The 72,089-nt window shown below is 37.6% G+C and overlaps 3 protein-coding genes across 12 annotated transcripts; 1 reads left to right on the top strand and 2 right to left on the bottom strand.

Annotated features, from left to right (window-relative positions):
• Positions 1-15,608: 15,608 nt before the first annotated feature.
• On the bottom strand, positions 15,609-18,020 carry LOC148789446 (uncharacterized). Its single transcript, XM_088883080.1, has 4 exons — positions 17,649-18,020; positions 17,102-17,431; positions 16,683-16,957; positions 15,609-16,266 (listed from the first exon to the last, which is right to left on the bottom strand). The coding sequence occupies exons 1-4, from the start codon at positions 18,018-18,020 to the stop codon at positions 15,609-15,611; spliced, it is 1,635 nt and encodes a 544-aa protein (XP_088739206.1).
• Positions 18,021-33,816: 15,796 nt separating this feature from the next.
• LOC105157305 (cyclic nucleotide-gated ion channel 18) lies at positions 33,817-42,570 on the top strand. 5 transcript variants are annotated; one of them, XR_016064805.1, is made up of 8 exons: positions 33,817-34,411; positions 35,265-35,474; positions 35,620-35,915; positions 36,638-36,749; positions 37,236-37,472; positions 40,955-41,754; positions 41,881-41,934; positions 42,101-42,570. XR_016064805.1 is itself a non-coding variant. In XM_088878939.1 (6 exons), the coding sequence occupies exons 1-6, from the start codon at positions 33,977-33,979 to the stop codon at positions 41,681-41,683; spliced, it is 2,019 nt and encodes a 672-aa protein (XP_088735065.1). In that variant the 5' UTR covers positions 33,817-33,976; the 3' UTR covers positions 41,684-42,070. The 5 variants fall into 5 exon arrangements, 1 of the variants encoding a protein (XP_088735065.1); XR_016064804.1 differs by having other exon boundaries at positions 41,829-41,934; XR_016064801.1 differs by lacking the exon at positions 41,881-41,934.
• A 321-nt stretch (positions 42,571-42,891) lies between these two features.
• LOC105157299 (uncharacterized) lies at positions 42,892-52,817 on the bottom strand. Of its 6 annotated transcripts, XM_088878925.1 has the most exons (13): positions 52,781-52,817; positions 52,438-52,675; positions 51,485-51,603; positions 51,200-51,306; positions 50,867-50,954; positions 47,534-48,626; positions 47,336-47,390; positions 47,170-47,251; positions 46,404-46,484; positions 45,239-45,337; positions 45,113-45,162; positions 43,849-44,032; positions 42,892-43,123 (listed from the first exon to the last, which is right to left on the bottom strand). In XM_088878925.1, exons 2-13 carry the CDS (start codon positions 52,616-52,618, stop codon positions 43,040-43,042), a joined length of 2,223 nt encoding a protein of 740 aa, XP_088735051.1. In that variant the 5' UTR covers positions 52,619-52,675; positions 52,781-52,817; the 3' UTR covers positions 42,892-43,039. The 6 variants fall into 6 exon arrangements, 3 of the variants coding, with proteins under 3 accessions (XP_088735051.1, XP_088735052.1, XP_088735058.1); XR_016064797.1 differs by having other exon boundaries at positions 43,849-43,958; positions 52,438-52,793; XR_016064798.1 differs by lacking the exon at positions 42,892-43,123 and having other exon boundaries at positions 43,867-43,958; positions 46,396-46,484; positions 52,438-52,793.
• Between the last annotated feature and the right edge of the window lie 19,272 nt (positions 52,818-72,089).

Genomic DNA, 72,089 nt, shown 5'->3' with positions numbered 1-72,089 from the left:
CCCAGCTCCATTAATACGAGACTAGTTCCCGGACTTGAGGAACCAGGGTATCCCATGCACATGACTGTTGTAGCTTGGATCTGGCGAGCAATGACTGTGTCATAAGGTACGGTCGTTATAATTTTGTCTAGCGCAGCCAGAATGTTTAGTGAGGACAGTGAGTTCCAAGAGAGAATCGGTCTCTATCAGTATTGTGAAGCAATATCTCCTATACATTTTGAGACCCGTTTGAACCCTTAGAATCTGTGGCCATAGTGACTAAATAAGTGGGATAAGTTTCCCTATGACAATTCAATAAACGAAAGGTCTAGAGTTATTAAGTATAAATGCCTAGTCCAAAAGTAAACCGATGCCCAACTTTATGCCCTAGATTAAGGCCAGGAGACGATTGATGGAATGACCTTACTCATATTAATTTGGGAGCCTAATGTTCACATAATTACTCATCTAGTCTCTAGTGTCATGATTGTTCCTAAATGACCACCCATAGAACGGGTTATTTTTGGTTATATAATTATAAAAAATAATTAATTTAATTAATTGTGTTAGGAACATGCCTAAGTCTAGCATAGAGTGAACCTGAAGAGTGTGATGGAATTAATTTGAAATTAATTCCAAAGGAACCGAATTAACTTAATTGTCTTAAATGAATTCATAGAGAGCATAAATGAAAAGTTCATTTATGTAGACCAATCCATTGGATGGATGACATAAAATTTAGTTAGTTTGATTAATTGAATTTTAAGTTAGTTTCTTTAAATTAATTAAGATTAATTTAGTTTGGCTTGATCCAACGAAAGTTCGAGTTACTTTAAAAACAGGAAATATTTTCTGATTCTGAAAATACAAAAAAGAGAATTTCTCATGGAAATTCTTGACAAGTGTTACAACGGTCCCAAGAGGATTTATCCAAGACTTCTCACGCCAGAAGAAGAACAAGAATGGCTGACAAATTTTGAAGTTCGACAAGTACTATCTTGAAATGCAGTGAGGCGTCTACACTCCACTGAAGTCCATGGTAGAATCCCAACTAGGAGAAGCAGAACAGGTAAATTCCTACATAATTTCAGTTCTAAAAATTATGATTAAAGGAAGTGACTGGAAAGAACTCGAGCCGGATACACCGAACATCTCCCAAGATCTGAGGGAGCAAAAGACAGTTCAAGACTATGGACATAGGTTAATTCACATACCTATGAAAATAGAATCTTTGAACTAGAAGGTAGACGAGGTTCTTAAGATCCTTCTCGATCTACACAAGGACCTTACAAATCTAAAGGCAGAAATTGCACATCTGAAGAGAAACCAAAGGGAGAACCTTGAGACATCAAAATCCAGACAAGAGCAGATCAGGGACGCCCTTGAAACAATACCTCTTCTATACCAGAAGGGGAAGGCCACGGAGATTCCATAGCCAAAGTCCAGAGAAGATCTGGTTATCGTATCTATCAGATCTATAAAATAATGAAAGTAATAAGAGCGGATCTATCAAATCTACAAGAATTGGCTGAATCCTTTTTCCAACTCGGGATTGTGGATTTAGTCAATATCCAAACAAATGAAATCACTCCACCACTACCACCACCAGAGGGAAGTACCTGTTCTAATGATCCTCCACAGGATCAGTCGATGAGAGAAAATGCGGATTTCCACACTAATGCCACTCCAACATTTGTGGGAACCAGACTAAAGGAGAATTCAGGGATAAATCCAAAGAGAGTACCTGAAAATACACCTTAGGCAAGGACTATTCTCCAGCCCTTACATCCATACGGTGCTATACTCAACTTGGATATTATCAATTTTTGAAATACCGAGAAGTTGATAGATGAATAGGTTGCAGCCATCAAGATCGCGCCAATCACCATAGAGCTCGACAATGAAAACTTCATAAAGCTTGTGGAGTTGAGCTTGGAGGGATCTGTGAAGATCGGATGAGATAATACCCCAGAAGATACCAAAGCCAACATCTTTGCCGGATATTCGAAAGGCGCGATAGCAAATCGGCTAGGAAGGCTTATCAAGATACACTTCATCGGAGATGGATACTTCAAAACAAGTACAGCATAAAAGGCTAGAGAATATGCACAAGCACTCTTCAGCTTTGAACTAAGAAGTATTTGCGCAATAGATGAATATATCTATTGGTTTCACAAATATTTCTTCCAGGGTGGAGTAGCAACAAAAGTAGCAGCTCCAATGTTCATTGCAAAAATATGCAGTCCGTGGGAAATGTTGATTCAGTTATACAAAGTACCTGAAGGACAGCTAGATTCAGTTGCAAGGAGAATGTTTTTCCTCAAAGACAAGTGAAGGATTGGTGTTATCAAGCATCCATCCAAAAAAACATGAAAAGACTGAGAGGTAAAGTTAATGAACTCCTTTTTGTTGTGAAAACAATGATTTTCTGACTATTATAGGAGAATCAAGCGAGCCAAGGAAAAAGAGGAAGCAAAATAGTGACTCCTACCCCACGAGATCCAAAAGAACCTTTTCTCGGAAGAGATCATGGTGGTCCAAATCCAAAGCCAGAACATACAAATCTGGACAGAGAACAGGACCAACAAGGGCTTCATCCCAAGGATCTAGGCGAACTGAGGCAAGATCTACTGGAAGAACCCCGACAAAAAGAACTTTCAAATGAGCCCATACCCGAGCCAATGAAAGTTTCAAAGACTGCAATTGTTGGACCTGTGGAGCAAGAGGACATATATCTCCTGACTGCCCATAGAAACGTGGTGAATTACAAAAATTTGAAGCCACGGATGACATCTTGGATGCAGTCTACTATGGCGATTTAGTATCCATCTACCAATTTGAAGACCTTCTGTCAAACGAAAGCGTCTATGATGAGGAAATAGAGACTGATTTGGATGGATCTTTAACCGAGTCAGAATAATTACAACGAGGGAGATAGGCTTCAAACTTTCGAGAGCCTATCAGGATTCTTTTTCAGAATAACAGTGTCAAACAAAATCATGGAAAGATTCATGCGACACGATTCCAACCTCAGCCCATACGATGGATTTAGGATTGGAGGAATTGGGAAGGTCCTAAACCAGATAGGATTGAACCAAAGGAAGCATCACATAATCTACAAAGTAAGTTCAGGTGAGTTTGCTATACCCATAGAACTTACTGTAATGTGATGGAAATGCAATTAATTCCTAAAGAAGAAATTCTTGAAAAATTAAGTAAGCTTAGAGAAGAAGTAGTTGTTACTAGCAAATGGATCCACACAGGAACTATTGAAGTAGTAATAAAAGCAATTTTTAAAGAAGGAATTGATTCAGTAATACATTTACCTATAATGGATAGAAGAATCAATAAGCTGAGAGACGGTTGTCTTGGAACAATGATAGGTAATTTGTATGCAGGAAAACTAATGTTTGACATTCATCCCATGATTGCATACAACCTAGCAGACCAAGATTTTAATAGAGTGTTAACCTTTCATCAAGATTTCAAAAGAAATGATCTAATGAAAGAAGGTAATAGACCATATTCTATAACTTATAAAATAGCTGATTCCCTTTCCAATACACATTATTCAGATTTGTTTCTTAGGAAAGAGTATACTGAAATTTCTAGAATTTTTAAGAAATTTGCCAAGGTAATGATACTAGATCCTATTAAGATACCTAGAATAGGTGGTGTCGATATTGTTATAAAAGATCATCTAGTTTTGGATAGAACACTTAGCTTTAGAATTGAGATCAGTAGTAGGATGTCTTTTTCAGAAGATAGGATTACAGGCCACAAAGGAAAGGAGAAAGAGTTATTAAAAGTTTCAACTCCTCAAGAGATTAGATAACATAAAAATTAGATGCCCTAAAGGATGGAAGGAAATACAAGTAATATTTGACATCACCAAGAAAGAAATTTTTTTTCCTTGTGATGACTTATATCATTTGCAGCAACCTGTGGTTCGGAAATATGAAGGCATGTTAGAAATAGCAGGCCATGAAATTATAGTTGCAGGTGTTACAGTACGAGAAAATGGGTGTATGACTTTGGGGTTAAGTTTCCTCGAAAAACATAAACCATGGGGAAGGAAAGATCGGAATGGAATTCAGTCTTGAGGGTGTTATCATAAAGATTGAATGACAAGTCCCTTTTCTATATACATATCGGTTGGTATGTTGTATGATCAATATAAGACAAAATATTTTGCAGCTTATATTGATTCAGGATCAGGAATTTACACGACAAAACCTAGAGTTTTCCCTAAAGAAGCAAGGGAAACCTTACCTTTTATTACAGGAAGGGATTCTTCACAAAAAATCCTAATACTCAATAAGGGAATACGAGAAGTCAAGATCATGATCGGAGGAGCATTGGGATCGCCCTAGTTTAGGGTAAAAATACCTCCTATTTACTTTCATGATACAGGTGCCGATATCTTGTTAGGCAACAATTTCATTCAAACATTTGCAAGATATATACAAGATAAGCAAGAAATCTGTTAATCTTTACTACTAATTGTGGTAGTGAGATGGTGAAGAGAAAACGCATTTAATAGGATAATGCCAATAAATTTTTGCAGCAAACGTGCTGATTTTGATGCCAGATTAACTCATCCAAAAATGCAAGATAAGAGAAAATTTGGTAAGGTCCTTTTGTCTTTCAGGCAACAGGAACTCATGGACAGTGATAGCTTCTATAAGGAATCCGAGGAGGAAATTATGAACTTTAAAGAAGCACTACTGGAAATGAAATCGCTAGATATTAGCGAGGAAAGCAGGCTTTCTCTTGAGAATGTCAAGAGGCTCATCCAGAGGAACTTTAGTGAAAACCCTCTGGCATGGTGGGATAGGAACAAGATTGAACCTACTCTGAAGGTCAAGGAAGAGTGCAAGTACGAGTACGTTCGATACAAACCTATCAAGATGAATATGGAAGACAAGAAAGATATGCAGATGATTATCAAAGAGCATATCAGTCTTGGACTCATCTAGCCTAGGATCTCTACCTACAGCAGCCCTGAATTTCTAGTAAGAAACCATGGTGAGATTAAAAGAGGTAAACCCAGGTTGGTAATTACCTATCAAGATATAAACAAAATATTAGAATTTTATGGTTACTGCATTCCTAGTAGAGAACACTTAATTGATTGCATTAAAGGAGCAAAAGTGTTTTTTGAATTTGATTGTAAATCTGGATTTTATCAGATTAAGATGGAGAATGAATCAAAAAAATTTACTGCATTCTCCACACCACAAGGACAATATATCTGGAATGTGCTTCCAATGAGTTTAGCTAATGCACCCCAGATATTCCAAAGAAAGATGGATAATCTTTTTATAGATTATTTTGAATTCATGTTGGTCTATATTGACAACATATTGATTGCATCTAAAAAATGAAAGAACATATCAAACATTTTAAATATTTTCTGATGCATGCCATACAGAAGGTTTAGTAGTTTTTCAGAAGAAAGCTACTATTGCTGTAAATAAAATCAAATTTCGAGGAATTCTTATTGACGAGACAAGGATTGAGTTACAGGACCATATTGTGGAGAAAATCCATAATTTTGCAGACGGACTCAAGGACAAGAAGCATTTGCAGAGCTTCTTGGGAGTTGTTAATTTTGCAGGTATCTTTATTAAGGATCTTGCAAGATACAGGAAGGATTTCCGCCCACTTTTGAAAGAAATAGAAAGTTCAAATTGGATATTCCACACAAAAAGGATTCGTGAGCTGAAATAGGTTTGCAGTAACCTGCCAAAGCTTGCTATACCACAAGACGGTAATGAATTGGTAGCCTACACAAACGCCAATGACTACATATGAGCAACAGTGCTCATGAAGAAGACAACTACAAGGGAAGAGCCTTGTATATACACAGGAGGGTTGTTCTCAGAATAACAAGCTAAAGTTTGGCATATTAACGACAATGAATTCTTTGCAGTCTGGAAGGCTTTTAAGAAATGGCCTTTATTTTTACTTACTAATGAATTTATTTTAAAAGTTGATAATACTAATGTCAAGGCTTTCTCGAAAAATAAATTAAAACTGAAAATAGAGAAAGCTCGTATTATCATATGACAACCTAAACGCCAACATTATTGTTATAATTTTGTCGTTATAAAATCTCATGAAAATATTCTTGCAGATTTCCTGACGAGAGATGGAGGCATCTGAAGCATACTCCATCATGCTGAGACTCAGGCACCTCCAGGAAAATCTCGAGGAGCTTGACAGGAAGTTCGGACAGCTAGCAGTGAATGTCCAAGTTGCTGGGCAAGTTCAAAGAGCTGATCTAGACACTGTCCAGGTCCCAATAAGAAGTACCTTATTAGCATCCACCTCGTTGTGGAACGACTTACGAGAACCAATTCGGAAGGCATCACCTTCAGGGATGACTCACGAGTTGAGGGAGCATGTCCCAAAACGTGGCTTTAGAGTACAGGGCTCTAGACTTGTAGCGTCGGATTCGAGTACCGATTGCACAAGGCCATCACAAAACTTTGATGAAACGGCAACAATTGAATCATAGGAAGTGTAAACTCCTATAGATTCAAGTCAATCCAGCACCTCTAGGGTTAAAGAGGGAGAGATTAGCCTTAGGCCAATGACAGGCACTTCTAAGATTAATACTAACGAATTGATATCTTCTTCTACTTGACAGGAACACCAGCGGATGTGGGAAAAATTAATTTCTCGCAAGGAGTAAACCCAGGCAAGACCATTATCGAAACATCCAAAAAATATAACAAGGTCTAGATGTTAGAAGGGTCCAAACCAGAAGATGTCCGAGAATGGTATGATTTTGGAGCTTTTGCTTCAGCTCATACTATGTCCCCGAGTTTCCAAAAATCTCAAAACTTTCGGAATGGATTAGTGGGCCGGTCTTTGATTCATGGCAAAATAACCCCCACCTAAAAAGAGGCGATGTTCTGGAGATAAAATTCGTATCAGTTGCTCCAAAAACGGCAAGAAAGGGGCCTCATCCAGCATTTCATTTCATGAAATTCTAGAGGCCAGATATGGTTGCTTATAACAAAATGAAAACTGCCTCAGGAGAAGCTTCCCTTGTATCGGCCATTATTGAAGACAGTATCTCTACCAGAAGAGCTCAGGGATTATGGGTCTGTCTCACGGAGATGGACAAAGTCAAGTATCCGTTCATGATTTACTCAAACAAAATGAATGGATCGTTCCTGTTAAGTTCCATGACAATAAAAAGCACTGAGTTCACAGAAAGCTTATTTGAAAAGAAGAGGATGTTAATCTGGAAAAATAAGTTGCCGACGACTGAAGCAACAAGGATGAAGACGTGCAATATGTTGCATGTTGGCAATGGCATAACCATTTATACCCTTGCTGTGAAAAACAAGAAAAGCCCCTGTTCGGGACAAAAATTCAGGTCACACAAAATAAACCCAAACCAGACCCTGGAAAAAGAAAAATATTTATAAAAAAAAAGTAAAAATTAAAAAATATAAAAAAGTAAGGATAAGACTGTCAGCAGAAAACGACAAAGGTCAACAGTCAGCAAAGCAAGAAAGCAGCTGGAAATCATATGACCGACAAGCCATTAGGACCAACAGTTGAAAGGACGAGACAATGACGAACGCATTGACGTCATTCGAAAGAGAAGATGATGACGAATGCAATGACGTCATCAAAAAACAAGTTTGGAGTCTGATTTTGATGTCCGCGGACGCCTATAATAAAGTGGCAATGAAGCAGAAAGGTATGATCAGAAAACTTCTCCTACTCTTCAAAGCATTAGAATTTTGAGTCTTTTCAATCTTTTGTAGGGTTTAATCTTTCAGTTTATGGGATTTTTCCCAACGAGTCAAATCCTCTATAATATGAGAGACTAAGTAGTTATCTCCTCCAATGGAGGAATAATATCAATGTAATATTCTCTATATTTCTTCAATAAAAATTAGGCTTTTGTTCAACCTGTTTGTCCAAAATTCTATTAAGTTCCTGTATTGGAGTCCTTTTTACACCCTAAGGTAGGAAACGAAATAGGGTTGTGCTGTTTTGTTACTGAATGAGCCAAGTCCCAGCGAACCATCTGCTGCGGTAGTGTGGTTGGAGGAAGTCTATAAAATCGAGAACTTGAAAAATTCGAAAACAGAGCAGTCAAAGCAAGGTACAAATTTATGGGGTCTTAATTTATTTCGAAAGCATGTTAGGCCATTTTTAGAGCATTAAAATGAACTATTTGACTTTATACGAACGAAGGGAAAAATAGTCATAAAATTGGCTGAAGGACCAAAATTAAGCAAAATGAAAAGATACCGGACTAAAACTAATATTAACAAAGTTAAAAGATCAAAACGATTTTGGACATAAATAGAGGACTATTCGAATTTTTTCCCCTCCCCAAAAACGTAAACCCCCTTATATTTTTCTGTTTGACTTCAAACACCAAGGAAGAAGAACAAGATGCTGCAGCAGGAGTGGAAACAAGGTCGTTTGGGAGAGAAGATCTTGCGGCCTCACGAAATACTCGAATGCCGAACACCAGATTTCGGTATGTGAAGACTGTAATTAATTTGTTATGTGAAGTTGAGTATTTGACTGAAAAAAAAAGGAGTATGCTTTGGTTTTTCATATATTTGACTTATTTTTGTAGAGTTGTTGTATTTGAGAGATATTGCTTTCATTTTTTCGTTTTCTTTTTGTAGTTGACTGAAGCATGTATAATTTTTTTAACTCGTGTATTCTTACAGTTTTATGGTCCCTTACGCCTTTTTGTAGTTGACTAAACATGGATATGCTTTATCGTAAGTGTTTCTGTATTTTAGGTTTTTTTCTTTGTACTTTATTTGTGGTCCCTTATGGCTTTCTGCATTGCCTTTGTTACTGTTGGTAATATTTCTTTTTTTCTAAAAAAAAAAATAATAATATAGGAAAAGACACAAGCCTTTGGACTTTTAAATTTCATCATGGGGATAATTTAAATGATCAACCTACAGTAGTGTATGATGTCTATTTATATTGTGTTGATCTGTCAACACTTTCAATAAAGGTGTTGGATAAATTCTCTGCACAAATAGGGTATTCTGAGAATGTAAAATACTACAGAATTGATGCTTTACATAAATTCAGAGAGATAATATTTGAAACTGAACTATGCCAGTTAGTAGATGGTCAGGGGCCTGAAATTTATCTGTATTTAGATGCTGAAAAAGTCTCTATACAGCATGATGACACAGAGAACATGATAGATGGGGGAGATGAGACGATTGTGATAACCAATGAGGAAGATGGGACAGAAAGTGAGTTATTTGATGGGACTAATTATGAAATTTCATCTGAGAGAGAGAAGTATGATACATTGGGGAGTAGTGATGGATTTGATATTGGTAAGGAATCGGATGATGGTGTTAGGAATAGGAGTTGTTCTATCTTCAATCCCAGTGATAAGTTTGCACCTGATTTTGTGATGGGGATGATATTTAGTAATAAGGAGTTTAAAGAAGTTGTATAGTCTCATGCAATCAAGACGTGCAGGAATTTGAAAATTGCTAAAAATGACAATAGAAGGGTATATGCTAGATGTTCAGATGAAACTTGTGAATGGCATATTAATGCACTGAAAGTAAAAAATGAAGCTGCATTTCAGATCAAATCATATAACCCTAATCACACATGTGGGAGAAGTTTTTATGTTAAGAATGTTAAACAGGATGGCTTTCTAAGAAGTATGAAGAGGCTTTTAGGTCTGATCCTAAAAGAGGCATAAAAGGCTTTAGAAATGATGTATTAAGGATATAAAGTGCAATGTGTCCAAGTACCAAGCTTACAGAACTAAGGGAAAAGCGCTAAAATCAATTGAAGGTAATTCTGATGAGCAATACTCCAAGTTATGGGATTATGCTAGTGCTTTTAAGAAGAAAAAATCCATGAAGAACTGTCATTCTGAATTTGAGTGATGATGTTGATGCAGTTGGGAGCATAAGAATTTAAAGGTTTTATGTCTGTTTTAAAGCACTAAAACAGGGTTTTTTGGCTGGGTGTCGACCGATAATTGGTGTTGACGGATGCCATCTAAAAGAGTCCACATAAGGGGGTTCCACTGTGTGCAGTTTCAATAGATCCTAATAATGCATTGTTTCCAATTGCATATGCAGTAGTAACTAGTGTGGAAGTGGTTCTTGATGCTTTTGAAAAAAGACCTTATGATAGAGAGGAATGATGTTTTATTCCCAGTTGCTGACAACAGATTTTGTATCAGACACCTACATGGGAATATGAAATCAGCTAGTTTCAAAGGTTTAGCATTTAAAAGAGGGTTATGGAATGCAGCTAGAGCAACAACTATTTCAGAGTTTGATGTGTGTATGAAAGAAAATGGGATGTTGGACTCCTTATACCTAGAATGGGTGCAAGATAAACCTGCTTCACAGTGGACTAGATCACATTTTAATACATGGTCTAAATGTGATATCTTGCTCAATAATGTATGTGAGTCTTTCAACAACACCATTCTAGAGAGAAGCCTATACTAACCATGTTGGAGTGGATTAGAGAGTTTCTCATGACAAGGCTGCAACAAAACAAGGTGAAGAAAAATGGACAGGAAAAAAGTTGAGCCCTGAAATACAGAAAATCCTTGAATAAAACATGGGGAAGATGGGGGATTGTATACCAATCAAGTCAACTAATTGGGCATATGAGATATCTTGCTATGATGGGAGTTATATTCTGTTGATTTGAGGGCACACACCTGCTCTTGTAGAAGATGGCAACTAAGTGGGATTCCTTGTAAACTTGGCATCATTGCAATCTATTGTCACCGGTTGAACCCTGAAGATTTTGTTCATGATTGCTATACTGTTGAGATATACAGAAAAGTGTATCAGCCTGCAATTCTGCCAATGGATGGGCCTAGTTTATGGGAAAAAAAACTGACATCCCTCCTATTCCACCAAACTTTGGAAGGAAAAAAGGAACACCCGCTTGAGCAAGAAGACTTGAGCCACATGAACAAGCGAAGGAGTAGGAAAGAGAGGAGCTGGTAACAGTGAAATAAAAATGAAATGGCAAACATGGAAGGTTAAATGCAAGTTTTGTGGGGAGTAGGTCACAACAAGAAGGGATGCACATGGAGGAAATTTGCTGAGGCTTTCCTGCTGAAGATGTACCTTAACCAGTCCATTTTGTTGAAGATGTGCCTCAACCAATCCCTGTGCCTGAAGATATCCAAGTTGCTGCAGGTGTTGCTGAAGATTTTCCATCAGCAACATAGGAGGCATCACAAGATGCATCCCAGAAGTTAACTGTAAGCTCATAACTTGTGCACTTAATTGATACTTTATTGACCACTTGTTATACTTTTGCAGGCAAGGAAAAGAACAAGGTCAGGGATGCCCCACCTTGTTCCTGTTACCAATGCAATTAAGAAGGCATGTTCTATTTTATTATTTACAAATATTAATAGTTGGAATTCAACAACAACTAAATTATATTTATTTTTCTGCATGTAGTGGATATGACTAGTAGTGGGCCTTCAAACTTTGGAGTGAACAGGCCGAAAACAGTAAGAAAAGAAAAATTACATTTACTTAGTCATTCTTATTGTTTTCATTTCAGCAACAATTAACTTGTATTTTTTTTTCTGCAGGTACTGGATATGAGCACCAGTGGGCCTTCAAACTTTGGAGGGAACAGGCCAAAAACAATAAAAAAAATTACATTTACTTAGCTCATTCTTACTATTTTCATTTCAATTTACTTTTGTATTAATTAGCATTTGTTGAAGCGGGTAAATAATCCATCTGATCTTGATCGAAATCAGCGACCTTCCACAGCAACCTCGAGTTTAGCCACGTATTCTATCAAGACAGTGTTGGATCCTGAGGATAAAAAAGCACGTGAGGCTCGTCGGGTTCGTCCCCGACTTCGACCCTCCAACACTCAAGTTAGAAGAGTTGAATCGAATGAAAAATGTGCGAACAAATCTAAGTAGGTTGAAGATAACTAAATACCAATTACCTCAAATGACTGTGCACTGAAGTATTTATAGGGCCAGGTGGTTACTGTTGTTTGGGCCACATGTCCTCATCTGAGAAGCAGACGTCCTCGACCGAACGGTCCTCAAATTTCGGGGTCTTCTTTCTCTTGATGGGTCCGGGTTTCAATCTACATGACCCGTCTCATAAATGCGCGGATCCTGAGTTCTAAAAAGACAAAAATACCTTTCATTAAGGGTATTTTTGGCACTTCACTTGTAAAATTGGGGTTTCCCCCATCATTACTCCCCCACTTCTCTAAAGTGTAATTTATTACTATTTGGAGAAGCCGAACAGTCGCGTCCGTTGATCCTCTACAACACGTCAATGTCACTGCCACGTGTCTTCATCCAATCCCTTAATTCTGGGCGCGTTTTCCCATGGGTGGCTCCTATATATAGGCCTGCAATTCAAACATTAGCACTTGCTCGCCTTACCAGGATTCGATCTTGCCCTCCAGCAGCTCGAGCTCGCCCTATCCTCTCTAGGTACGATGTATTCCGCCAGTTTTAGCTCTAATTCTAGTTCTAGTTCTGGTTCTGGGTCCTCTACGACCTCTCCTAGGTCCGACCAGATTCCTCTACCTGTTGCTTCTAGTAGCCCCCCCAAGACTAAGAAATCCTCAAAATCTAAGCGTCCCGTAGGTGCCGATGCCGATCCCACTACCCTTGAGAAATTTCAGGATAGGATGAAAGGGAAGCTTTGGGCTGCTATAGTTAGTGTGGTAAAGCTCCCAATACATAAAATTAAAGAATGCTACTTCATTCCTCACGATTATGAGGTTAGGATTCCTAGATCTTTTGATCACATGCACTAACCACCCCCTGGTTTCTGTGCGTTTTCTCTTCAATATTTTGATGCTGGTTTGAGGTTTTCTCTAGCTACTCCAGCCGCAACCATACTTAGTTGACTGCGACTTTGCCCTATGCAATTGTCCCCCAACTCCATTAGCCACATCATTCTTTTTATTATAATAATGAAGGTTTTTCGTCTGGAACCCTGTTTTGACAATTTTTTGTCGCTATACTCCTTTACTACTTCCAAAAGATCGGGCAAAAGGGGTTTTTTCTACCCAACCACTAAGAAAGACTATAGGTTCCTTGATACTTTAAAATCCAATGTAGGACCTTGGCGAAAGAAATTCATATTTGTGCGACCTCCCTCTGGTCACGCATGGCCCTTCCGTTGTGAATGGAGTAAGCATAAGCCCTTGCCTAAGACAGGTGGAGGGGGGCTGGAAGGTGATCAGATAAACAGCCTTACAGCCTATCGGTATTATCCGAAAAGACTTGTGGTTAAAGAGGTTTTCTGGCTCGCTCGTCTTTCCCCAGCACCCCTCCACGTCGAACGTTCCCTAGGTAACCCTCTTGCTCTTAGCGTTCATCCTTTACTTCAACTTGTGTGGAACCTCGCTAAATCTATTTATTTTTTGCAGATCAAGTAGTGATGAATTCGAGGATCGCCCTTCAGCTTCGCGCTTTGCAGAATAATACAGGATCAAACTTGGTCGCCCCTGCTGCTGATTCCTCCGCGATCCCTTCTCCTGTTCGCGACCCTGAGCCCATAGCTCCCATTCAGGTAGACAGCGATGACACCACTCCAGTTGACGATGATGTCGCACAAGGTTCTCCAGCTCGCGATGTTCCTGCCAAAGATGATCATGGGTCTGGAAAGATGATCATGGGTCTGAAAAGCACAAGAAGCATAAGAGTGATAAGGGCGACCACAAGCATAACGAACAAAAGCATAACAGCGATAGTGGAGGGTCGAAGTCTTCCAAGTCCCACTAAATCCAGCAAGAGCGACAAGTCTCGATCCTAGAGCCGGATGGCTAAAGAGGCTGCCGAGGACCAAAAGGCTAAGGAGGCCGCTGATAGCGCAGAAGAGCGATTGAACTTCCAAATGCTTCATGAATTGACTTCTTAGTGGAAGGAGGCTCGCAAGGAGCTCAGAAGCGATCACCACAAAGTTGCAGAATTGCGCGGGGAACGTTTCGTGCCAAATCGGGATATATCTGCGAACAACACAGTATGGTATGGGGAACCCGAGCAACATTCCTGGGAATTGTATCGCAACATCTTCTTCCCCGCGATCAGGCATCTCTTTTTGTGACTCCGCATACTAGCTTGGAAGAACACGCGGCCCACTCTATGATGCAGGTAAACAATTTTTAATGACCTTCTGATCGTAACTTCCATGTTAACAATCTGTTGTGATCTTTGCAGGTGATATCCCTTACCCACAGTTTGTCCTTGAAATGCACTGGTTATCGAAGAAACCATATGATTGCAGAAAAGAAACTCAAGGACCTCAAAAGGCAGTTCACGGATAAGGAAGATCGAGAGAAAGGCCTGATTGCCGAGGTGCAAAAGTTGAAGAATCAGCTTTCAGAGTTCGCCGTTGAGGCTGCCAAAGCCAAAGAGGATGCATTTGCTGAAGCTAGGAGTGAAGGGTTTTCGGCTGGTCGCACTGAAGGTCTTAAGGAGGGTTACGAGGCTGGCTATCTCAAAGGTGTTGAAGAGGGACGTGCTGGGCGCATCACTATGGAGGAGCACCAAGATTTACTTTCTGTCTCACGCTTACAAACTGCTCGTGATTTTTCTAAATCCCCAGCCTTCCAAGTTGTTGTGAGATCAAGGCCGCGAACTTCTTCAACTATGGCTTCAATACGTGCAAGGCCCAGCTTAACACCCTAGGTAGCTTCGCGGAAAACTTCGACCAACAATGATTGGATCCCTCGTTGGATGGTACATTTCAACCATATTCTGACGAGCCTGCCCCCTCCGAGCAAGGGGACGAATTCTTCGAGCTGATGAGGTCGAGACTCTGAAGTAAGAGCAAACTCTCTATTTTTGCGAAGTTTTTGTCAGGCTTAGGCGATATCTAACAATACAACCATTTTGTCTTCTCGAATTAAACTCATTTTGTCTTTTTGAACTTGTTTTGTCTTTTCAAACTGAGTGAGGCTTATGTATTCTTTTCGCCCATGTGACAATAGATCAACTCACTTTTTGATTCACAATTTCTCACTAATCGATTGAAGTGATACATCTTTTTCGACCGCATGAGATAGTGGATCTTTTTCAGAGTGCGTGAAATAACGCTTCTTTTTCAGATCGCATGAGGTAGTGCCTCTTTTTCAGAGTTTGTGAAATAATGCATCTTTTTCAGAGTTTGTGAAATAATGCATCTTTTTCAGATCGCATGTGATAATACCTCTTTTTCAGAGTGTGTAAAATAATGCATCTTTTTCAGATCAATTACAAAAAATTGCCTTTTCAGGCTCCAAGAAATTTTTGTTAGATCGTGTGAGATCTTTTTCAGATCAATTACAAAAAAAATGGCCTTTTGAGGCTCCAACAAATATTCGTTAGATCACATGAGATCTTTTTTAGATCAATTACAAAAAATGACCTTTTTTAGGCACCAAGAAATATTCGTTAGATCGCATGAGATCTTTTTTAGATTAATTACAGAAATGGCCTTTTTCAGGCTCCAAGAAATCTTCGTTAGATCGCATGAGATTTTTTTCAGATCAATTACAAAAAATGGCCTTTTTTAGGATCCAAAAACGGTGGCCTTTTTCAGGCTCCTGCAGGCTCTTCCTCCGTAGCGATCAGTCCGAACTTAGCCGTACAATCTTTTCAGATTTCGCATGTTCCACGCACGAGGCAGGTAGCGTCCTCGAAGATCTTGTAATTTATATGTACCTTCTTTTCTTATTTCCACGACCATATATGGTACCCCCCAAGCAGGGTCTAACTTGCCAACATGACGAGATACTTTCAACTTTTTTAGTACAAGGTCCCCTACCTGCAACGATTTGGGCCTAACTCGCCGGTTATAGCCCTTCATCATCATCCCTTTGTGATGCAAGATTCGGGCGTACATAACATCCCTCTTCTCTTCGATCGTGATAAGATCGAAACCTCTTTCCTCTGCGTTGGTCATTAGGTCATAGGCCATCACCCGCTGAGATTCTTCTCCTATCTCTACAGGAATAGTAACTTCAGTACCGTAAACAAGGCAAAAGGGTGTCTCACCTATTACCCTCCATAGAGTCCTACGATATGCCCACAGAACGCCTTGCAACTCCTCGACCCAAGATCCCTTAGACCCTAACCTGGTTTTTAAATGTTGCAAAATGGTGCGGTTTGTGACCTCTGTTTGCCTGTTCGCTTGTTGGTTCACGACTGTTGTAAAGCGTTGCTGTATTTTTAGCTCTTTGCACCACTCCACTATCCCTTTTCCTTGAAATTGAGTTCCATTATCTAAAATCAGCACCCTGAGAATACCGAACCGACAGATGATGTTCTTCCAAATGAAGATGATCACCTCTTTTTCAGAGATTTTTGCGACCGCTTCCGCTTCGAGTCATTTTGGAAAGTATTCAACCGCTACAATCAAGAATTTGTTCTGTTCTTGGGTTGGGGGAAAAGGTCCTACTATATCGATTCTCCATTGATCAAACGAATACGCTATCTTGACTGGTTCCATCGTTGTCGCAAGCCGATGGATTAAAGATGCTAAACTTTGGCAGCTTTCACATTTTTCCACGTACTTTTTGGCATCACTCACTATGGTGGGCCAAAAGTACCTTTGTCTGATTATTTTATGAGCCAGCATGCGCCAGAGTGGTTTCCACAACAACCCTCATGAATTTCTCTCATTACATTCTTAGCTTCCTCATCACCTAAATACTTCAGAAGTGGTCCATCTATCGTTCTCTTGTACAACTGACCAGATATCAATGTAAAACGTGCAGCTTTGAACTTTAACCTTTTAGCCTCTGGCAATGACCAATCCTTCAAATACTCTACAATTTCATCTTTCCATAAGTGTTCCTCTTCCACCATCTGGACATCCAATCCTTCTATGATCGCGGCCTTTTCTCTCACCATCACAGTGACCATCCTATCCTTTATTCCTGACATCATGGCTCCAAACATGGATAAGGCATCAGCTCTATCATTCTCCTATCGTGGGATTTGTTGGACGACACATTTATCCAACATGCCCACAAGCTCTTTCACTTTCTTCTAGTAAAGTACCATGGTCTTCTCTCTCGTCTCATATGTTCTGTCAATCTGCACTGTGACTAATTGTGAGTCTGTGTATACCTCAAGGTTTCTTGCCCCTGCCTCGTATGCCAGCTCCAGACCCAATATCATCACTTCATACTCAGCTTTATTGTTCGTGGCCGAGAAAGACAACTTTGCAGCGACCTCGATCTCCACACTCTTGGGTCCTTGTATTAATATACCTGCCCCTCCGTTGTTCGCATTGGAGAAGCCATCTACATGCAGCATCCACTTCTCGACCTCAGGAAGGGGCTCTTCGGCGAGTTTGACCACGAAGTCCGCCAATATCTGACCCTTTTCTGTTGTTCTCGTTTGAAACACAATATCGTATTCGTCTAGCTCCACAACCCATTTAATTTCTTCCAGATGCTTCAGGTCGCGACATTATGTGCGTCAACGGATGATTAGTCAATACTATTATCTTACGAGATTGGAAATATGGTCTCAGTTTTCTCGCGGTTACGACTAGAGTCAAAGCCAGTTTTTTAACTTCCACGTATCTCTTTTCCGCCCCTTGCAGCATCTTACTAACATAGTATACTCGGTTTTGGACACCTTCACATTCACGCACTAGCACCGAACTTACCACATTCTCAGATACAGCCAAGTATAAATATAAATCTTCATTTCTCCTCGGGTTCGCCAAATACGTTTTCAAATTTTGAAGGGCTTCTTCACATTCATCATTCCATTCAAAATCTTTTGCTTTTCTCAATATCTTAAAAAATGGTAAATTACGATCTGCTGAATGCAAAATAAAGTGATTAAGTGAAGCGAGCTTACCCATTAGTTTCTCCGCCACCTTGATCGTTTTGGGTGACTTCAATTTCATAATGGCCTCTATCTTCTCTGGTTTCGCTTCAATTCCTCGCTCGCTCACCATGTAACCCAGAAATTTTCTGCCACCCACTCCAAAGTTGCATTTGACGGGGTTCAACTTCATCCTGTACATCCTCATTATGTTGAAAGTTTGCTTCAAATATTCCAGATGGCTCTCAGATTTGTCTCTTGATCAGCATATAGTCAATATAGACCTCCATGATTCCACCGATCTTCTCTTTGAACATTCTATTGACCAGCCTTTGGTATATGGCACCTGCATTCTTTAAGCCAAAAGGCATCACATTATAGCAATAAATTCCATCGTTAGTTATGAAGGAAGTCTGATGATACCCCTGGTACGCGTCCATCATCGAGAATAGCTCAAAACAGGCCGTGGAATCAACTAGGACGTCGACCCTAGGTAGCAGGTATGGGTCCTTTGGCCACGCCTTGTTCAAATCAGTAAAATTTGTGCACATACACCATTTTTCTGATGATTTGGAAACCACCACTACGTTAAATAACCATTCTGGGTATTGCATCGCTGACGTAGCCCGCCCTCAAAAGCTTATCAACTTCTTCTTTGATAACCTTGTTCTTCTCTGTTCCAAAAGTTCTCTTCTTCTGCTAAATCGGTCGCGCAGTTCGATCCACGTTTAATCTATGCACTATCATTTTCGGATTTATCCCCTTGAAGTCTGATGGACTCCATGCGAACATGTCAGCATTTTATTTCAAGAACTTAACCATCATCATTTCCAGCTGCTCGCCCAAGTGTGCCCCTATCCTAGTTGTTTTGTTGACCTCACCTGCCACGAGCTCTACTACTTTATGTTCCTCGCTAGGTTTTAGACGCTCGGACTTTTCCTCCTGGTCGCATTCTTCCTCAATGTTTTGCCTTTTTCATTCGAACCCTTTCATTTCAATGACAAGTTATAGCATCTCCTGGCCTCCTTTCGATCACAAGTAACCTCGCCCACTCCATTCTTCGTAGAGAACTTCATCTTCAAGTGGTAAGTGGACACGATCGCCTAAAATAAGTTTAGGCCCGGCCGTCCCAAAATAATATTGTAAGTAAAAGGCGTGTCAACCACCAAGAATTGTACCATCATCGTCTTTCTTTTATGCTCAGTTCCTATGGAGACAGGTAGCTCTATTGTACCGCTAGATGTTACCTCGCTTCCACCAAAGCCCACTAAAGGTATTCTGACCGGATCCAACTTCACACCATCTAGCCCCATTTTTCTTAGTACATCCTTAAAAATAATGTCTGCAGAATTCCCATTATCCACCAACACCTTATGTACCGTGAAGTTGGCTATATCCATTTTTATCACCATGGGGTCGTTATGCGACCCACTCTCTGTCTCTCGATCCTGCTTTCCAAAAATGATTTCTTCCTCCTGATCTATACTTATTATGAACTCACTTCCTCTGCCTGCTCGATCCTCGCGTTCATACCGCTTTCTTGCACACTTTGAATCTCCTCCAATTGGTCCCCCAACAATGGTGTGAATTATTCCCTTTACTAGGGCATTCACCCTATCTTCCACTTTCTCTTCTCTTCCACGGCTCACAAATTTTTCCCTACTCCGTGATCGACTCCTTGCTTCATTTCCATCTTTCTTCCGCTCATCCAATATTCTATTTTAGAAATACCCCTGCCTTACTAACCTTTCAATTTCGTCTTTAAGTTGGAAGCAATCTTCAGTGTTGTGCCCCCTTTTCCTGTGAAATTTGCAATACTTGTTAGAAAATTTTTTGGACGGAGTATACCTGGTGTGTTGGGGCCACTTGAGCACATCGGACTTCTCCACCATCATCAAAGCTTTCATCCGGGTCATCGCCAAAGGCGTGTAGTTGTGGTACCTAGGTCGATATGAGTTCTCCCTTCCCTTCTAACCTCGACTGCTTGCTACCCCCTCCTTTCTCGAAGTTGCAATTACAATCGCGCCTCTTGCTACGCCGTCCTTCATAGCATTGGGCCATTGCCATCAACTGTTCCACATCCGTGGGAGGATCACGAGCCAATGCTGATGCCAGCAATCCCTTTTTTAGACCATGGATCAAGATGCTCACCATCATGTCGATCCTTAGATCTTGCAATTCTAAAGTCTCGTTATTAAACCTTCCCATGAAGTTTTTTAACGACTCATCCTTCCGCTGCCTGATTGTAAATAAATATATCGCTGATCGCTTATGTTTCCCTTTATTGGCAAAATGGAACTTAAACTTTTGCAACAGTTGCTCGTAAGTCTCAATGCTCCCGCATGGTAGATTTGTAAACCAGTCCTGGGCCTTACCCGTTAAGGTCGTGACAAATAGCTAAGCCATGATTGATCCAAGCTCGAACGCTGAAACATGTTCTTGAGGATCTTTCATTCCATCATATTTAAGCAAATCCGGCATTCTGAAGCTTGGATCCACTACTTGTTTCAGTATCCTATTATCGTAAGGTGAGTTCCTGTTATGTGGTACCAATTCACCTCTTTTCTTCAGCTCATCAATTTGTTTAGCTAGTAGCTCGATCTGTCTTCCGACACTATCCACTTTGGCCTTAGAAATGGCCGACTCCCTTTTCTTCGCTCCTCCTCTACTACTAGATCCCACTTCCGAGGACGCTGGTTCGCGACCTCTCATGCGCTCTCTTGCACTTGCTTTCTCCGACGTTTTCTCCATCTCTTTGTCTTTAAACAGCTGTCTCCTTGCAGTTTCTTTCCCCTGAGGCATTGCTGCTCTCCTCTCGTAAGCCATAATAGCATTCCTACCAGCTTCTTCTATCATTGTCTGCAGTTCTTCTCTAGTTAGTTGCAAGGTTGGTTCTCCTTGCCTCGGCGTGTCTTCGATACTGTAGACATTCCCTCTCGACGTTCCTTCCATTCTCAAAGTACGATCCTCAGTTTTGGCGCCAAATGATTTTGATCGAAATCACCGACCTTCCACAACAACCTCGTGTTCAGCCACGTATTCTATCAAGACACTATTGGATCTTGAGGATAAGAAAGCACGTGAGGTTCATCGGGTTCGTCCCCGACTTCGACCCTCCGACGCTCAAGTTAGAAGAGTTGAATAGAATGGAAAATGTACGATCAAAACTAAGTAGGTCGAAGATAACTAAATACCAATTACCTCAAATGATTGTACGCTGAAGTATTTATAAGGCCCAGGTGGTCACTGTTGTTTGGACCCCATGTCCTCATCTGAGAAGCTGACATCCTCGATCGGACGGTCCTCAAATTTTGGAGTCTTCTTTCTCTTGATGGGTCCGAGTTTAGGTCTATCCAACCCATCTCTCAAATGTGCGGATCCTGAGTTCTAAAAAGATGGAAATACCCTTCATTAAGGGTATTTTTGGCACTTCACTTGTAAAATTGGGGTTTCCCCCATCACCACCAAACCCTACATTCATTCCTCCAAGACATAAAGGTGCAGCTGCCCGTACGGGCCCCTCATCCCATGGTCTTTCAATCACGTGAGATTACAAAGTCCACCCTAACGCTCACTGAAGGCCCTTCCTTCCCAATCATCATCCAAGGGGGCAAAAAGTTTGTGACATTGTCAAATTTAGAGATTGCACTATTTACAAAATGCTTCAGAAAAGGCTTCAAAAGATATGTCTGAAGGAAAAAGAAAGGATTGAACTGTCTTGAGATAGTTGCATTTTTTTGTCAAGAGTCACTTGTTAAACATGTCATGAGGTGACTGTAACTTTTGTTTCAACTTAAATCTCCCTTTAGATGGAAGTGCTTATTAACGGTTGTTTACTTTTGGATGTACAATGCTACATTTATTGTAAAATGGTACATATAGTGCCATAGAAGGTGCATGTTTTAGTTGAATATGTGACTTTTAATTAAATGTTGTGGTCATTTTTTAACAGGATGGTTTGCATCTTTTTTATTTCCAAGTTTTTAACAGGTTGTGCATTTTTTAACATATTGTGGGCATTGCTTTTCAAAAGTTTTAATAGGTTGTGCATTTTTTGTTTTCAATTTTTTAACAGGTTGTGGTGCATTTTTTTTATTTCCATATTTTTTAGCAGGTTGTGCATTTTTTACTTCCACATTGTTCATCAACAGATTTTAAGAAATTAACATAAGAAAATAACAGTTCATCAACAAAATAACTAGAACTCTGATATAACAATTTTTCCACCAAAAACCTGTTTATGCAGTCACCAAACCTTGAGAACCGGTCAAACTAACGTCTGTTTGGTACTTCCATTAGAATTTTAATGGTGGGACTAGTTTTGCAAAAAAAAAGTTAAAATAAGGGACTAGTTTTGGCTATTTCCAAAAGTATGGAACTAAAAATTGCCAATAGGCCCATAGTGTGGGACTAGTTTTGCATTTGATTCTACTTCCTTCGATAAGATTGTTGTGGTTGGTGGGTGAATAACTAGGTCATTCCATTAGGCACAACAACACATATAGCCTTCCCCCTCTTTCACTTTAGGCTCTCGAATTTCTCTCTCCTTTTTTCCATGTTTATATACCGAATGTTAGGCATAGATCAATGGTACACCGTTTGATCGAGTCATATACATGCTTAATTTCGGTATTTTTTTATTTTTTGCGTCTCCATCGCACTTTCCGAGTCAATCTGTTTCCTTCAGTCTACTGGAGTCTAACCACACTACAATGATCAAAGGATTTTCAAGACAATCCTAAGGTCAAAGAAGCACTAACTTGCAAAATAAGGATTAACACTCCAATGCTTAAAGTCAGTAATTGATTTATTGAATAAACAATAGAAAAAATTCGAAATAACGTAAGAATATGGTGTGATAATTGAAGTAAGGTGATGAAATATCAAAATATAAAATAAAATATGCTTGTGAAGTGCGAAACAACAAGGATATTGTTGTCAATCGAAAGTGAAGAGTGTGTGACAATGAGCTATGCAAGTTACTGTCATTTCTGCACTATGACTCTATTTATAGGCCCATGGAGAGTAAAATTTAGAGGTAGTTACAGTATATGATATGTCATTTGAAAGCTACATAAGTTGGCTAACTAGCAAAAATGCGTATTGAGATTTGGATTTATCTGGAAGAAGATATGACCGTATGAAGGAGTCATACGCAGTCAACCTAAGTTCTACGGGATTCGCTTTACTTGTTGTCAACAGGCCAGCTGCTGTGGATCCAGGGGGAGTTTGTTAGAGATTTTTCAATGTAACATGTCCCAAATGCTAGGAATGCGTATCACATAGAATTCCTGCTATCTGATGAGTTATCTATTTGCACTGGGCTTGGTAGGTTAGTGTAAATATAATACTTATGAGCTTCATACTTTGCTCTCGGGCCAACAGGCCGGACCTGCTAGGCTGTTTAGTGGGGGCCCACAGTTTCTGTTTTGGACTTTAGGAAAAAAATGATTGAGGGGTATTATAAATATATGAGTTAATTACATTTTGCCATCCGTGATCGACTAGAATGATATGACCTTAATCAGCGATCTCGATCGTGCCACGTCGTCCTCCCAGCTCTTTGATGGGACCTAAGGACAAGAGAAACAAGTCAAGCTAGTCGGGTTCGTCCCCGACGAAAACCCTCCGACGCCTAAGTTAGTTAGAGGTCGGGGTAGATTATGCGGGCTTAAGTAGATCAACTAAAGTGATCAAGTGTAAGTTACCTCTTAACGAATCAGACATGATGTATTTATAAGATTATCATCGGATGTGGGGCGTGGCTACGTGTCACAATCCTGGGCTCCCGGCTTCCAATCGGATGGTCCAACGCTATTCAAGCATCCGAATCGTATGGCGGGCGAGTCTCCATGATCCTAGCCGCAGATCTTGCATGTGGATTCCCAATTTTCATGGGATTTTGACTTAAAGGCAGGTTTTTAGTTGGAATACCTTTTTTACCCTTAATGAAGGGTATTTCTGTCTTCTGGTAATTCAACCCTCATCATAACTCTCCCACTTCTTTTAAGTGTAATTTATTACCTTCAAGAATTCGCAAGGTCTTGTCCAATCTAGAACGGGCACCTCGATCCACACGTTGCCACGTTTCTTCCAATGCACAGGTCCGCCTTCTACCTATATATAGCAGTCTCATTTAGAAAATTTTGCCGACTCTGTCGTTTGCTAGAGATAGTTGCCTACTCTCCCTCGACCTCAGTCTTCTCCGTTCCTGACTTCGACCACGTCTCTCAAGGTACCATGCCTCCTCAAAATCTTGTAATTCTAGTTCTAATTCTACATCTTCTGCCACCCCCCTCCTTATGGATACGACCCCTGTTCCCTTAGAAGGCTCGTCCAGGAATAGGTCGCGACCTAGTCGCCAAGTAGCGAAATCTGATCCTGATGATGCCCCGACTTATGTAAAATTCCAGTCAATGTTAGAACATAATCTTTTGGCCAGCATAGTCAGTACTGTAAAACAACAGATTCATCCTATAAAAGAGAAATATTACATTCCCAATAATTATGAGATTCTTATCCCTAGGTCATTTGATCGCATACATCGACCTCCCAAAGGCTTCTGCTCCTTTTCACTTCTTCATTTTGATGCCAGGTTATGTCTGCCTTTAGCCCCCTATATAGCCCAAATTCTTACGTGTCTGAATTTCTGTCCTATGCAGTTGTTGTCTAATTCTATTCGTCATATCATCCTTTTTGTCATAATAATGACGGTGAACCCAACTTTGATATTTTTTGGTCGTTATACTCTTTTACAATCTCTAAAAGATCGGGGATAGGGGTTTTTTCTACCTTTCTGTTCGGAAGGATTGTAGGTTTCTCAACCCCCTGACATCTAATGTTGGCCCTTGGAAAGAAAAATACATTTTTATTCGACTACCTCCAGGTTGCAAATGGCCTTTCAAATGTGATTGGAGCATAGATAAGCCAGAGCCGGTTATTAAGGGAGGGGGTGGGAAGGAGATCAGATAAACAGTTTTACTTCTTATCGGTATAACCCGAAGAAAATTTTGGTAGAAGAAGTTCTAAGGCTCGCGCATCTCACTCCAGCACCCCTCCAAGTTAGGGGTTCCTTAGGTGAATCTTACCTTCTTTTATCCTTACTTCCATATCGCAGGCAAACATCTCTAACTTAATCACTTGTTCGCAGATAATATGGTCATTCAAGCTCGAGTTGATCAATGCATACGGGCAGCCCAAGGCAGGGTCGCAGCACAGGTTGCACCTCCACTGGTCGCACTCACCCAACCCGAGTCGGATTCCTCAGCTATGCCGGAGGCAAAGATTCCTAGAGAGACAACCCCAATTGAAGTGGAAAGCAAGGATACGCGATCATAAGAGCTGGTTCAATAGAGAGGAAGGAGTTTTTCCCCAAACACAGGCATAAAAGGGTCGCAAGAAAATTCGCCTATAGAAGAAACTGACCCGAGTAGACTGCAGAGGAAGCGTAGGCATCATAGCAGAAGTCCCTCGGGGTCTAGCAAGCAAACCAGACCTCGATCTGCCAGGATTGAGGAGCAAGCGGAGGCGGCCAAAGCGGAGGAAGAGAAGAAAAATATGGAGCTTCTGAATGAGATCGTTGAATGGTGGAGAGCGGCTCACGAAGATCTCCATATTAGCATCATCTAACGGCTCAGTTGGAAGGGGATAAATTGATCCCTGATTGGAAGATTTCCTCTAGCAGCACAGTTCTCAATATGCAATCGGGGCAAGATTTTTGGGAGCTGTATATTGCGAGCTGTCTCCCTCGCGACCAAGCTGCCCTCTTAAAGACTTCGTACACTCGTCTTGAAGAACACTGCTTGCATTCCTTAATACATGTGACTCTTTTTTATACTGTTCAATTTCGATCTGTCATCCATTATTAGTTAATATTTTGTCTAGGCTGCCAATTTTGTCCGAGATCTTTCTCTCAAATATTCAGGCTTTCAAAGGAATCAGTTTGTAGCTGAACGCAGAAATCGCGAGTTGGGAAGTAAGATCACTGAAGCTTCTGCTCAAGAGGAAGATTTGGAAACCAGCGAGTGGCCCTGTAAGCTTGAAACAAAGAATTAGAGGATATGCTGACTTCCGAGGTTGCCAAGGCAATGGCTATAGGGAAGGAGATCAGGTTCTCGGCGGGGCATGCCACCGGGAAGATTGCAGGCGCCATTGAGGGTCGTGAGGAGTTTCTTGATTTGGAAGAATTTGGGACCCGTATTCGCGAAACCCATCTCCAAGGTGCTCATGACTTCCTAAAAGCGCCTGCGTTCGAAGCAGCATTAGAGATCAAGGCCGCTGACTTCCTGATGCAGGGTTTTGATAGGTGCAAAGCCCAAGTAGCCCATTTGAATGGGTTCGTGCCCGATTTCGACGTGTCGGGGCTCGACCCTAGCCTTGATGCCAACCTTCAGCCCTTTGTCGATGAAGACACTCCTCCTACTGGCGAGAACGAATTCGCAGCCCTGCTTGATGAGATAGAGGATAAATGATGATGTTAGCTCTTTTTTTGGATCCTCCTTTTGACAGAATAGGTCGAAAGGCCTTCATTGTAGACCTGTTAGGACATTTGTAAACACTTTTACAATGTTAATTGATTAACTTCTGCTTTATGAACAAATGAGTTCCTCTCAAGCCATCTTTTTGTGATAAGAGATTTATTCCAGCTTGCAATTTTCTTCGACGTGAGTTCGTGATCTATAAATGAAGAGTAGTGAAATGATAATTCTTTCCGGATGTGCATCTTTTTAAAATTGCTTTTTCATATATCGTGAGGTCTTTTTCAGACTTGTGATTTCTCTGCCAAGTCTGGCCAGTGGTCTCTCTCAGATTACGCATTTTATGGACCATTGGCCTTTTCCAGGTTTAATAGAAGAGTACTTGTGGTATAAACAGGATAAATCTTTCTCAAATTCTCATAGAGCTTTTGATCTTTCACAGATACACTAAATGATGTGACCTTTTACAGGTTCAAAGAGAGATCTTTTTCAGATCATTTACATTATTAGGCATTTTTCAGGCACATGTCTATGCATAAAATTTCCTAAGATTTTGAATGTTCCATGGTCGAGGTAGATATCGTCTATTCATATCTTGGAGCTTGTATGTTCCCCTTTTCTTTATTTTGACCACTTTATATGGTCCTTCCCATCCTGGGTCTAATTTACCCATGTGCTTGGAGACTTCGACTCTTTTTAAGACGAGGTCGCCTACTTGCAATTGTCTGGGTCGCAATTTTCTATTGTAGTTCCTTAGCATCATGCCTTTGTGGTGAAGTATTTTAGCATATGCTGCATCTCTCTTTTCCTCCACCACTGTGAGGTCGAAAGCCCTCTATTCTTTATTGGTCGCTGGGTCGTAACTCGCGACTCGTTGGGATACCTCCCCTATTTCTGCAGGGATTATAGCTTCAAAATCATAGACTAAACAAAAAGGAGTTTCACCTGTGGCAGATCGTGGAGTCGTTCGAGAAGCCCATAGTACTCCTGGTAACTCATCATCCCATGATCCTTTCGACTATAACCTAGACTTCAGATGTTGTAGAATGGTTCTGTTCGTTACCTCCGTTTGTCCGTTTGCTTGTGGGTGACCAACTGCTGTGAAATTTTGTTAGATCTTTATTTTTTCTAGCCAAGTAGTGATTTTTTTCCTTGGAACTGTGCACCGTTGTCTGATATCAAGACTCTTGGTATCCCAAACCTGCAAATTATATTTTTTTTGAATAAAATTGATCATTTCTTTCTCAGATATCCTTGCTATGGCTTCCGCTTCTATCCATTTGGAAAAATATTCGACCACGACAACGATAAATTTTTTTTGAGCTCGAGCAGGGGGAAAAGGTCCCAAAATATCGATATTTTTAATTGGTCGAAAAGACATGCGATCATGGCCGGCTTCATTGAGGTTGTCGTGCATGTATTTGTGAAGCATACTTTTGGCCGACTCTCACATTTGCGAACAAGCTCCTTTGCATCTTTCATCATGGTTGGCCAAAAGTATCCTTGCCTTGTTATCTTTTGCGCTAGCAACCTGGCTCACGAATGGTTACCACAACTTCCCTCGTGAATTTCTTTCATGACATATTTAGCTTGGTTATCACCCAAACATTTTAGCAACAGTCCTCCACAGTTCTTTTGTAAAGATGAGATTCGATTAAAGTAAACATAGGGGCCTTGAATTTCAACCTTCAAGCTCGCACGAGTTGTCAGGTAGAGTCCCCTCTTTGAGGTAGTTCATAATTTCATCTTTCCAAAAGCAAGGCGGCTCCATGGTGTTAACTTCCAAATTCTTCGAGATCGTCGTTCGATCTTTTACCATAATGGTGATTTTTTCGATCTTTGATTCCTGAAAAAAGAGCTCCAAACTTGGACAGAGAATCGATCCTATCATTTTCGCACCTCGGGATTTTTGGAATGGAACATTTATCAAATCGTTGCATCAACGATTTAGCTTTTTTGTGGTACATACTCATGGATTTCTCCTTGGTTTCATACGTTCCATCGATTTGCATTACCACAAGTTGCGAATCAGTATATACTTCCAGATTGCTGGCTCCAGCTCCGTAGGCCAATCAGGGCTTTGTATTCAGCTTCATTGTTGGTTGTGGAGAAAGATAGCCTAGCTGCGACCTCAATTTCTAGCCCTCCTGGTCCTTGTATCAGGATTCCTGCTCCCCCATTGCTGGCATTGGAAGAACCATCTATGTGCAACATCTAAGTATATGGCTCCTGAGTCGGTTAACCTGCGAGCTCCATCATAAAATCTGCTAGTACTTATGCTTTTTTAGCAGTTCTAATTTGGTAGTCAATGTCGTACTCGCCCAATTCGACTGCCCACATTATCAGTCTTCCCGATGCTTCTGGTCGAGATAATATGCTTTTCAACGGTTGATAGGTCAACACTATGACCTTGTGCAACTGGAAATAGGGTCGCAGCTTTCGAGCTGTCACCACTAAGGCCAAAGCCAACTTCTCGATTTCTATGTACCTTTTTTCTGCCCCTTGTTGCATTTTACTCACATAGTATACTGGGTTCTGGATCCTTTTGTCCTCTCTAACTAGCACTGAACTAACTGCATTGTTCGGCACAACCAAATAAAGGTATAATGTCTCACCTCCTTTGGGTTTGCCAACAAGGGTGGTGACCTCAAGTAATTTTTTAGGTCTTGGAAGGCTTGCTCACACTCTTAAGTCCATCTAAACTCCTTAGTTTTTCTCAGGATTTTAAAGAACTGCAAGTTTCGATCTGCTGATCTAGAAATAAAGCGGTTGAGGGATGCGATCTTACCTGTGAGTTTTTGGACTTCCTTCACTGAGGTGGGTGACTTCAGTTTTAGGATCGCATCAATTTTATCCAGATTGGCCTTTATCCCTCGATCACTGACCATATATCCTAAAAACTTGCACCCTCCGACTCTGAACGTAGATTTGCTTGGGTTGAGTTTCATTCCATACATCCTCATTATGGCAAAAGCTGACTCCAAATGTATCAAATGGTTCTCCGACCGTTGGCTTTTTACGAGCATGTCAGCCACGTAAACTTCCATCATTTTTCCTATCTGGTTTGCAAACATCTTGTTTACCAGCCTTTGGTATGTGGCACCTGCATTCTTTAATCCAAAAGGCATTACATTGTAACAATAAATACCTCGTTCACTTACAAAGGAAGTTTTGTCTCGATCTTCCGCCGCCATTTAGATTTAATGGTATCCTTGGTAAGCATCCATCATGGAGAAAAGCTCATATCCGGCTATCGAATCTACTAATAGATCAATCCTTAGCAATGGATATGGGTCCTTGGGGCAGGCCTTGTTTAGATCAGTAAAATTGTGCACATCCTCCATTTGCCAGATGCTTTCAGCACCACCACCACGTCTGATAACCAGTTCGTGCATTGGATTTCAGAGACATACCCCGCTTTTAATAGTTTCTTGACTTCTTCCTTGATAATGAGATTTTTCTCAGCCCTGAAGGTTCTTTTCTTTTGTTGCACTGGTTGCATGGTGCGGTCGACATTTAGCCGGTGAACTATCACCTCTGGACTTATTTCTTTGAAATCAGAAGGGTTCTAGGCAAACATATTTGCATTATTTTTTATAAATGCAATCATCAATATTTCTAAGCCTTCGCCCACTATCTAACCCCATTTTCACCAGTACACTTATTTGAGGATAATATCAGCAGAACTATCATTATCTACCAGTACCTTATGAACAATGAAATTGACGACGTCCATCTTGATAACCATAGGGTCGTTATTCGTCCCAATCCTTTCACCAGCATCCTGAGCTCCAAACACAATTTTTTGTTCTGATGCAATATTCATCATGAGTTGTCTTCCTCTATTCGACCAACTCTCCCTTTCGAACCTCTTCCTGGGTCTTCTTGAATATCCTCCCTCTGAGCCTCCTGCTATAGTATGTATAATGCCTTTCACAGGCGCATTTTCCCTCGTTCTCAGGTTTCTCTTTTCTTCATGCCCCTTTTCTTCGTCTACTTTCTCTGCTTCTTGACCTATTTCGGCGAGCTTCCCTATCCTCCCCACGACTTCATGATATTTGGTCTTTGAAGTACCCCTGTTGCACGAGTCGTTTGATTTCATCATTTAGTTGGTAACAATCCTATATGTCGTGGCCTTTTTCCTGATGAAATCGGCAGTATTTATTTGATTACTTCTTTGCTGGGGTAAAATCTTATCTGTCATGGCCATTTCAGAACGTCACTCTTTTCTACCATTAGTAATGCTTTTGCTCGTTCATGTTTAGTGGAGCGTACTTATGGTATTTTGGTTGGTAAGGGGGCTCCTGCTTTTGTCCGATTTCGACCACCGATCTCATTCTCTCCTCTGGCGATCTCGGTCTCTTCCGTGATCTGTGCTAAATCTCCACTCCCCATCCTTTATAGCATTTACTTCTTCCTCATCTATATATTTCTGCGCTAAGCCCAGCAGCTGCTCCACGTCCGCAGGGGGATCCCTTACGAGTGCAGATGCAAATGTCCCTTTCTTCAATCCATAGATGAGAATGCTAACCATCATGTCTATCCTCAAGTCTTGCACTTCCAAGGTTTCATTATTAAATCTCCCCATGAAAGTTTTCAACGTTTCACTTTCTTTCTGTCTTATAGTGAACAAATGAGTAGCGGACCTTTTTTGCTTTCTTTTGCTCGCGAAATGGAACGTGAATTTTTGCACAAGTTGCTCATGCGACTAAATGCTGCCAAGTGTAACAAACAATTTGCATTAATTGGGTCAAATTGATCATAGAGATTCATTACTAGGTCGAAGGCTGCCAAGTGCTCCTGTGGGTCTTTAGTTCCATCGTATTTGGGGAGATCGGGCATTTTGAAATTCGGGTTCACTATTTCTATCAGTATTTTATTGTAGAAAGTAGAATTTCGATGGTGAGATACTATCACCCCTCGTCTTTTGAGTTTGTCTATCTACTTTCCTAACATCGTGATCTGTTTTCCCACGCTGTCCACCTCTGCTCACGAGATAGCTGGTCCTCTCAGTTGACTTCTATCTCGATTACTTGATCCGACCTCCAATGATGTTTGATGACCCTTTTCTATTTCTTTTTTACTCGTTCCCTTTGACACTCTTTTTAATCCTTTTTCTTGAATAATTTTCTCTTTATGGCTTTCTTTTCAATAGGCGTTGCCGTTCTACGCTCGTAAGAAATGACTGGCGTTTCTTCCTGCCTCCTCCATCATTTGTTGCCATTGTACCCTCATTAATTGAATAGTTCGTTCTGTTGTTCCCAATGTTGTTTCCATGCCCGGGATATTTCCTCTCGAGTTTTCTTCCATATCCTTCTAGATATCCTCAAATGTTTCCTACAAACGGCGCCAACTGATCTGGCTAGAATGATATGACCTTGATCAGCGATCTTGATTATGCCACGTTGTCCTCTCGGATCTTTAATGGGACCTGAGATCAGAGAAATAAGTCAGGCTAGTCGGGTTCGTCTCTGGTGAAGACCCTCTCACGCCCAAGTTAGTTAGGGGTCAGGATAGATATATGCGGGCTTAAGTAGATCAACTAAAGTGATCAAATATAAGTTACCTCTTAACGAATCAGACATGATGTATTTATAAGGTTATCATCGAATGTGGGGCGTGGCTACATGTCACAATCATGGGCTCCCGGCTTCTAATCAGATGGTCAAACGCTATTCAAGCATCTGGATCGTATGGCGGGCAAGTCTCCATGATCCTAGCCGCAGATCTTGCACGCGGCTTCCAGTTTCCGCGGGATTTCGGCTTAAAGGCAGGTTTTTAGTCGGAATATCTTTTTTATCCTTAACGAAGGGTATTTCTGTCTTCTGGTAATTCAACCCTCATCAATCTGAACTATGATCATTTTTACATTTTGGCATATAAACTTTTTTCTATGATAACTTACTATCTCAACTTTACGAAATTTTGCACTTTACCATTTAAAACTATTTTTTCACAAGTCTTTTGTTAAAAAAGCATCACATGCAGTGCACATGTGATACTTACGAGTTATGTGATGTGATATTTTTCATATATGCACAACATGTGATGTTTTTCGGCAAAAAAGTCTGCAAAAGATGGTCATATATGGTAAAATGCAAATTTTGTGAAGTTGAGATGATAAGTTGATATAAAAGTTTGGATGCCAAAGCGTACGAGTATAGTTCGCATGCCAAAATATAATTTACCCTAAATATATATATATATATATATATATATATGATTATAACGAGCTCCCTAATGTTTGACATAATTTTGAATACTCCCTTATTATTTGAAAAATTATAATACCTCATGATGTTTGATAAACTTAGATAATCCTTGAATGAAGGTTTGAAATTGCCAATTTTGCCCTTACTGTATTTCTTTTAGAAAAAATAAAAAATAGTAAAAAAATCAAACGAGGTGGATGAAAAAATTTGAATAATTGTAAAAAAAAGTATCCACTTAGTCCACAAAAAAAATTCAAAAAATTTTAACAAATAAATAAAATTATAGTTTATAGTCTACAAGTGCATTTTGATTTGTCCACCTACATAAATTGAATGAAAACCTAACAAAAACTAATAAATTTGACTTATTATTAGACAACTATTAAAATTAAGGAACATTAATGATTTTTAAACAATAGGGATATCTATAGTGATGCCAAACTTCATGGGAGCCTATTGTAATTTGCTTTATATATATACTAGTAATCAACGCATATAATATGCGCATCCATAAAATAAATATTTATTATATTTATTTAACTAAATCAAGAAAAATGCATAATTAATCAACATTATTAAAATAAATTAATTTTAAATATGTATAATTAAAAATTTATTGTTAGAACTAATTATTTAAAAGAGCTAGTTATTTGACTTAAAAAATAAAAATAAAAATAAAAATGAGAGAGAGAGAGAGAGCATCGTTTATGGAAAATTAAGTGAATAAGGGATTTTTTAGGATACTCTAACTCTAAGGCCTAAAAACGTAATTTATGTGGTTCACTTAGGCGTGTGTTTAATTAAATTTAAATTTTAAATATTAATTATCATTATAGAAAATAAAAAATAGATAAATATAAAATATTAAAAAAATAGAAGAAAGTTATAAAACATTATTGGAAAAAGATGGGAGAAGAAAAAGAGATGTAAAAGTTGAGAAGAGACAGAAATTCAAAGTTGAAACTAAAGAAAATAAGGAGTTGAAGAGAGAGAAAAAAAATAATTAAATAATAAAAATCACAAATCATAAAAATTGAAGATACCAAAAATTATATTCTAATAAAGGTATAGATTTCAATCATAATTTATTTTTTATTATATTTATTTGATTAAATAAAAAAAATAAAGGTAAAAAATAAACAAAAGTAACAAAATAAATTAATTTTAAAAATCATTAAAAAAATTATGAAAAAGGCTTATGAATTAGTTATTTTTAAGAGAAATAGTAATTATATTTAAAAAAATAATAAACAATTTTTATTTTAATAATGTAAATGAATTTAGTCTAAATTTTTGAACCGTAACGGCCAAAAGAAAAGAACAGAAAAAGATGCGTTCAAAATCCGAATGGTTCCCCGCTCTCTTCTCCTCCTCCGCCGCCTTCCACCACCCCAACCCCCACCCTATCCGTCCCACAATCACCATCATTTCTCTCACTCTTTCTCTCTCTCCGTCTGTTATGTCGTCTTCCGGCCATGAACAGCCTGAGCCTCCGCATTGTGACTCTCCCCATCCCCAGTTCTCTTATCCGCGACCGCCAGCAGGTGTGGTGGCGCCAAATCCTCGACCCCAGCGGTGAATTCGTTAACAGATGGAACCGCATCTTCTTCGTCACCTCCTTCATTGCGCTTTTCGTCGACCCCCTCTTCTTCGATCTGCTGGGTTTCGAGCACGATCGGAAATGCCTGTACATGGACTACGGCTGGGGCGGCCTCCTCGTCGTCACCAGAACCACCGTCGATCTCTTCTCCGTCCTCCACATAACCATGAAATTTCGCACCGCCTATGTTGCCCCCAACACTAGGGTTTTCGGTAGAGGTGATTTGGTTACCGATCCGAAACTGATTGCGCGTCGCTATTTGAGAGGGGATTTCGCGATTGATCTCGCCGCCGCTCTTCCTCTCCCCCAAGTACATTTATTTTACTTCTCCATAATCTTTTTTTCTCTAATTTTTTGTTATCCGTAGTGTTGTTATGTTTCTGAAAATGGATATGGAATTTATTCTGTTAGATGGCTTCTTTTGTGTATCTTTTTGAAGTTGTGTTCTAAAACTGGGAGATTTATTTAGCTGATTGATATTTTGAGGGAAATTTAAGAGAAGGGCAAAATAATTGATTAAGCTAAGCAAGTATCGGTAGTACAGCGACCATTTATCACTTTTATCCATAATTGTTAGGAATGTGAAGCCTAGCAACGTTTCACGTGTCTGCAAATTGTGGCTCCAATCTGCTGACATGATGGGTAAATTTTTAATAATTTTATAGTGTTTACAGATGTTCTAGTATAAATAGTTGATGGTTGGTCGTCATGGTAATATTGTACAAAAATATATTCTAGTAAGAGAAAACTTGAGGATGTAGGAGCATTACTGAACAACCTTAATTTTTCTATGCCGCATTTATTTTCCTTCTTGTATCTGCACACATTTCTCAGTCTACCTCAAATATTTTAACAATAATCTCAATTTTTTAACATTAATCACATGAAAATCGGAACTCGCCTTGTGCCCCCTTTACACTTTGAAATTGCCCTCTTATGTCAATCAAAATCTCTATATCGGTTAAGCTTTCTTAGTCCATTCCTGACTATGGATCATGTTTATTTGGTTCCATTGCTTAGTAGAAAAATTATATTTTGAGGAAGAAAATAGACTTAGTTAATTCATGAAGTCTTTATTTAAATTTTGTGGCTTTATTTATGATGTTTGGCTAATATGATTTCTGTTTCCTCATATATTCTGCATTCTATGTTTCATGTGGCAGTGCGTTGTTTGGGGTATTATGCCATTGACTCTGACAAGATCCAGTGCTTCTGTTAATCATGCCATCACTTTTCTCATCATCCTGCAGTACATCCCACGACTGATCGTTATTTTCCCTTTGAATTATAGAATTATAAAACACACCGGTGTTGTGGCAAGTGCTTGGACAGGGGCAGCTTACAATCTCATTCTCTACTTGTTAGCAAGTCATGTAAGCATAAGTACCATGTTGTCTGCAAACCAAATTGTCATAACCTGTTATAAAACTCTTTCTTGTCCAGGAAATAGCAAACTTTCACATGCAATATAAATTTTGCCTATATTCTATATTATCATCACATTCACTCTGTTTGCAGGTCATAGGAGCTGTATGGTATTTGATGTCAGTTGAACGAGTATTTTCGTGCTGGAAGGAATACTGTTTGTTAGAAAAGAGCGGTGTACCTTGTAGACCTGATTATCTTGACTGTTCATCTTCAGGCAATGCATATGATAGATGGTATAAATCCACTCAGATCTTCAAAAAGTGTAGTGGAAAAAGTAATGAATTTGATTTAGGAATATTCGCTAACGCTGTCAGTGACGATGTTCCTTCAGCAGCTTTCATCCCGAAATACTTTTACTGTCTGTGGTACGGTTTAAAAAATCTAAGGTTAGCGTACACTGTTCCTAGATTTTAACTCAACTTTATGTTATTTTTTCTTTGCTATTCCTCTTCATTTTTGTTCTGTCTTGTAGTTAGCTAACTGCACCATACCATGAAACTTGTTCTTCCTACACAACATACAACTCACATCAGCTCTTCATAAAAGATAGCTTGTCCTATTTATTTGTAGAGAATATTCAAATTGTTAACTATTGGAAAAGAGAACGAAGCATAAGCTTGACTAGTTTTCTTTTCATTCCCATTCAGTTTTTGCGCTTGAACAGCTCATTCAAGAAAAGGAAATTATTGTCTTGTAAATTTTGTACTGACCTTTCTATAAATAAATTTTTCTGAAGGTAAACTATATATTTTCGTTTTCCTTGTCTTTTCTATTTTTCTTGTGTTGATTCTACCTTCCTAGAGTGTTAATATTTAAACATGTCCCAGTAATTAATCATCCTACTTCTGTAATTTACTGCATTGCTGAAAATGGACAAATTGTCCATTATTTTAAGTGTTGCTATAACTACAAAAGGTGTGTATCATATATAATAGATTACTTAAACACATTTTCGTTCTAGGATCGTTCACAAAAATTGAAGTGGTCACTTCTGATTAAAAACAATTAATCTAATTGTGATCAAAAGCAATTTTTCATTTTTCCTAATCATACCTTAAGAATCCTGTCCGATTATGCTTATTTCATGAATGCAAATCTATTTTTGCAGTTCATATGGACAAAGTTTAAAGACGAGTAATTATGTGGTTGAGACAATCTTCAGTATTATAATATGTCTTATGGGCCTAGTCTTCTTCGCACTGCTGATAGGCAATATGCAGGTAGAGTACTGTCCCCTTGGTAATCCGTGCTCACCAATTGTCATGATCTCCTTATGTTTAAAGTTTCTTATACGATACACAGACAAAGATGTATCCTATGATGAGAATCCTTTGACCGCCCTGGTTTTGACTACCTTATAACTTTAATGATTTGCAAGTTACTTTTAGCTATTTGATTTAATAGATTCCACCTATTTATTCTTTTGAGTGAAAGTATAAATAGTAGATTGCTCAAACTGTCATCATCTTTTTATATTTGTACCTTTTATATTATCCCAAAAAAATTCTTAGGGGAGAGATTTTTTATATCGCAGGACATTGTTATATTCAGCGCTTGCTGGAACCCAAGTTGTTGCTGAATGTCAATGAAACCTTTTTCTATCTGGTGTATAATTTGAAGGAAACAAATTTTTAGTCAAAAGTAATGAACTTATTTTCTCTAGAAATTGCTTAATGCACTGTGTTCTGTCTTTCCAAATTTTATAGACCTACCTACAATCTACGACAGCAAGACTTGAAGAATGGAGGGTCAAACGAAGAGATACAGAGGAATGGATGAGACATCGCCAACTACCTCCGGAGCTGCAGGAGCGTGTGCGCCGATTTGTTCAATACAACTGGCTTTCTACAAGAGGGGTAAAAGAAGATATCATTCTGCAAGAATTACCACTGGACTTACGCCGCGAAATTCAGAAGCATCTTTGCCTAGATCTTGTCCGTCGTGTAAGTTCACTTGTTTCTATTGCTTGATCATACCTGCATGTGAAAAAAATTATGCTCTATTCAATCAAGAAGCATGAAAAATACCAGTGATTGCAGGTAGTATTAATAAGTTTACATGCTTTATTCAAGTGTTCAACATCTGGATCATCTTTGCAATCACTGAGGGAAGTAATTGAGATTTCTACTTTGCTCCTTTTATTGGCAAAGATATTTTTTCCAGTCTGGTGGACTTTTCCCAAGTTCCATTCTTACATTGACCAGATTCCTTTTGAGGATTATAAAATTATGTGCATTACATTTATCTTTGTTTTGAAGTTGATTTTGATTGTTATATAAAAATAAAGAGGCTATGTTGTATGTTTGGTTTTGTTTGTAAAGATTGATAAACATAATTGGTATATATGTTTTTGTATGTTCAATTTTTTGTTTTGTATGAGACAAGAATTCTTTTAAATGTCAAATCCGGTAGATTCAATGTGTTTTTTATGTTTTATATTGTAACATAATAAATGGTTATAGGAAATATGTTTGGAACACTGTTATTATGTATTTTATGACATATATTTTGATATAATATATATAAAGGATTATTTTTGAGCTAAAAAGCATTGTTGTATTGAAGAATTTTTTATATGATATAATATAAGACAATTCTTTTCATAATCCTTCGTATTTACTAACCCTCAAATGTACCGGTAATCTCTCATTTTCAAATATATGTCGCTAGGTCCTTAAGACAAATTATTATAAAGTTTGTGGAGTATTCCACTGAGGAAAAGTAAAACTAGAAAAGATTCATTTATTTTGATAATCATTTTTACAGCTAAATAAAGGTTGTAACAATAATAAAACAACTATTAATTATTTAGAAGAAAAACACTATATTTATCTTACCTCTATGTACTAAAATGAAAATAAATAAATCTATATCTATATTATATATAAAAGTATGAATTGTCTAGGTGGTTCTCAATGTGAAAAGACACCCATATCCTTATTTAAGTAATTTTTTAATAATAAATTATAATTAATTATAAAGGAATAATTAATTCTACAAAAGAAGATCGTTTAATAGTTCTAATACCTCTAAACACATAGACCATGAAAAATATATTGAAGTACTGAGAGGAATTAGACCTACTAAATAGTTTTTGTTTTAATTATAACTTTGTATTTTTGTGGCTACCTTTTATTTATTCATCAGTTTATATGATTTCTTCTTAAACATAATGAACAATTAATCTATCAATAAATTTTAAAATATTTAAAAATAAAAGAAATCAGTGAAAGAATACCAAAAAAATTAATATGTATAATTAATATTACTAAAATAAGGTAAAACTCTATAAAATTGAGAATAAACTTAAATTAGAAATAATTATATACTAACATATTAGTTGTAGACTAAATGTCAATTGTTACTAACGAAAAAGAAGTATCTTTCTTTAGAATAAATTTATATAACTTAAGGTTTACAAAAGTAAATAAGTATTAAGTATAAAAATGGTTATCGGCAAATAAAGCACTATTTTTTTTAATTAAAAATTGAAAATTGCATACAAAAATTAAATTACTCAGAGAATCTCTTATTACTTAAGTTTTGAATATTAGATAATAATGTATGCATATAAAAGATTAAGTGGGTGATTTACTGAGCTTATAAACTCTTTAAAATATCTTATTAAGCTGTATAAAACTGTTTGTTAAGTTTTTTTATAGAGTTTATAATATTTCAAAATAAGATGTTTATGATCTTACAAGCATGTTAAGAAAAAATGTAAACTCAACTATATTTTTTATAAGATCTTTTAAACTCTTTAATCTTAAAATTCAATAAACAATCACTCTTATAATTTTGTGTATTTCACTTTTGTTCTTCATATAATTGACGTTTACTCTCCAAAGTAACTATCTATTTATATAATTTTAAATTCTAATAGTTAACTTAATGACTTTTTATATATTATTGCAATATAAAGAGTTTATGATTTAAAATACTCTCATATTCTTTAAGCTCTGGTCTTTTATTTTATCCAAATTCTTTAATTAAAAACTTACTTCTAAAATATATTTCAACATTTTTAAACTTTTAAAATATCTTATAAGATGTAGGAATAAAATAAGATGTTTTAAATAAATTGAAACATAATAGATAATACCAGTTAGATTCATATGAACAAGATCAAGAAATCACACTAAAAATATAAAATTAAAAATTTCAAATAAAGGCAAAAAAGAAATATTTTTATTTAATAATATTTCAAATTTAGAAGTTAATGAAGTATGTAATCAATATTTTGACAAAATTAGCATAGTTATAGGACCTTACGATACAAATACTGATACTATGGATGTCTAATTAGATTAAAATTTGATTAGCATAGTTAATAAATAATTAGTTTAAATTCAATTTGACATCAATAATTTAAAAATAAAAGACAACGGATATGATATTAAAAGAAAATATATATAATACATAAAAATAATATTATAAAAATAAATAAAATTAAAACACATCAAAGTGCTTTTTTATAAAATTAAAACACATCAAAGTGCTCAAAAAAAGCTACAAATAAAACATGATCAAATTTATTAAATTAGAATTTCTTATAAAAATTCCAAAAATAAGACTATTTTATTTTAATATTGAATTTTTTTTGTATATTATATTTTACTTTTGCAGTAATTCGTTCCAATACAAGATTATCAAATATAACAATTAGTAATACAAAATAAAAAATTTCAGTTTTAAGGATTAAATTATTTATTTAATCATTTCATGTAAAATTAGAAGTGAATTGCAAATGATAGAATTAAATGGTTATAAAACAATTATTACCAATTATTTTGAGAATATAATTGTATATGATAATATTCCAATAATAGAAATATAAATAAAATTATGAGCATAATATTTTTTATAGCTAATAAGTGATATAATCGCCTTTAAATATATATTTCTACACGTGCAACACACGTGATACGTTCTAATTAAAAAAATATATATGAATACAATCAACATAAGTTGTCTTCATTTTAGACATTGGACTTCCATATTTCACATCCGATAGTTATACTTCATTATGATGTTTTTATTATTTTTTCTTATTTTTGTTTCTTAACAATTTACCAAAAAGAACAAAAAAGGGAAGTTGCTAGGGCTATCTCTCTCACCCAGAAAAGTTTTTGTAAGTGAATGCCTAAAGTGCTGCTTGTTTTAAGATGGCCCAAGAACTATAACAAAAATGGGGATTTCGAGAAGCCATGTATTGCATTTCATATCTGAGTACTTGATGTATGACTGCCTTTATTCGATCAAACTAGAGAGCAAAGGTGACATACAAGGGGCGTTTTTTTGGTTAAGAAAAAAGGGACTTTTGAAGTTAATTCATAGGAAGATATCAAAACCCAGCAAAGACTTTACAGTTCACGCTGTTCTATACTTCAACGCGGATATCTTATGGTTTTATTAAACATTTTAGGTACCTTTCTTCTCAAAAATGGACGACCAACTCTTGGATGCAATATGTGAACGCCTAGTTTCATCTTTGAACACCAGAGGAACATATATTGTCCGTGAAGGGGATCCAGTTACTGAAATGCATTTCATAATCCGAGGCCAACTTGAAAGTTCAACAACTGATGGTGGACGGTCAGGGTTCTTCAATTCCATCACCCTCAAACCTGGCGATTTCTGTGGCGAAGAACTGCTGACATGGGCGCTGATGAATACTTCAGACATAAACCTTCCAGCTTCTACTCGAACGGTCAAGTGCAACACAGAAGTGGAAGCCTTTGCCCTTCGTGCAGATGACCTCAGATTCTTTGCAAATCAATTTAAAAGGCTGCACAGCAAGAAACTGCAGCACGTTTTTCGCTACTATTCTCACCAATGGAGGACTTGGGGAGCTCGCATTTTACAAGCTGCTTGGAGAAGATATAAGAGGAGGAAACTTGCTGAGGAACTGGCGAGACATGAGAGCATGTATTATATGCAATTATCTGACGATGATGATGATGGGGATGATGATGATGATGACAATAGCCACAAACCTTCAATAGAAAGCAATACTCTTGCGGCTACTATATTAGCTTCTAAATTTGCTGCGAACACAAGGAAAGGGGCTGCTCAAAAGGTAAGGTTTGTCGAACCTGGAGACTCCAGCTTACGAATGCCAAAGCTTTTTAAGCCCGAGGACCCTAGTTTTTGAGAGGATAAAGAAGATAGAGAAATGGGAGCAAGTGATGACAAATGGCAGGACTAAGCGGCAGCATTTTGTAGGTATGATAGTTTTTTTGCAACTGCTGATCTTTTGGAACGCTAGCCTGGTATATGATCAATGGAGTTCGTCTTAGGTTGATGGATGAACGACTTGTTATATGACTTGGGATGATACAACATTTGCAGGCCTATTAGAACATTCCCAGCTTCTCAGAGTGCATATATATGCTGGTCTCTCCTGTAATCTCTCCAACAAGAATCTCTATCCTATAATTTGTTAACAAAATTTTCTTGTCTGCAAAAATAAGATGACAAGAAAAACAGTACAAATGTAGATTATCGATTACATTTTGAATATAATCTCTAGTTTGAATTCTCTGATTCTTCTCCTTTTGATGTTCTCCAGTTCAGGGGTTGAAAAGCTTGTTTCACAGTTGAAGAAATCGTGAACCACCCGATATTTTAGTGGATGGAAATTTAAAGATGTGAGTAGGTTGTCTGCAAATACATCTTTTGATTGCCTATCCCTATGTACAAGCACCTATTCCTTGCTCCAGATATCATCTTCATGATTAAACTCAGAAAATTGAATCGGAAATGGGAAGTAGAAGCAGTATCATTCTGATAATCTTAATGATTATCCCATGGTAAAATCTACCAGCTCATTGTATTAGCATCACATAGGGATCCTACTGGTATTTTGTTATCATTATAGCTGATAATGAGAAAGCATATCCGAAAGGCTTTAGTACTGGGCACGAAGCTGCAGCACAGCTCGGTTAGAAACATATGATCAATCTTAAATTTGTTGTAATTAGGAGTCTTATGTAATATTTTTATGATGTGTAGCTGAGAAAACTTGATTATCTGCCAAGACATAGTGTGTACTTGACCGCAATATGTCAATCATGAATACACAATGTGTTATTTCATTTTTAACAAATACATAATAACTGTTATATATTCTGATAAGGATATCGTAAATAAACAGGTCCAAGCATCATATACCTGTTCTGAGCAAACATATGCAAATATGCAAAACTCAACATCTGGATCGTTAACCCCATCCAAACAACCACCAAAAAAAATAGGAGGCATCTGGACCTTTATACAACTACCAGAAGTCAGAAAGTTCCAGGGAACCTACAAGCACATGATTTTGGCCTTTATGATTAAGAAGAGAAAAATTTACAAGTATGGAGCAAGAGTCAATTTAATTCACTAGAAAAAAGTAACAGTAGTTGGTGTTGTAGACATTGCACTGTCATTGGCACAAATTGCAAAGGGACCAAAAATAATCCTAATATTGATACTACTTCCTTTGTACAAAACCTGCATTGAGTAATCACATGATAATGCACTTCTCCTTTAATTTCGACTCCTGCTTTGAGGAGGGAGAGTCCAGGTCGTCTTCACTATTCTGTGAAACCTGCAAAGGATTTTATGGTTAGAACTATGCTTGAAGCAACATAAGACCGTTAAGAAAAAGTCCACACCCACGCTTCTGCTCAGGTCTCATACTGGACCTGCTGCATCTAGATAACGCATTCTTCCAAAGTTTATAACTTACTTAGAGAAGCTAAGCTAGAACGCAAGTGCATAAAACACATCATAACCTCCGGCAAATTTGACCTGTAAACTAAATTCAGAAAAAGATTGAAAGTGGAATTTCAATTTCCCTAAAATAGCACATCACGTCAACAGAAAACACTGACAGCCATAGATCAGCAAACTTTTCTCAATTCTTCATAGCTTATTAAGTCAGACTGAAGACATTTTCCAAACATTCACCAACAAAGAACATATAGTAAATTTCATTTTTCCTTTCACTGTCTCCAAAAGTGCTAAATGCTGCAAATTGTTCAGTTGTTCATCATTTTTGACCGACACAAATTGAAAATGAAGGAAAGCTCTTCGTTAGGTTAAAGAAGATCTAGACCCTGCAAAATGGCTCTGTTGCTGCAGAGTTACACACAGCATTATCCTAAAGCAACAGCATTTGCTACACCAAATTATGTACCATAAATCACCTATAGTTTCTAGAATAACTCAACTAAATATAACATTCAGGTATACCGTCAACATTGAAACCAGATAATGTGGATATACTGTGTAGCAAAGCATGGTGATATGAAACAACTTCAAAACCCCTACCTGGAGACCAGGGAGCTTTGGACCATAGCTACCAGCTGGTTGCTGCAAATTATGCTGCTGTTGCTGTTGCTGTTGCCGTTGATGTTGCTCAAATTCCTGTTGTTGAAGAGCTATTGCCAATTGCAAGTCAGAACCGCCATAAAAAGCATCAAAATCATTGATATCAAAAGGCCCCGAGGTTTCTCTAGATTAGAAATTAGAATTAGTACATGACGTAACCAGATGCTATATGTTATATTATCTTCAAAAATATTTTGTCAGAATTAGAACTATTAGATGTACATTTATCATCTTTTCAATATCACAACATGCTTCCTATTAGTAAAAATAACACAAATACAATTTTAAAATAAACTTCACATAAATACCCTTCAATATTATATAGACAAATCGAATCATAATTAATTATATATGTACTAATAAGAATATAAAAGTTAATTGTGTGTGCATTGAAATATTAATATAAAGAAAAAGATTAAGTTTAAAAAATGTTCCCTCCAATAAATTCATCTTAAAGTTCCTAATACAAGAAGATATTAAAGTAATTCCATTACCTTTTGGTTAGTGGCATACACTTGACATTCTTCTTAGTAAGAATTATCGTAGTAGAATAATAGTTCAAGAGATTTGAAAGGCATTATGGCACTTGACTTATCAAGGTTTAGTAGGAACTTAGCTAAAGATCCCACTACTCATCATATTTGGTTTAGTATAGCTACAACACATGGCTTTTACTAAAAATGTATTTATTGGAGTATTTTTATATTTTACTTCAATCAATCAGTAATAAATGTATAAAGTTTCTAACATAATAATTAAGTATTGTGTCATAAAATTGAAAAAAGAAAAAAGCGTGTAAATACATTCTTCAAATACATAAATGAAACAAATTTATCCATTTTAAAATATAAACATTACAGCTACATCCATGGCCCTAATGGTTATTTAATAAAATTATTATTTAATTATTTTTTAAATCAAGGGTAAAATGAAAATTTCATTACTTTCACTTGGGTTCATAAAAGCATCTTCAGAAGGGGTATACGTGTGATTTCATAAGTGTTTTGGGAGAAAACATAATTTGACATTTTTAGAGAGAGTCAATTAACCCTTTTAACAATATGTAGATCAATTCTCAAATTGCAATTTTAACAAATATAATGGTATTTGTGAAACGTAACATTCACAAAGGAAAGTTGTTGCATTCTTCATTAGAAACAAGAGATTACTAATACGATAAGTGCCAGAGAAGTTAGATAGTTACTTGAAACTTGAATGTGATTGAGCCACATTTTCAACGCTAGCTAGATAGTCCTGCAAAAAGTTGAGATTCAATTTAGAGTCGTGAATGCGGATCACAAGAGATATAGAACAATGAGCAACTACATACTGCAGTATTAGTGGCACTTTGTTCACCCCATGTGCCGTTGGAAGCGTTGATGTTGAATTCCTTAAAGTTCCCCATCATGTATAATGTATTGCCATTAACCTAATTGTCGGATCAAATCAAGAGATAAGGGAATGAACAAATGCACCATTATTCTTCTCAAAATAGAATCCAACTAGATCTAAATACTGTTACTAAGGTATAATTCAATAACCAAGCAATTAATGTCTGTTTTTTGTAATACTTCAACAAACTATGACAAATTAAAGTAATGACCAAACAGACCCACATCATCCTAGACCCAAACTGTAATTTATTGCTAAAGTTCAATAGTAACATTACCGGTATATAACAATTTGTTTCCAAGCAAATAGCACATTGATATGTGGTGAATCATTATGGCACTTGGACATGTAGCCATGAAGCCTTGAATTTTAGAATCATGGACAAGGTAACATTGATCAAATTTATTAATCCTCTTTATCTGTACCATAAATTGTCTAGCACAGCTGAAACAGTTAAATATAGATGTGTTACTCTTATAAACGTGTACAATATAGTTGAAATGGTGAAAAATAGATATTTAAATCTATTTGAATAAAATCAAACATCTTTAGATAAATATTTTAAATATATGTTCATCTGAAATTATTAAAAAAGAGTTTATAACCTTGTCAAGATTCATTTCATATAATTTAAAATTAGAGATGTTCTGATATACTTTTAAACGTGTGATCATCTGAAGTATTATAAAGGTTTCATAACATTGTCCAACATTCGAGTATACAACCCGACCTCTTCATGTTATAGCAAAGTCAGTGTATGCCTACTCGAACTATAGATATCCAAATAGAAAGCAGGAACGCTTCCAACTTAATATGATATTTTAAAGAGATTGCCATATAACCAAACTGCAAACAATATTTATTAAACTTTCTAATCATTAACCATATAGTATAATTAAAAAAAATTAAAACTACAGCAGGGTGGAGAAATCATTAGTTCCACCTAGAGCTAGCCTGCTTGGGGACATCTTATGCTCAAGCACAGCACAGAATTATTTACATGGTAACCTATTTGTAACTGTAGAATTTTTGCATTATTTCATCAAATTAAACCGAGACCAAGTATTAACAAAAGAATAAATAATTGCGTACTACCTTCTCACCTCATTCATCTTTTCCCATACCAAATCTGGCTGATTTATGTAGCCTTGGTCGGTGACTAAAATGTATAACGCACCTTCATACTGCAAACAGACTCATATTAGGTACTAAGCCGACTTTGTCACAAAGCAAGTACAGTGGGCTCAATTATGTTTAGCCTTCTAAGCCAAATGAAAAAAGTGTAAGAGAACCAAGCTCATTGTACATTTCTGAATAGAGACTCATAAAGTGGGTGCTCAATAAACAACCCACTAGTTATAAATTTAGGGAAACCCATTATGAATCTTTTAATAAACAAGATTCCAACATTCAACAAAAGTTAACAGCAAAAGCAACCTAACTTCATTCTTTTCTAGTCCATGCTTAACCGAGAAATCATGTTGAAAATCTTTTCACAGCCTAAGATGAGCTGGTGCTAGCTTTCATATGAGGTAATACTAGAATCTGCCACTCTTTACTACAAGGACCAGAACTACACATGTAAACACGTATATGTTTCTAGATTGACTCGCATTATGAATGCAAGAAACCTTGGCAGGATCCAGTTACCGCAGTTTGGCTAAAGCCTTACTCACTGACATGTTAGCATGTTTCATGCAAATTGCCAAATGGATATGAAAAATACCAACAAAAATTGGTAAAATGCTTACTCCCAATGCCCAAAATGGTTTCAAGCATCAACAAGTATAAAAGACATAACAACTTATTTGGGAGCCATCAGTATGATTGCCAATGGAGAGACAAGTATATAACATGCCATCTACTAACCTTAAACATGGTGTTGAAATGATTATTCCTGAAGAATACGCACAGCTCGTGTTCCTTAACTTTATCTTGTAAGCAAAATAGGCTGCAGAAGACAATCAAAAATCAAAACCTCCTGCCAAATGAAGCGTATCTTCTCAGCCACAAGATGAAGTAGCATAACACATACCCATATACAGTTAACTGACTAGCACTGTTGTTTACAAAGTTCCTGATCAGTTCCCCTAATGAGATTAATCAAATGCATTAGCACAAAAGTCCTATCTCTAGTACTGAATATAAAAATTAACAAGGAAGAGAGTGACTTTTTTTCCCAGCAAAGAGATAACCACTCAGAACTTATTGTCAATATTTGGGTGTAATTCACCTTGCTTGATGGATAACCTGTCCTTAAAGCCATCATCCTTGCAACCTTTATCCACTTGTTCTGCAAGAACCACCTCACCCTCATAAACAGGCTCTCGATTTCCAATAACCACATTTCCTGATTCCATTACGCATTCTTCCCCTTCATAAATGGGCTCACTGTCATCAATACTTGAAGTGAGGGCTACAGACATGCCAATTTTATGAACTGGATGACTTGATGAATCTAAATCTGCAGTAGTGGTCAATGAGAAAGAAGAATCTCTAGCATTAGAAGAACTTGCGCAATTTCTCATTTCATCCAGGTTACATGTGAAAGTGAATTCATTTTGAACATGTTCGTCACTCCTAGACTTATCGTGAAAGCTATTAGAAGCACATGAAGGATCTTCTCCACCTGACATATTAGAAACAGATGGAGGATCTTCTCCACATGACATATTAGAAACAAATGGAGGATCTTCTCCACATGACATGTGTTGACCATTTTCGTTCTTAGTCATTGCATCAAATCCAGTATTTCTGACTGCACCTCCATAATATTCTGCAGATTTTTGCCTGGTAGGTTGGACACAGTTTTTCTCTTGATCAGTCTTTGAGAATGAACAAAAAGCTTCCTGCGCAAAAACTGTAGGGGATTTTTGATCAACATTGTTATTGCTCAAACCACTGATATCATCACAAATTAATGTCCCAGTCTTCATAATTTCATTAGCAACATTCATTTCTACTGTTTCTGAATGTATTACCAGTTGGGAATTTTTGATATCTACACTTCCAACTAGATTTATGTCAGCAGCTAGACCATCTGCTGACCTTCTTTCCTCTGATAACTTCAAGACTCTCAAGAACTCTGCTTCTTCTTCAATGTCCCCTTTTCTTGCTCTCTGAGGAGAATCATTGAAGGATTGACTTCTTGAAAGACAAGGAGACGGTACTCCAAGAGCTGCAGTTGTTGCAGCGACAAAATCCACAGTATCATCTTCTGGATTCTCTTTCTGTTCACTCTCCCTTGTTTGTGCTTCTAATGAGACAAGCTCCCCCATGAGAGTGTTATATGATTTTGAACCAATAGCATCTGCAGTTTCGGAGTCCTGAAATGCATGCATGAAAAAAACATGCATAAAACATAAGCAACTTCACCTGCATCCAATACACACAGAACTAAAAGGCCAACTAAGAACAGTGTACGAAATAGCCTAAGCAAGCCAAAACAAAACACCAAAAAAAAAAAAACAAAAAAGAAAAACCCATCAGAGGACAGGTTCATGACCATACACATTATGCATGAAAAGATTACAAAACCTCAATACCAGGACAACAAATTTGATGACACCCAAAACCCCGAAGAACAAAAAGAATCACACCCATCAATTAAGAATTACACTCAGAGAGTAACCTTCGTCCTTCGCTAATTTAAACCTCGGAAATCCATCTCCCAAAACCACAAAACTGCTGGGATTATGCAGGTCATGCATCACTAATCAGACTTCAGATCCAACTGTTTGCTTAAACCATAGGCAATTGTTCAGCATCTGTCCAAATGAGAAAAGGTTGCTAAGAACAACATATTCTCGCAGAGCAAAACTCAGATTCAGTCACTTCTGGAACTACCAAACATCCTAGCCTAATTCAAAGGTTGATATACCATTTCTGTCATATCTTTTCTTGACTTGCCATTTAGTCAGATAAATACCTTTTTTCAATGTAACAACATCTTTCTATAGAATAGAGGTAAAGATTTGGATTAGAAGAAATTTTAGTTCCCACTTTGTGAACCTATTCAAGATAAAATCTTTATAGGCTTCTAGCCATCAATGTTGAGGTCTCTGTGATCTAGTTGCTTGCATTGAGATTAGTGATGAATCTGTTCAGCATCAAAGAGGCCCATCCATGAAGGACGTATAAGTTTCTATCCTTGTCTTTCAATCGTCCGTTTTTAACTTATTCTGGAACTTTATGACTACATTCCAGATGTAACATTCCAGACCTGTAAGTCTCACATAATACCCTAAGCCTCTACAATCTGTATTTAGTTTATTCATCATAACAAACAAAAATAGCTTGAAATATGGAGCTACCCATCATTATTGGATCTACGAAATAGGTAAACAAAACATTATTGATCGAGTAGTATTAACTTTTCATATATAAGAATTCTACACCTCATGTTTGCCAAGTGTAACACCCCTACTTTATGTTGTCACCTAGGTCACATAACTTGGCAATGGAAGTCCGCGTTATCAAGCTTCAACCACAAGGAGCATCACTGTGGCCCAACTTATAACAAACAAGAATTGTTAAGTCATGCTGCATTCAAGGATTAGTAGCCAACTAGTGGTGTCAAGGTGGTCCATGCCAATAATGGTTGAACAATGAATAGCCAATAAAGAATGATCAAGCGAGAGATACCAAGCTGGACTTGAGGAAGGAAGCAAGGCTACACAATTTCAGATCGAGAGATGGAGGAAAGGGACCAAGGTCACTTATTTTCCATAAAGGTTAGCCAAGACTCCAATAGCAAACCTGAAATCAAAAAGCAGGAGTGGTGCTCCAAGCCCATAACCACTACTTCTATTGTGCTTAGGATGGTGTTGGGGTTGCAGACTTATTAATGCTGATGATGGTGAAACAGAGTAGCCTGAACTGATTCTGGTGATCTGTGCATCATGCCTCTTGGAATGAGAGAGACGAGATGAGAGATTGTGATAGATGAAGCAAAGGGGAGCATGGACCAGAGACATAGTGGAAGCAATGGTGCGGCAGTGCGAGAAAAAAGAACATGAAAGATAGCAGGCCAAATTACTGTTTGGAACTGTTGATTCCATTTTCAGCTTGCATGATCTCAATCTGCTACCACTTGCATTAAGTCTGGCACATGAGAGACTTGAGATATAACTCCCAATATTTATTAACTAATATATCTACTTACACATAACATTAGCATTTGAATTAACACATACACATAGATGTGATCACGTGATAAAGAGGGAAGCAAGCATGTATGATCTCTAAAAAGCTCTGATCCTCAACTAACTCCACTCTTGTGAGATTATCCATTACCTCTAGCTCTATCTCTTGTTTCCCCTTTATGTCGCCTTAGACCGCTATTAGGCCGAAAACAAACAAAAAAGTACAGAGATATGTTATGGTTTTGCCTCATAGCTCCAATTTATTGTATAATAACACTGAAAATCTTTCTCATTAGACGTAATCCCATGACCCTACATGATTATGAACACAAAGTTCCTATGAACAGTGCCACCCACTAAGCAATTTAGGAAAACTCAAAAGTTAAAATAGTTGTTTTGACTAGTGAGGCAAAAGTTCCAACCTGGGGATCAATCATCCATCCATGATAGAGTGGGATATCCAGTAAATCAAATATTGTGCATTCTGGAGTGAACTCAAAATCATCAATTCTGAAAATTTCAGATTTAAATACATCAGAATTAAAAACTGAAGGGTCCCAACTCATTGGGATCATACTGCACCACAGAAACAGATGATTTTGTATTACGTAATTTTCATATCTCTGAAGCAAAAGCTTTCTTTAGAAGCAGTATACTACAACCACTACCATCAAACCCTTAACCATATACTAATCGTTGTTATTTTCACTGGCAATTCAAAACCTCAGAAAATACAAAGACAAAAGCTAATCTACCTTTGAAACTTTATATTTACGTCAATGCCAGTTGTAAGTCTAGGAAGCAAATCAATTGCATCTGCAATATTCTGTTGCTGATTTTCAATATAGCCAGCATCTTTGTTCTGTTACCCAGTTAAGAAGCTGACATTAATTCAAATCCCAGAAGGAAATCCACGGTATTAAGACAATAGATATGACAAAAAGGTGTCAACATACTCAAGACGATCTCTTCCCATTTTAAACTTCCAATACCTTTATCAATACAAAAGCAATAATGAAAATAGTGCATTAAGCTATTACGTCGATGTTACTGTTTGAACCAATCAAATGCTCAGCAACAAGTGAAAGCAATTTCTCCTGTGAAACCTCTGGAATATCTGGGCTCAAATTCAATCTGTTCTTTAGTGATAGAACATTACCTATCACAACATGCAGCATAATTAGTGGGACAGAAACTATACTTGCATAACGGCGACGGTCAAACAAAATTCAGAAGGTTCATTGTAATAGCATCATTGCATATGCTCAAACAATCAAATCCGATAGCATAATTCTTCACAGTTGATTATTAACAAGCGAGTACAGAATTATGGATAATTATCAGCCACTTGCAAGAGTAGCTTCTTATTCAAAAGCAAACCTCAATATATCACATATTAAACAATCTAGAATACCATATACTATATACTGCTATCCTTTTTCAAAATCCTTTCTCAGTGACTGCTATTATTTCTTCTCCACCTCACTAATTAAGGTGCTCTCAATCATCATTTTTTGTAATCCCTCTTGGCCTTATGACATACAACCCGCATTATTCCCGTAATCAACAATCCAAGCAAAAAACACGGCCAAATGATGAACTGATTTCAGTAGCATAAATTAAGGCGCTCTCAACCATTTTGTAATCTTCTAAGCCTCGTATCATTACAGCCGCATAATTCCCATAAGCAACAAATTAAACAAAAACATCGCCTAAATGATGGACTAATCTCTGTATAAGAAATATCCAAAACTTGGTGCATACGATGCACAGAAACCATCAATTTGTATAAGCAATTCAAATTGATTTTGTTACCACATTTCACCTTTTGTTAGAATTATGCATCAGAAATTATCAAATCTGAACATGTTAGATTTTTCACTTTACTTATCCTCGCTTAGAAAGCAACAAACTTCCCATAGAAAAAAGGGACGTGCTTGGCAGCAGGTATACACAAAAACAAAGCCCGGGGAGGAGAAAGAGCGAAAAGTACATATAGCAAGGAGAGGACAGGGGCCATTGTCGTTTTGGAGAACGATGGGAGTGGTTCGTCCCAAGAATTGTATCGATTTCGTTCTGTGCACTATCTCTTTCCCTCGTTCTTCTAGCTTCGCCTCCGCCTCCGGCCACGGTGGCGCGACGGAGCTCGAAGGAGGAGGAGAAGAAGCATTCATTTCTTTTTACCTGGAAAATATTCTGATCGTTGAAAAGATCACAATTCTTGAACGTTTCTGTTACAAAATCAATAATAAATTCCTCTTCTTCGAACAGATTCTGTTAAAAAATCAATCCATGATTATGATGAAAATAAGAAGGAAGTGAGGCTGTAGACATACTAACAGAGGTGGGGCGTCGCGTTACTGTCTCGAGGCAATAAACTAGTAATAAAAGTCACCTTTTTCCCACCCAATGTAACTATCGGTTAATTACGTCTTGCCCCTGAAATTATTGGTCAATTCGCATAGACCCCTCAAAAATTTTGGCTAGAATACATAAGACCCCTATATTTTAAAAAGTCTGCTAAAAATGGCCTTATATTTTAAAAATAGGCGAAAAACCCCTCTCTGTTTTTTTGAATATAGCTCACCCCTCAAAAATTTTTGGCTAGAATACATAAGACCCCCTATATTTTAAAAAGTCTGCTAAAAATGGCCTTATATTTTAAAAATAGGCGAAAAACCCCTCTCTGTTTTTTTTAATATAACTCAATCGCCCTTCTCCATTAAATCTAAGTAATGGCGTCAACTTTTTTATAAATGATCGTTATACCCTTACTTAATATATATTGTTTCTTATTTTAATGATCGTTGGATCTTTTTTTATTAAATAATGATGGTTAGATTTAATTAATCTCAATGGTTAGATTTTAAAAAATAAAAAGTATGAATTCAACAAATTATTTAACTTATATTACATATAAATAATTTAAAACTATAAAAAAATATTATTATTATATAAAAAAACTAAAAAAAAAATTCTAACTATCCCCTGCCTACCCCCTCCCTAACAATCGCTACCCCCACTTTGCCGCCTCCCTCCTCCCCCTCCGCCAACCCCTCCCTCGGTCTCACAGGTCGACTGTGACCTGTGGACGACGTGCGGGCGATCAGGGGATGTCGGCCAGCACGCAGGGATGATGGAGCGCAACCTTGGGCGCGAGTAGGAGCTTAATGTGCGAAGAAGAGTGCTTTATCCTTGGAGAGGCAGGAAAAGTGCGCTCCCGGCCCTTTGAGTGTTCTACTCTTGGAACAAGAGATTATTTTCTTAAGTCTATTATAAGGGGGGTATGCAGTTGTGAGCTCCAACCAGCCCTCCCCGTGCACGACAGCAGTAGCATGAGAAGACGTCTGCACTAAATGAGCATCTCTTGGGGGCATGATGGGGGCCTTCAAGAGCCAGCTCTAGGCAGCTCATGAGAGGAGTGCTAGAGTCCCCAAAGGGCTTGAAAACCTGACGGGCAGCGTAGGGCTAGGATGGCCTACGTTGGGTGTCGATACTGCCAAGAGGCTCCGTGTGATGTGCAAGGTTGCCCCGCGGGCTGTGAATTATCAGGGGCAACACCTCTCGTGCGAATGGGTGATCGAGGCAAGCATTCGAAGATCTCGTGATCCAACTCATGAAATGCGCTATTGAGTTCTAGCCGTCTATGGGGGGGGTCCGTTGGCTAAAGATGAGTCGTTGTGTGACGACGCCACACTATGGGCATATTATAAAGCCAAAGCCGAAAAGTAAGAAGGCGTTTCAGGCATGCCGTGCGTGATAACGGCAAGATGTCGGCATATTGATTGGGCCTTGGACTTATGATGCTGTCCTACTCGGGCGAGGCATGGAAGGCGGTCATGACGAGGGCGAGCACCTAGGATGTACCGAGTGAGTGTTGGGCATGAGATGGGCTGCGCCCCTCATGAGATGGGCGTTGGGGGCGCAAGCGTAGTGCTGTAATGCCGAGGCGGAGCGAGGATGCTCCTTGCCATTGAGCAATGCATCGGCAGGTTCCGAGATTGTGTGTGAGACGCTAAGGCACGAGTGCCGAGAGCCTCAACGAGTATGGGCATTCTGGATAGGTGAGCGCAAGGGCACGTGGTACAGCGCTGGGAGGCGTTCAGATGTCGCTAGCGAGTTCAGTGTCGAGGACACACGACGTACTGTTGCTATACTCTGATGAGTGCGAAGACAGGTCGAAGGTTAGGCGTAACCTTTGAGGCCGCACAGGTGAAAAATATATGAGAATTACATTCCGCTGTGATAGAGAGAGCACGCTTGTGACAGTTGGTATCAAAGCCTAGTTGCCTTCAATGGGGCGAGGTGAGTTGCCAGCCTGGAGGACGAGACCTCTCGGTTGACGAATGGCATATGAGCTCTACATCAGGTAGAGGTGAGTTGGCCTCAATTGAGACAAAATCATACCGTTGTGATTCTTAGAGACATCATATGATTTTAGGGGACGTCTACCGCAGAGTTCATGTTGGGTAGAGTCCTTTGTGCGCGTTTAGGCTGCTTTAGAGGGTGAGCGGCTACGGTCCAACTTCGTTGTTGTTGGTTGGCAGGTGTGTGAGTGCCACAGATGTGTGGAGCAATATGTCAACCGTGGTCCAAATTTCTTTTCGGCAGATTGATATTCAGAGTTCACTTGTCTTTCCTAAGCGAGAGGGGGACACAAGTCGAGAGCCACATTTGTGAGTGAGTGTAGCAACCATGTGTGCGGATTGCCGCAAGTCAAGAGGCGGTCGTCGCAACGAGGCCATTTTGGTGGGCGAGATACCACCTTGAGTTGAGAGTGGTGGATGAAGGGCCACATTCTCATGAGTCTAAAGAATCTTCCAGCAGAGGAGGACGTGCTGAATATTCAGGAGCCGAAGCACAGTGCACATGAGGTGCATGGAACAAGCCACCCTTGGGGTTGCGAGGAGTGGACGTTGAGACCCCTACCTTTGTGGGCAGTTGTCAATGCGAGCCGTATGTGGCCGAGCAGAGTTGTGGGATGAAGTGCTAGTGTGGTAGATGATGGTGCGTCTAGAGAGAGACGGCACGCTTCAAGAACCAAGAAGCATAGGCATCCGTTATGGGAGAAAGACAACTTTTCCGGAGCTTGAGTAGGAGCAGCCTACTAAGCCGTGTGTTGGGTGCTCATCATGAGCACGAGTTTGAGTTGAGTTGAGAAGGTTCCTCGACAGGATTCTGACACCATATTATGGGCTCTTTGGTCTAAAGATTTTCGAGGGGGACTACCGTGTGGATATTCGAGGGGAGCAGTAGGATTCATCGATACCAGGAGCAACGGGCTCCATTGGCACCATGAGCGGCATGGTGCGGTCGGGCCGGGCTGGGGATTGAAAAATCTTGATGCAGTCGACCGGGCTAGGAGTTGGATTCGAATTTTGCAGCCGGGTGGAGATATGAATTTGTGGTTGTAGCATTGTGCGCTCGGGTTGAGACTCGAGTTTGACTTTTGCGCAGCCTAGATTCGAACGTGATATTACGATCGGGATTTGGAGCGAGAAACCCCAACCTTGTTAGTGCATTCAGAACGGAAGTTGAACATCCCATTCTTGTTAGTGATCGGGCCGATGTGAGACTGGCATTTGGAGTTTTGCTGCCGGACGGGGATTCAGAGACCTATCCTTGTAGTTGCAATCAAGCGCTCGGGCCGAGACAAGAGATTGTGTTTTGCGGTCGAGCTAGGACGTGAGCTTGGTCGTCAACGAGATTGAGGGCAGAAGCCCCATTTTCATGTTGGGTCGAGCGAGAACCCTTTTGAGAGACGTTCGGTCCACGAGCGGCGTGGTTCCGACAGCTGGGCATCCGGCCCATTGTGTGTTTGCAAGTGTTTAAGTATGGTCTATCGCAGGCGTGGGTTTGCGTGTTTGCCGAGGGCGGCAACACCTCGAGTGGGTGAGGGAGTGCGAAGAGTGCGCACAGACTCCTACTCGCACGTCGTTCTAGATCAATTCGAATGTTTAAGAGGCACTATCTTGAGGAGCATCAGACACTCTTTTCGTTCCAGATCAATTCGAGTGTATTGGAGGCACTGTCTTGAGGAGCATCGGAGATTTCAGAGGCTTGGAGCAGAGTTGAGAGAGTCAGGAAGAGAGTGTAGAGCTAGGCACAGACTTCCGAAGAGAATGTAGAGAGACACAGACTTCCGAAGAGAGTGTAGAGCCAGGCATAGACTTCCGACTTCAGTAAGCAATAGTCGGGAAGAGAGTGTAGAGCCAAGCACAGACTTCCGAAGAGAGTGTAGAGCCAGACACAGACTTCCGACTTCAGCAGGCTACATTGAGAAGAGAGTGTAGAGAAAGGCACAGACTTCTAATGTGAGCGACATTGGGGAAGAGAGTGTAGACGAGTACACAGACTTCCAGCTTGAGGCGATCATGCGGTGTATCTAAGGCACTGTTTGTTGAGAGCTACCCGCAATCTTACGAAGAGAGTGCAGAGAGAGGCGCAGATATCCGTTCAAGTTTAGTGTTGAATGAGTGCATCAAGAGACACTATGTTTTGTGGAGGGGAGATTAGTATCGTCTGTGAAGGAGACAACGTGTTGTGCTGAAGAGGCACTTCACGACTCGAGCGCTCGAAATAGCAGGAGATCGGTCTGGTGTCGCGAGATACTGAGAGAGAGTATTGGGCACTGCATACACATCAATCCTTCATGTATGTGTTGACGAGGACGTCAACAGAACGAGAGGGTGAGGCTCTCACAGATCGGCTGTGACCTGTGGACGACGTGCGGGCGACTAGGGGATGTCGGCCAGCACGCAACGATGATGGAGCGCAACCTTGGGCGCAAGTAGGAGCTTAATGTGCGAAGCAGAGTGCTTTATCCTTGGAGATGCAGGAAAAGTACGCTCCTCGACCCTTTGAGTATTCTACTCTTGGAATAAGAGATTATTTTCTTAAGCCTATTATAAGGGGGCCATGCAGTGGTGAGCTCCAGCCAGCCCTCCCCGTGCACGACGGCAGTAGCATGAGAAGACGTCTACACTAAATGAGCATCTCTTGGGGGCATGATGGGGGCCTTCAAGAGCCGGTTCTAGGCAGCTCATGAGAGGAGCGTTAGAGTCCCCAAAGGGCTTGGAAACCTGACGGGCAGCTAGGGCCAGGATGGCCTACGTTGGGCGTCGATACTGCCGAGAGGCTCCGTGTGATGTGCAAGGTTGCCCTGCGGGCTGTGAGTTATCAGGGGCAACACCTCTCGTGCGAATGGGTGATCGAGGCAAGCATTCGAAGACCTCGTGATCCAACTCATGGAATGTGCTATCGAGTTCTAGCCGTCCATGGGGGGTCCGTTGGCTAAAGATGAGCGGTCGTGGGACGCCGCCGCACTGTGGGCATATTATGAAGCCAAAGCCGAAAGGCAAGAAGGCATGTCGGGTATGCCGTGCGAGATAACGACAAGATATTGGCATATTGATTGGGCCACGGACTTATGATGCTAACCTACTTGGGCGAGGCATGGAAGGCAGCCATGACGAGAGCGAGCGCCTAAGATGTACCGAGTGAGTGTTGGGCATGAGATGGGCGTTGGGGGCGCAAGCATAGTGCCGTAATGTCGAGGCGGAGCGAGGATACTCCTTGCCATTGACCAATGCGTCGGCAGGTTCCGAGACTGTGTGCGAGACGCTAAGGCACGAGTGCCGAGAGCCGCAGTGAGTATGGGCATTCTGGATAGGCGAGCGTAAGGGCACGCGGTGCAGCTCCGGGAGGCGTTCAGATGTCGCGCTAGCGAGTTCAGTGTCGAGAACACGCGACGGACTGTCGCTATACTCTGATATGTGCGAAGGCCGGTCGAAGGTTAGGCATAACCTTTGAGGCCGCACAGATGAAAAATATATGAGAATTACATTCCACTGCGATAGAGAAGAGCACGCCTATGACACCCGGCCTCCCGCAGATGCCCTCGAATTTGGGAGATGGTGATAGCATCCAAATAAAAAAAGACGTCATCGCCCTGCTGTGACGGTCGCCGCCCTTAATTTTATTTTTTTTAAAATTAATTGAATTAAATATATTTTTATTAATTAAAAATAATTATAATAATTAAATATATATTAGTTGAATAAAAATAATTTTAGATAATTATAATAATTATTATACATAAATTCATTTAAATATATAATTAATTAAGGATTATTTCATATAATTACAATAATTATTGTGCTTAAATTAATTTAAATATATATTTTTAGTTAATTAAAAATAATTTTAATATATAATTAACTAAGGACAATTTTAGATAATTTTTTTAATTTCTAATTTTTTGAATTTTTACCTAACTAAAAAATTCATTAATTAAATTAAAAATAATTGATTGAAATATTTTTAATTGTAATTAAAGGAAAGTTTTAAATTCCAATTTTAATAATTATAAAATTAGTTAAATTTAAATATAATTTATTTATATTTTTTAATTAAATAATAATTACATTATTAATATTGTATAATTTTTACAATTATTAATATTTATATTAGTTAAAATTTGAAAAATAAATTTACTATATTAGTTTTTATACTTTATTTTAATTTAATATTTCAATTTAAAACACAAAACTTCAAAAAATTATATAATCTTTTTATACTTTTATGTCAATATATTTAAAAAATATTTTAATTTTTAGATAGATGAAAATGCAATAAAGAACAATCAAAACAAGTAAAACATATAAATGTGAAAATATATAAACATCATGGGGGTATTTTGATCAAAAAATCAAAAAAATAAGGTCAAAACCAGCTAAAAAAATCTCAGGCACACAAGGAGCGAGTGTAATGCACCTTTCGTTAAGTACTAACGGAAGCAGTTGTTAGAATATGTGTCCAAAAAGCCAATTGGGTTGGTTTTTATATAATCTATTCTGATAATTTCGGTGTAATTGTAACATTGTTTATGAATAAAAAAAAGTATTTATTATTTAATAATTATATTTGTTGTGCTCACTAATTATCTTTATATGCTTAACATCACAACAAATACCACAAATTGAATTGTACAACGTATATAGTTGGGTTGCGCATTAGATGGTGGCCATGAACCCAACTTCTAATGCTTAGGTTTGAAATGTTCACAGTCGAGGACCTCGAGATTAGGCATCAAGAGTCCTATTGACACTTGCACTAAAATTGCATTTATTGGAGTAGTGTCGTATTTCATTGGTGACAGACGTTGGACGTCTATGCAATTTTAGTGGGTGGTTGACAAGATATTCAAGTCGACTGAACTGACTCGCAGGAAGCTGTCATATGAAAGCCTTGGAGGCTTGATCGATATGACTAGATCTTCCTGGCTCCGATAGTATGGGATTAGTCCTCGGACTTGAAGAACCACGACAGCTGCATGCATATGATGGTTGTATCTTGGATTTGACGAAAGATAATTGTATTTTGGATGTCGTCATTACAAGTCTTGTTCAGTACAATCAGAATATGTAGTGAGGACAGTGGGTTCCAAGATAAAATCCGTCACCTGTCAATATATGACAGTCGAATATCCTATGCGCTCTAAGATAGTTTGAGCTCTTAAAATCTATGGCCCTAGCGATTGGTTGAGTAGAGAATGGTTTCCTACGTCAATCAATAGCACAAACGCATCTAAAGTTATCGAGCATAGTGTCTAGTCCAGAATGGAAACCGATGCCCTATTTCATGCTCTAGACTTAGATTGGGAGATGGATGATGGAAAGACCATACCCGTATGGTACGGGGGAGCCTAAATGCTCACGCCAACATTCACCTAGTATCTAGTGTTATGGACCATTGCTAGACGGCCACCCATGGTGACGAGAATTTTCAATTAATGGTTAATTAGAAATAAATGAATTAAGTTGAATTTAATTAATCATTGTATTAGGCACAAGCCCAAGTGTAGTTGAGGGGAACCTAAAAAGTCACACACAAATCACTATGAAATTGGTGGAATTAATTCAAGATAATTAATTTAATTGAACTAAATTAATTTAAGGAGAATGTATAAATGATTGGATTATTTATTTAACAATCCATTTGATGGATGACTCAAGAATTAATTAATTGGATTAATTATGTTTTTGAGCTTAACACCTTTAAATTAATTAGATTAATTTATTAGGTTTGGCTTAATTAATTGATTGGATCATTAATTAGTGTTTGGGCTTAGATTTATTTAATTGGATTAAATAAATTTTTGAACATAATTGGATAAAATTAATTTAATTAATTAAATTAATTATTGTCCAATGAACTTTGATTGTGCTTGATTTAATTTGATTAAATCAAGCCCGGTGCATATTTGAAATCCAAGCCCATTTGAGGGAGGTTGGAGCAAGTTAAGAAGAAGTTGAAACTCCTCACCATGATGAACATGATGGAGTGGTTATTTCATATGATTGGAGGTTATATGCATTTGGTTGTATAGGTTGCCTTGGAGGCAAACTTGGTAGTTATTGAATTTTGAATTCAATTTTATGTGATATACAAAACTATAAACATATCTAACATAATTTACCTCCTAAGCCACGAATTTTGCTCTGTTTTTGTCTCTCTAAAATATTCTTTTTTTATTCTATATTGAATTGGATTCAGGTTAGAACATAAAACAATTCAAAAGCACTAAACAATAGTGTTTGTTTTGAGTTGTTTTTTTTTCTTGTTCTTTGTTTTATCTAGCAATAGAAACAGGAGAATAGAAAGGGAACAACACATGTTGTTCCTCATCTATAGAAACAGAAGGTAAAGTTTCATGTTTTGTTTCATCCTCTAACTACTTATCTAGTATGTTATATGTTCGCTATTATACTTTTGACAAACACAAAATGCCCGGAAATTTCAAAGGGAACACCCCTTTGAACCGATTTTAAATTTTTATTTTACACTTCCATCGCATTCCTGGGTCATACCGATTCTTTTAGTGGTACTTTTTGTTGAATTTTTCAAAACACAGGGGTTTTTTAGCTATTTCAACAAATATAGGAGAGTAAAATGCATTTTAGCAAAAACATTTCTGCATTCACAATTTTTTTTAAAAAAAACTCTTGAACTAATAATTAAAGGAAAATAAAGTTTTAACTAAATAACTAGAGAAAAAATATTTTAGTCAAAAGAATCTACCATTAGAGTAGAAATTAAGGTAATATTTAGGGATGTAAATTGATCAGATTTGCCAAAATTTGGGACATTACCTTTTAAGAATTTCTTGGACTTGAGATCCGACTTACCTAAATCCAGGACCCAAGAGACCCATTTTCGAGTTTTTAATATATTAAAAATTAGTTTTTTTTGAAAAAAATAACATCACCATAATTTTATAAAAATGAGCCGATAATACTATTGAAATATATATATATATATATTATTATATCTTTAAAAATTTATATAAGCAATGTATTAAGTTCTGAAAATATTAAAACTTTCCAAATATATATATATATTACTCATATATAGATTATAACTACAAACTATTTACAACATTATTTTAATCCACATATATAATTTCATATATAAATATTTTTCTTTAAATTATTATAAAGAGTTACACAAATACAGAGTGTGCCATAAATTATTAATATATACATTATAAAAATGTATCTAAAATATGTTAAAAAAGGTTGATTAAGTCCAAAATATCAAAGCCCGAGATCCACCTTTTCCAAGCTCGGCTCAAGTGGAGAGAAAGCTAGGTTCAGAATTGAATCTGACCCAGACTTATTGACAACTTATTGTGCATAAGTCGGCTAAAATGATGAAAAATGGGCTATAAAACCCTCGCAGTGAAGTACATCTTACATATATAATTACTAGAAACGCTTGCACGGTAAAAATTTATTATCTCTTAATTAATAGTTATAATAGTGAATAATATAAGAATTTACGAGAATTTGTTCCGCTGGAATATCAGTTCATGAGAATAAAGTAATTATTATTGTCACAAAAATGAAATAAGAAAATATGAACAAGAATAAAAAAAAAAAAAATCTTTGTCTTTCACCTACCCATAACCAAAAGTAAAGTCAAGAAATGTGTATTTTTTTTTTTTTTTACTTGGAGTTTTATTTTTAAGACTATGTGAACATATGCTATGGGTTGATTCAATTTTAATCAAATATGAAATTCATATGCATATTTCATAATATAATCTTATATTTATAGAAAATTATTTCACTGCAACACAAGTTTTAGAATCATACAGTATGAAATAAAATAATCGATTGAATTTGAAACAGAAACCAATATTCCTAACAAAGAATCCCTTTTTGAAGTTGAGCAACGGAAATCTTGATCGCATAAGATCAATCTTCACTGATTGATCTATAGCATCTAAAGAACAAAAGGCAAAACTCATGATCAAAAGAACGGAATTTATATAAAATTGATTAATAAGAAAAGATGTGATGACTTTATATAACATAACAAGTTTTTTCCCATCGTACCAACACATGCAACACTGAGGAAAGATTTAAAACTTCAAAACTACTAAGTAGCAGGTGCATGGACAAAATAGATCATCAAGGAGTACCGGCAAAAGAGATTACCACACATGAAACCTATAAAAAACCTGATGAGTTATTTGATTGTTGTTTATTTACATATTAACTGAGGAATTACTTTTACAAACACCATCACTAATCACTTTGGATGTGAAATTGACAAACTTGCAACATCCTGTGAATCATTGCTTGACTGGAGAAGATGTTCATTCATAGATGTAGTAGCAACATTAAGAGAATTATCAACACCAATAGTTGATAAATCTGATATTTGATAAATCAATACATAAGTACAAAGTATTAAATCATCTGTTTTGAAAGTTAATGAGATACTAAATAAGGTGCATCCCAGCAACATAAGAGTGTGAAGATGAACATTCCTCAGCATGGACTTTTGGGGACTGGTCGACATCTTCTTCAATGAGTGAAGAGAAATGTAGTGATATCCAATGTCATAATGAGTGTCCACAGTTTTCTTTTTTATATAAACAATGAATCGTCTTCCATTCAAATGTTTATTTATGGCATCACAATCCAACGTTTTGTTCTGTTTAGGAGAAAATGAACCATACTTTATTCAAGTAAAAGAATAGCATTAGTATGAACACTTTTATTTATAGAGTAAAATACCAAATAACCAACCTCTTCCTCATTTTTCATGAGTTCAAGTGTAGTTATACCGAGAAGATTCTTTGCCAAGTTACCAAAAATAACATCCAATTGTGTTGTGCCGTCGAAGAGTATGATAGCAAACATGGTTCTAAATAGTTGAAAAGAAGTAATTAGAAAGGTATACATAACCTACTTGTACCATCACTTTTCATAAAGAAATGAACCAAAAGAGTTTAAATAAATAAATTAAATGATTGAAAATCATAACCTTGGCTTGGCAATAGTTTCTGCACGACAAAAATTTCAAGTAATTTCCCAACCATACTCGCCAGTCATGCCTTTCAAACAATTATCACAAGCCATATAGTAATAGTTTTTATCAATGTCCATAATTGTTGCTGTCACTTTAACCCAGAATTTGTCTTCCTACACATATACAAATATAGTATGGAAATTATAAACCTAAGCTTGTTCCAAATCAAGAACTTAACCTATACAATGAAAGACTAGAAATTTTAGACAATGAAAATAAAAGAAACTCAAAACATTGTTAATTATGATATTTGCAACAGAAGAAAATCTATCACGTGGCATATTTTGATGAGGGGATAATCGCTTGAGATACTTCTTCTCACAAATAAGTTCAATTAGAAATACATGATTTTTTGCTCGCCTAGTTGTACTTTGAAGATAATAATTAAGAGAGATAGAGAGTATAAAAGAAAAAAAATCTACTATATAAAAATAAATTTGTTCTACGTAAGAATGAAGATTCCCATATACTAAGTCCTAAAAGATTGACTTTCAGAGTATGATGGATTCATAATGATATTTGCAAACCTCTTGCAGAAAGTGATACACCAAACAAAATGAAGGTTTTAAATTGCTGTAATACAGAATATTGCAGTAAAGGAATCATGTTGAATTTTGTAAGTGAATAAAAAATTATACTTTTCTCGTTTGAATTGTATACACATTATAATAATGAAATCCATAAAAATAGACTATTTGTTTATGTCAAAAAGTATAGAAGTGCATATTGACAAACCTAAATAACATAAGAAAAAATATTTATCTAGACGGACGTATATAAACAAAGATATTAAGATACATGCTCATGTCAAAAGGAAAATTATAAAGAAACAATGTCATGTCTTTTACATCTATGCATACCAGAGAAAACTAACTTGGATGACTAAAGAAAGGTTTAATTGCATTTTTTGTCTCATTAAATAGGGCCATTATCACTTTTTGTCCCCTACTTTACTTGGTCAACACTTGTAGTCCAAAAATTTCCAGAATTTTAACAGTATTGGTCATTTAATCAAATCCTTTTGCTTTTCTTGTTAACTACCCCTTATACTCATAATTAGGTTCAACATGCTTTCGAAATAAATCAAGTCCTCATAAAGTCATATTTTTTTCGACCGCCTTGTTCTTGGGTATTCAAATTCCTCAGTTTTACGGACTTCTTCCAATTACACTACCACAATAGATGGTTTGCAGGCACTTGACTCCTTCAGCAACAAACAACACAACTCTATTTCTTTTCCTACCTTAGGGCGTAGAAGACACTCCAATATAGGAACTTAATAGAATTTTGGACAACAAGTTGAACAGAGGCCTTACTTTTATTGGAGAAATATATGAAATATTAAATAGATATTATTTCCTCTATTAGAGGAGACAAATATTTAACCTCTCATATGATAGATGATTTGACTTGTTGAGGAAACCCCCATAAATTAAGAATTAGGAAAAACTATAAAGACTTGGATAGACTAAAAAATATTATGCTGGGAAGAGTTGGAGAAGTTTTCTGATGATCTCCATCTGCTTCATTACTTCCTTATTTATAATCATCCCCGGAGTTCAAACACGACTTCAAACTTATTTTTAGATGACCTCATTGCATTCTTCATTACCTTATTTTTTCTGGATAACGTTATTTCGTTCGTCATCCCCATGTACTTTCCAGCTGGTAATCATGATGCCTTGTTGGTCATGTGTTCCTGCTTTGCTGACTGTTGGCCTTTGTTGTTTTCTTCCGACAGTCTCATTCTTGAATTTTTACATATTACATTCTCCAATTTTTACTTTATTCTGTAAAAATTCTTTCTTTTACCCTTGTCCTGATTTGGTTTGGGTTTCTTTTGGATAACCCGAATTTTTATCCCAAACAGGGCTTCTCTTGTTTCTTGCAGCAAAAGCGTACATGGTTATGCCATTGCCCAACATGCAACATGTTGCACGTCTTCATCCTTATTGCTTCGGTCGTTGTACTTATTTTTTTAAATCAACATCCACTTCTTTTTAAATAATCTTTCTGCGAACCCAGTACTTTTTTTGGTCATGGAGTTTAATAGGAATGATCCATTCACTTTATTTGAGAAATTTTGAATGGATACTTGACTTTGTTGTTAGGATAGATGATAAAAAAGTCAATTAGATTGGCCTAGATATATTCTATTTTGAAATTAATTGATATTATGTAATATTATTTTAAGTAAATAAAATGGGTATTCGTTTATTTGGCATTTACTTTGTTGTGCTCATTATCTATGTTTGCATATGCTTGAACATCACAACAAAGCCCATAGACCAATTGGAAATTGTGCAATTGAGCCGCGCATTTCATGAAACCAATTGCCAAAAGGTTGGGTCTGAGACGTTTCAAGTCGAGGACCTTGAGATTGGGCATTGAGAAGCCTATGGAGACTTGCAATAAGAGTCGCATTCAATTAGTGAGTACCGTGTTTCATCGGTGACAAACGTGGGGTGTCTATGCAATCTTGGTGGGTTGATTGACTAGGTGTCGAATCAATTGGATTGACTCATGGGGATCGCATATGCCTTGGAAGCTGGTTGGTATGACTCGAATCCCCGATTTCGATAGTATGGGAGTAGTCCTCAGACTTGAGGAACCACGACAGTCACGTGCATACGATGACTGTATCTTGGATGTGCGTGAGAGGTGATTGTGTCGCAGATATGATCATCATAAGCCTCGTCCAGTGCAGTCAGAGTATGTAACGAGGTCGGTGAGTACCAAGAAGAGGATCCATCCCCTATTAGTATTTGATAGAGGTGTCTCCTATGCACTTGGAGACGCGCTTACGCCTTATGAACCTATGGCCACAGTGGTTGATCGAATAGGAAAGGAGGTTCCTATGTCAATCAATTAAGTGTAGCGTGGTCTCAAGTATTAAAGCATAAATGCCTAGTCCAGGATGGGAACCGACACCAAATTTCATGCCTTAGATTAAAGGTCGGGAGACGGTAGGCGGAAGGACCGTACCCGTATGGACTCGAGAGCCTGAGCAATCACACGGACATTCACCTAGTCTTTAGTGCCATGAACCGTCGCTAGACGGCCACCCATGGTGATGGGCTTTCTTGGTTAAGGGTTAATAAAAAATTATTAATTAAATTAGATTTAATTAACAATAGTGTTGACACTATCTCAAGTCTAGCTGAAAGGTGAACCTAAAGAGTCACACACAAATTACCGGGAAAGAACAAGGAATTAATTTGAATTAATTCCACAAGTAATTAGATTACTTACAAATGAGAGATCCATTGGATGGAAAGCCCAAGGATAAATTAGTGCAATTAATTTATGTTGGGCTTGTCCTTGTTATTTAATAAGTTGGACCTTGTTAACTAATAAAAACAATGAGGGCTTGTGTATCAACTAATAAAAACAATGAGGGCTTGTGTATTTAATTGGATTAAATACATATTGGCCTCAATTGGATGAATTTTTATTAAAATTGAATTTAAATAAAAATTCATTGGGCTTATATTTTTAAGCATAAAAATCGGCCAACCCACCTTTTTGAGTCCATTGAAAAACTCTATGGAAGAAAATAAATGGATAACAAATTATAATTTTGGCCATCTTCTTGATTTGGAATTAAGAAGACATACCATATAGATGAATAAATGTATATAGACACATTCATGTACATCTATACAAGGTATATATATATATATTATATTGTGTATAATTTATTAAAGGAATATTATTATTACGTAATATACAACAGAATAAAAAAAATCCTCCTCCTTCCTAGTCTCTCTCGACCTCCCCCTCCCTCTTGCTTTTAGAGCAATTTTTTCTCTTGTTCTCTTCTTGCAAAGAGAGCATTGAGATTTTAATTCTGGTGTATTGTGGACAAATTAGAGATTCCTGCATTAGAGCCTCAAGTGAACAACCTTTGCCCCGAACGTTAGAAAACGGAGGTAACATATTTCTACTTTTTATTGCTTTTCGATTTATGCATATTCGCCTTAGCCCCGTGTATATTTATTTTTTTTTCTATACATCGAACGTTGGGGAACTCCAAGGGTACACCCTTTATATTCGTTGTTTTTACGCTTTAATTTTAATTATTATGCATTTACGCTCTACCACTTTCGCTTGCATGTTCTCTGGCCGGACCACACGATCCTTCATTTGTCCATCTTAGTGAGACAGATCCATAATTCCCAAGCTCTTCTGGTAGAGATATCATCTTCAATAATAGCTGATACCAGGGGAGCTTCTCCTGAGGTAGCTTTAATTATGTGAAAAGCTACCATTTATGGTCTCTGTAGCTTGATGAAATGGAAGGCTGGATGAGACCCCTTTCCTGTTGTTTCTGGAGTCCTCATACAAATTTTAACTCCAGAATATCTCCTCTTTTCAAGTGGGGGTTGTTTTGCTAAGAGACATAGACTGCCCTACTATTCCATTCCGGAAGCTTTGAAATTTCTGAAAAACTTGGTGACATAGTATGAATTGAAGCCAAGGCTCTAAAATCATACCATTCTCGGACATTTGTATTTTCCGGATGTTTCGATGATGATCTTGCTTGGATTAATGCCTTTGCTTAATTTTTTCCATATTTGCTGGTAAACCTGCCAAGAAGAAGAAGAAAATATCAAATCGTTAGTATTAGCCTTAGAGGTGCATGTTATCGGCCTAAGGCTAATCACTCCCTCTTTTAACCCAGAGGCGTTGGGTTGACTTAAATCATCAAGAGTTTGCACTTCCTGTGACGTAATTGTTGCTTTGTCACCAGAGTCTGGCAAGGGCTCGTGGAATTGGTACTTGAATCCGACTCTACAGGTCTAGAGCCCTGTACTCTAAGGGCATATTTAGGGTCATGCTCCCTCAACTCGTGAGTCATCCGTAAAGGTGATGCCCAAATTGGTTCTTGTAGGTTGTTCAATAGCAAGGTGAATGTTGATGAGGAACTCCTTTTAGCGACCTGGACCGTGTCTAGATCAACTCTTTGAATTTATTATGCAACTTGGGCATTTACTGCTAGCTGTCCGAACATCTTGTTAAGGTCCTCAAGATTTTCTCTATGGTGTCTGAACTTCAAAATGATGGAGTTTGCTTCAGATGCCTCCATCTCTTGTTAGGAACTCTACAAGAACATTCTCGTGAGATTTTATAACGATAATATTATAACAATAATATTGACATTCAACTTGCCATATGATAATACGAGCTTTCTCAATTTTGTATTCTAATTTATTTTTCAGGAAAGCCTTAACACTTGTATTATTAACTTTTAACGTGAATTCTTTAGCAAGTAAATATAAAGGCCATTTCTTAAAAGCCTTCCAGACTGCAAAAAACTCTTTCTCGTTGATGTGCCACACTTGGGCTTGTTGTTCTAAGAATAACCCTCCTGTACATCTTCAAGATTCTTCCCCGGTAATGGTCCTTTTCATGAGCACTGCTTCCCATCTATATTCATTGGCATCTACATGGACTACCAATTCATTCTCATCTTGTGGTTTGACAAGCTTTGGCAGGTTACTGCAAACCTGTTTTTAGCTCATGGACCCTTTGCAAATGAATTACCTCCCATTTTCACTTTGAACTTTCTATTTCTTTCAAGAGTGGTCGGATATCCTTTCGTATTTTGCAAGATCCTTGATAAAGATATCTGCAAAATTAACGACTCCCAAAAAGCTTTGCAAATGCTTTTTATCCTTGACTACGTTTGGAAAATTGTGGATTTTCTATGCAATATGATCGTGTAACTCAATACTTATTTCGTCAATAAGAATTTGTAAAAGTTTAATTTTATTGGTCGCTATAGTAGCTTTCTTTTCAAAATGCATTAATCCCTCTTTATAGCATGCATCAGAAAGTATTTTAAAGATGTTTAATATGATCTTCCATATTTTTAGATACAATCAATATGTTGACAATGTTACAAACATGAACTCAAAAAAATTCTTTAAAAGATTATCCATTTTTCTTTAAAATATCTGGGGTGCATTAGCTAAACCCATTGAAAGTATTTTTCAAATATATTGTCCCTATGGTGTGGAGAATACAGTAGGTTTCTTCGATTCACTCCCCATCTTTATCTGATAAAAACTAAATTTACAATTGAATTCAGTAAACACTTTTGTACCTTTAATGCAATCAATTAATTGGTCTCTACTAGGAATATTAGAACTATCAAATTCTAATATTTTATTAATGCCTTGACAGTTGATTACCAACCTGAGTTTACCTCTTTTTATCTCACCATGGTTTCATACCAAAAATCCAGGGCCAGTGTAAGCAGAAATTCCAGGCTCGATTAGTCCAAGATTGATATTCTCTTTGATAATCATTTACATATCCTTCTTATCTGTCCATGTTCATCTGCATAGGCTTGTACCGAACATACCTGTACTTGCATTCTTCTTTAACTTTTAGAGTTTCTTCGATCTTGTTCTATCCCACCAGAGGGTTTCCACTGAAATTCCTTTGGATAAGTCTCTTGACATTCTCAAGAGAGAGCTTGCTTTCTTCGCTAATATATAGCGACTTTAGCTCCTACAATGCTGCCTTGAGGTTCTAATTTCTTCGCCAAATTTCTAATACAAGCTATCGTTCTTGATGAGTCTCTGTTGTCTGAAAGGCAAAAGAACTTTACCACATTTCCTCTTATCCTTTATTTTTGGATGAGTCAATCTGGCATCGAAATCACCACACTTGCAAAAAAAATTTATAGGCATTATCCTGTTAAATGCCTTTTCTCTTAGCAAAACTTATATCTTGCTACCATAGTTAGTAGTAAGCATTAACAGATTTATCTGATTATCCTGCATATATCCTATAAATGTTTGAATAAAATTATTACCTAGCAAGATATCATTCACCTGTATCATGAAAGTAGATAGGGGGCGTTTTTACCCTAAACTAGGATGTTCCAAATGCTCCTCCAATCATGATCTTGGCTTCTTGTATCTTCTTATTGAGTATTAGGATTTTTTGCGAGAAACCCTTCCTGCAATAACGGTTAAAGTTTCCCTTGTTTCTTTAAGAAAAGCTTCGGATTTGTTGTGCAAATCCCCGATTCTAAATCAATATAAGTTGCAAAATACTCTGTCTTATATTAACATACAACATATTGACAAATATGTATATAGAAAAGTGACTCATCATTCAATCCTTCTTGTAACCCTTTCAAGACTAAATTCCCCATCCCGTATGTTCTTCCCCATGGTTTATGGTCTTCGAGGACTTAACCCTAAAGTCATACACTCATTTTCTCGTTCCACAACACCTGCAACTAGAATTTCATGGCCTGCTATTTCTAGCATGTCTTCATATCTACCAATAACAGGTTGCTAGAAAAGATATAAATCATCACAAGGGAAAAAGTTTTTTTTCTTAGTAATGTCAAATATAGCTTTTATTTTTTTCCATCCTTCAGAGCATCTAAGTTTAACGTTATCTACCCTAATCTCTTGAGAAGTTAAATCTTTTAACAAATCTTTCTCTTTTTCTTTGTAGCATGTAATCCTATCTTTCAAAAATGACATTCTACTATTAAACTCAGTTCTATAGCTAAGAGTTCAATTTAAAACTGGACGATCTTCTATAACAATATCAACACCACCTATTCTAGGTATCTTAATTAGATCTGGTATCATTACCTTAGCAAATTTCTTGAAAATTCTAGAAATCTCAATGTACTATTTCCTAAGAAACAAACCAGAATGATGTGTGTTGGAAAGGGCCTAAGCTATTCTACAAGTTATAGAATATGATCTATTACCTTTTTTCATAAAATCTTTTCTTTTAAAATCCTGATGAAGGGTTAAGACTCTGCTAAAATCGTGGTTTGCTAGGCTGTATGCAGTTCTAGGATGAATGTCAAATATTAATTTTCCTGCATACAAATTATCTATCATTGTCCCAAGACAACCATCTCTTAAGTTGTTGATTCTTTTATCAACTATTGATAAATGTATTTCATAATCAATTCCTTCCTTAAAAGTTAGTTTTATTACTACTTCAATAGTTCCTATGTGGATCCGTCTCATAGTAACAACTATTTCTTCTCTAAGTTTACTTAATTCTTCAAGAATTTCGTCTTTAGGAATAAGCTGCATTTCCATCATATTACCCGTAAGTTGAATAGGTATAGGAAACTTACTTGAGCTTACTTTGTAGATTATGTGATGTTTTCTTTGTAGTCTATCTCCCTTGTTAATTGTTCTGACTCGGTTGTAGGTCCATCCGAATCAGTTTTTATTTCTTCCTCATAGATGCTTTCATCTGAAGGAAGGT

This window comes from Sesamum indicum, linkage group LG1 (genome assembly GCF_026168435.1).
Source record: "Sesamum indicum cultivar Baizhima isolate 11 linkage group LG1, ASM2616843v1, whole genome shotgun sequence".
Taxonomy (NCBI): domain Eukaryota; kingdom Viridiplantae; phylum Streptophyta; class Magnoliopsida; order Lamiales; family Pedaliaceae; genus Sesamum; species Sesamum indicum.
Note: the sequence above shows the minus strand (reverse complement) of the source record. Positions and strands in the feature narration are given on the sequence as shown.

Excerpts from the sequence above, each read along its gene's own strand:
- LOC148789446 (XM_088883080.1), bottom strand. The coding sequence starts at position 18,020 with ATGAGGATGTACAGGATGAAGTTGAACCCCGTCAAATGCAACTTTGGA. Across the intron at positions 16,958-17,101 it reads CAGGGGCAAGAAACCTTGAG|GAGAATGATAGAGCTGATGC; the intron begins GTATACACAGAC and ends ATCCCACGATAG. Across the intron at positions 16,267-16,682 it reads ATAGATGGACCACTTCTGAA|GGTGCTGATTTTAGATAATG; the intron begins GTATTTAGGTGA and ends CGGTATTCTCAG.
- LOC105157305 (XM_088878939.1), top strand. The coding sequence starts at position 33,977 with ATGAACAGCCTGAGCCTCCGCATTGTGACTCTCCCCATCCCCAGTTCT. Across the intron at positions 34,412-35,264 it reads CCGCTCTTCCTCTCCCCCAA|TGCGTTGTTTGGGGTATTAT; the intron begins GTACATTTATTT and ends TTCATGTGGCAG. Across the intron at positions 35,916-36,637 it reads TACGGTTTAAAAAATCTAAG|TTCATATGGACAAAGTTTAA; the intron begins GTTAGCGTACAC and ends CTATTTTTGCAG.
- LOC105157299 (XM_088878925.1), bottom strand. The coding sequence starts at position 52,618 with ATGAATGCTTCTTCTCCTCCTCCTTCGAGCTCCGTCGCGCCACCGTGG. Across the intron at positions 51,604-52,437 it reads CTGTCCTCTCCTTGCTATAT|GTAATGTTCTATCACTAAAG; the intron begins GTACTTTTCGCT and ends ATGTTGTGATAG. Across the intron at positions 44,033-45,112 it reads CAATCACATTCAAGTTTCAA|AGAAACCTCGGGGCCTTTTG; the intron begins GTAACTATCTAA and ends TTTCTAATCTAG.